Here is a 72089-nt window from a genome sequence, read left to right as displayed (position 1 = left end):
TTGCTGTTTCTTCTTTTTGTTGTACGATTTAGCGGAAATCAGAAATCTTTTATACAAGTTATCATGGGCTCTTTCCCGTATATATCTTAAACGTTCTAATCGATCTTGGTTATCTGAAAATTGACACTGTGTGTCCAACATGGCAGAATGTAACAGTTTAGGAGAAAAAAACCATGGAGGCACTCAAATGGAGAAATCTGCATACTCAAATTACATGTGACGTTATAGGAAAAAACAATCTGGGGTAGAAGTTCAATCCAATTGGACTGGTTATCTTTGTCCAATGCAAGTTTCAGTTGCTGTTCAATATGTCTTATGGCGACTTCCACCTGACCTAAAGAATAGTGTCCTGCCACATCTGCAAAGTGTAATTGGATATCAAAGATATTACACAGTTCCTTGAAGACTTGACTCGTAAAAGCTGAGCCACGGTCGCATGCCAATTCAGAAAAAAGACCATATTTCAAAATAACTTGCTCGTACAAAAATTGAGATATAGAAGCAGCTGATGTATCGGGCAAAGAAGCAGCTATACAGAATCGAGTTCCCTCGTCGACACAAACAACCAAATAACTGTGTTTAAGGATGTTGTTGCTCGGGTATTTTCCGGAAAAATCTATATATATCCTATAGAAGGGTGGAACGCTGGGATGGGTCTGTAGATTTCCTAGAGGCTTGCCGCTCCTCTTCTTCAGCACTTGACAAACAATACATTCCTTGCACTTCTGATAGACAAATTTCTTCATGTCCAAAAAGTATACAGACTTTAATAGCAAATTATACGTTTTGGAGAATCCAGCGTGATTTGCTGCGAGTTTTTCAGCATGGCACTTCTCAAAAACTCGGTCTCTCAAGGACAGTGGCACAGCGACTAAATGAACTTTTCCAAGAGGTGTGGAATTGACTTTGTATAGGGTAGAGTTCCTCATGGTAAAGTGTGACGCTCTTCGCTCGAAAGCAGGATCCTTTTCAGGAGCATCCTCCAAGTAGGCGATAATCTTGCTAAAGTATTGATCTTCTCGTTGAGCTTTTCTGAGATCAATAGCGTCATTATCTTCAATGAAAAATATCCGGAGATCCGCCGCACTTGCGTCCTCATCGGTAATATCACGCTTGTGGTTAACAAAACGGCTGAAAGCATCAGCCTCCACATTGCTGGCTGCGGCGACGTGAGATATAGTAAAATGGTAAGCTTCAATTTCCGTCAGCCAACGAGCTAGTTTTCCAGTTAAGTTCTTGCTATTCTTTAAATATGTTATGGCTTTGGAGTCCGTGTGAAGGAAAAAATGTCTTCCCAAAACAAAATAGCGGAAAGAACGCAAGGCATATAGCAGAGCTAGGAGTTCTAGATGGTAAACAGACAGATTCTTCTCAGCAGGCCCCACTGCACGGGATGCGAATGCAATAGGCACCAGTTCAGATTCGGGATCTTCAGATACGGGTTGTTTTGCGACGGCAGCCAAACCTCGGATCGAAGCATCCGTGTATATGTGCAAGTCACGTTCGGGTTTATAGGCCAATAAGGTGGGAGCTTCCAAGATGGCGGTCTTCAGCGCTTCAAAGGAATCCTGCTGGGATTTACCCCAGGTAAAATCAACATCCTTCTTCATCAACTTCTGAAGAGGATCCGCGATAATCGCAAAATCCTTGACATAACGCCGCAAAAAGGAGCAAACTCCAAGAAAACTCTTGACTTGTTTCTTCGTCCGTGGCCTCTTGTAATCTCTAATGGTGTCCAACATCTTATCGGAAACGGACATCCCAAAACTCCCAAGCTTGTGGCCAAGTACGACCAAAGAGTGGTGAGCGATTTTTGTCTTCTCGGGGGACAACTTTAAACCTCTGGAACGAAGTCGTTCAAACAGAATCTTGCATAAGTCGAGCATTTCAGCCACACTACTGGAAACTACATAAAAGTCGTCCACATAATACATGATGTTTGATGAAGGAACTCCAGCAAGCGTTAATTTCACCAACCTATTCAACGCTGCGGCACTGGAAATGTGTCCCATCGGTAAGCAGTTGTATACATAGGATCCGAAGCCTGGAATTGAGAATCCTGTGCACTCCCTACTCTTCTTAGTAAGCTTAACTTGGAAGAATCCGGCTTTCATGTCGGAACTCGCGTAAAAAAGCTTTCCCGCCATGCGTCCTAAGATGTCCTCCATCGGTGGCGTCGGATAATTACAGGGCATCGATTGCAGGTTTAAAAATCTGAGGTCCGAAACGAATCTGAAGTCTCCAGAGCGTTTTCTGACCAAAATAATAGGGTGATTCCATGGGGAAGTCTCAGCCGAAATTACATTCTGACGCAGGAGAAGATTCAACTGTTTTTTGACGACATCTCGAAGGTGGTAAGGTACTGAATACGGAGCCTTGTTCACTGGGGTCTCATCAGATAGCCTAATTTCATGTTCAAAGCCTCTAGCGACGCCCACGTCTGTGTCCGACCAAGAGAAGACATCCGCGAAGGAGCGGATAAGATCGTAAAATTTTTCCTTGTCCTCCGGGGCGAGGTCTTGATTGACGTCCACTCGGGTGGGATCACACATCTTCTGTGATGCGGCTAACTGCTCTGGTGGTGGGGTGTATTCCTCCGTGGTGTTTGCCACAACTTCATCCGAATCAACAGGCACCTCCTCAAAGTCCTCTGCCAGACCAAGAACTGTTCCCATGCGTAACTTCACTGGGGTGGTGGTGGGGTTGGTCACATATACGACTGGTGTCTCACCATTTACCAGAACTCGTGGGATAAAAATTCCCAATAACTCTTCAATTCGCTGAGACGGGGACAACAACAACTTTCTTCCGGTAATATCAAGAGAATTTCGGAGACGGACCAAAGTATGTGACCGCGGTGGCAACACAGTATTTTCACAAACTCGAAAAACAGGAGTGGAACAGCTAGCAACTTTACTTGTAAGGACTTTGGATAAATGCACCTCTAAATTTCGCCTCGGCAATGAACGAGACGGTAAACGACCAAAGTAAGAAAGAGTAAAGGTATTACTATCATAATCAATTAAGGCTCTATGAATATTCAAAAAGTCAGCTCCAAGCAAGGGACCATAGTCAAAGTGTGGAATAACTCGAAACACATGAGAGAAACGTCTCCCATTAATATCAAACTGGAGAATCGCCAACTCAGAAACCTGTATAAACTTGCCAGTAACACCTCGTAAACGAGTATTGATGCGATATCTCCTAGCACTTTCCGGTACTAAATTGGAACCGACGCAACTGACCTGGCTGCCAGTGTCGAGCATAAATTCAGTCTGGACTCCTCCCATAATAACACTGATATGAGGCAACTCATTCTGGGTGAAAAGAGGGACCGTAATTCGGAGAGAACGAGTAGCAATGGTCCAATTTGCTACCCTAGCAGTTAGTTTAAAGTCGCCCTGCAATATCTAGCGATATGATTAGGGCCTTTGCATCGAAAACAGATAATAGGTCCCTTTTTTGAGGAGTCGTTGTTTTGGGACGACCCTGTATTTGATTCGGACCGGTTAGGATCGGTTTGGGGCACATGAAAACTATTGGCACCATTATCATTGTTTTGTTGCCTGTTATTACGTGGAAAGTTTCGTCTATTGTTATTTCTTCTATTGCGTGAGCCATTGTCATTGTTTTTGTTTTTACTGCCATCAGAAAAAGCGGATATTTGCAACGTTAACTTAGATAATTGTTGCTGTAATTCAAGCAAACGGCCATTGACGTCATTACTCTGCTGCGTTTGCTCTCGTGGCGAGTCAGCAGCTCTAACAGCTGTTTCCTGTCTATATGCTGCGTCAGCAGCTGTTACATAAGGAAGGCTGTCTGCCGGCTTATTGCTGACCAAGGCAGACTGCAAAAGCACTGAGTTCTTTTTAATGAACTGATCCAATTCCTTCCTCTTTGTCAGCAATCGTGCTTTTTCCTCTAATATTAACTCATCGACGAGTGCAGCGAGATTTTCATATTCTTTTTTAATAACAGCACGAAAATATTCAGGTTGAAGACCTTCGATAATGTACTGTATTTGTGCTTTTTCTGAGGCTGTAGGATCTGATTTAAGAATGAGATCCTGTTTTGAGTAAACGTAATCCATCACGCTCTCATCCGTACCTTGCTCTCGAGCCCTCATCTGCGCAACAGTAAAATGGGGAAGCGCATGATCTTTAAAGGTTTGACGGATTCGTTCTTTAAACTGGTCATAATTCCACTGCGCAAATTCGGGTTTCGATTCAATTGCTGAATACCAATTTTCAGCACCTCCTTTCAGTAATGATCCTAAAATTAACTTCTTACGGGCTCCTGTCCAGCCGTTGACTTCGGCCACAGTTTCGTATTTCCTCAAAAATCTGTCCACATCCTCCCCGAAACGAGCATAAAACGGCTCAGGTCTAATAATAGAGTTCATATATTGAACGGGACCTTCGCCTCCTGCATTATTCGCTGCAGATGCCATATCTGATACTTTAGGGCTTAAAGAAATGGAAGAGGACCCAGAAATCTCGGAGAAGGTATCGGATAAACGTAACTGCCGACGTAAGTTATACAAATATTGGCGCGTAACCTTAGCGGACTTAGGGGAAGAACACGCGGCAGGCTCAAAATATACAGTATCGCTGTGGTCTAAGATTTCTTCTGTAGGCACACCTAACTCCTCATGTAAGTAACGCAACATAGACAAAAATCTCTAAAAATTTGGGCACACAACTACACATCACATTAATACTATAACTCAATAATTAACTTAAAAATAATAAAATAATACCGAGAATACGCTAATATACACAAAAAATAAGAAACGCACTATACTTCGGAGAGAGTTAGGAAAAAAAACATCTCGCCAGGACCCAAGTGTCATGCAAAAATAAGAGGAAACATAGGTGAGCTATTTTCCAATTGAGGAGAACCTCTCGGACTCTAGCGCCACTACGCCCCTAAACGAGGAAGTCGGATCGGTCAGAAGTTCCATCTGATCGCAATGACCTCCGTGTGCGGACTCGACCAAAAGGCCTCGACGCTAAAGTAGTACTTTTTGCTCGAAAGTAAGACGCACACCAAAAGAGCATTCACAATAGGGTGAAACCCTCCTCGTACAGTGCTACGCCCTTAGCAAGGTTCTGCTCGGGGTACGTCCATACCTCCGCAATAAACCTCGCACAGACTCGGCAAAAATGCCTCACTGCAAAAGTAGTGAAATGCGAAAGACCCAATAGACAAGAGAGCTTATTGGCCTCCACTCTGGTGAAACCATCCGTCTGTTGCGGAGATACGCCCAATAACTGGTCTCGATCGGGGTGCGTGTGCTACACTCCCGCAAGAAAACCAGTCTAGACTCGGCACTGAAAAGCCTGCTCCAACAACAGCTATTGGCCAGAAAAGAAAACAAGAAAAACATGCACTACTAGAAGATTGACCTAAAAACATGCAGAGATAGAACTGACAGGGTAAAAACAATTCTCCACCAAGTAGGACACTAGCAGGGATAAAAAGAAAGAGTAAAAAGCCACATCTCCACCATATAAAGGGTGTGTGGGGGAGTAAAAATGAAAGGAAACTCCACCTACACACAAGCCGTCAGAAGAACTAAAGTGGGGAATTTAGCTCAGTTCACAGGCACTGGATTCGGACAGCTGTCCTTTGAAGTAAAAGATCATTGGGATGTTAGAGTTAATAACGAAGAAATTCTATGAAAGAAGAGAGACAGGGTTAGGGTTAGGTTTATCGGTTAGGGAAGGTGTACCTTCATGACGTCCGGGCGTGCGTTGTTCCCTCTCTGGTCTCCTGGTATCTTGCTATGGATCTGGTCCTGGACTATTGGCGGGATATCGCGGGCATCCGCCAGTTCGTAGGAGAAGTCCGAGATTAGCTTCCACTCCGCACCGTTACTCCCGGCTTCAAATCTATATCGCTACTCCCCAGACGGAAGTAACCGGGGCTATTTAAGGAGGGCCCCCAGGCTCGGTGACTATTCTCGTTGACATCGAAAGCGAGTCCCAGACGTCATAGGAGGTGTGGTTGTAGGTGTTGGGAGGAGTCAGGAAGGTGTCTCTCGTAACTTTATTACAATAAATACATAACATTCATAAATTGCTGATGTAGCAAAACAACAACCAGTTGACTGTTGACAGTTCAGGACGCAAGCACTCTACACAGAAACTCCACAAAACACATAAACATTAATAGAAACCTGTCACCAACATCATTGTCTGCATAACTCAATGCATTATTAATAACAGTCTTTGTGAATCGAAGCAAAGACACATTGATTCCTTTACAATTTAACATAGGATGTGTTAGCAGCGTGGAGCACAAACGGCTCCTGCGATTGGAAAAAGGTCACCATTTTACATTGAAAACCACCTATTTTTAACAACTTCCCTCTAATTTCATTCTCTCGTAACTTTACTCATAGGGAAGTCAGGTTATTGATCCGAACTTCTCATACTGCTTGTACTGGACATAATGGTTTTCTCCACTGCTTCATTGCATCTTGTAATATAAACACTGACAAAGGGAAATACCTGACATAGTGACGGTTTTATTATTACACATATTTACGAGTTTACCAAGAAAAGATTTTCTAATTCACAATTTTAAAACATGTCTGCATATAAAGATGGAAACACTGTGTAAGTGGAGACTGCAACAAAATGCTTCGTGTAAAGTATTGTATTGTATGGGGCGGAAACGTGGACATTACGTAAAAGTGATGAAAAACTACTTAAAGCCTTCAAAATGCGGGTGTGAAGAAGAATGGAAAGAATTAGTTTGGTAAAGCGGAAAACGAATGAGATGGTATTAGAAATGGTAAGGGAAAAAAGAACACTTTTAGGTATTATTAAGAAGAGGAAAAGAAACTGGTTGGGACATTGCTTAAGAAGAAATTTTATCATAAGGGAAGTCCTAGAGGGTATAGTGGCGTGAAAGGAGACCCCAATTAATAGATGATACAAAATCAGAAAGATTATACGTGAAGACGAAGAGGTAAGCGGAGGACCGTGGAGCATGGAAGCTTCTCAGCTGCTGCAAGAGACCGGCCAGTAAGGGCAGAATACCTTTGATGATGATGATGCAAATGAAGAATAGGCCATGGTAACTTAGTACGAGAGCTCTCACCTCTAGTATGATTGGCTCCTAGTTGATTTCCAGGCCACGTGAGTTTATCGTGTTTCAGATTTCTCGGATTCTCTAGTTTCCTCAAACACTCTCATTCCACCTATTCTTTCACAATCACTTACTTTTGTTAATCTTCTGTCCTCTTTAGCCTCGAAGGAATAATCATGGAATGTAACATTGAAAGATTCCATTTTTCTGTACGTCGTCATTCCGTTGTCCATAGATGGATAGATAGATAGATAGATATAGATATATACATGATCGAAAATGGCGATCGAATCCATAATTTTCGGCGTCCCTGAGTTGAACAGAAGGTGCCCTTTAAATCAACAAATTCAGTTCCATTAGTACTTCTAAGAGAGGACGGGGATATGTAAAGGTAATTGAAGATTACAGACATTAGTGTCGAATTCATAGTTGTGGGGCTCTATAAGTTTAATGGAGATAGTTCTCGTGCCCTTTATGTCCAAAATGAAACGTACTCTCCCCGTACCAGCTATTCGACTAGTCTGTAATAATAACGAACGGAAGTTTTACATATTCAAAACTTTAATATATTTCTCGCTGCTCAAATTTACTCACTTGTGCGGTATATGTGTAAATGAGATCATATCTCTTTTTGAGTTATTCGAAAAACATACAAATAAAGAGGAAGGATTTTACCCGAAATCCGAAAACATACAAAGTAAAATTAAAACCTGTTGCTTTAAGTATTTTTCCTGTTAGCAAAATACATTGTATAATGCTGCAAACATGTTACAGCAAGTAAGATTACTAGCATCAGACGAAGAAATAGTTTTTAAATTATATTTTCCGGTTTTTGCTAATATTTCTGAACAAATTATTTTTTTTAATGGCTTTAAAATTTTCGGAAATGTTACCTACCTCCATAAAATTTTCAACATAGATGATGTTCAGGATGGTTTTTATTATTTCACTTTGAAAGTGAAACTTGAGGGAAGGGGAGAGGAGAAAATGACAGGTATTATTGTCGAATCGATAGTTTTCGGGGTCAGTGAGATAAACAGTGACACTTCCGGCCGTTTAAATCGAAATTCAGTCCCATTGGTACTCTGAGGGGAATGGTAACATGTAAAGATAAATGAAAATTACGGATATTAATGTCGAATTCATACTTTTGGGGCTCCATAAGTTCATTGGTGACAGTTTTAGTGCCCTTTATGTCGATAGCTTCTTGATCATAACGATGGGAGGGTGCGAATCCGTCGTATTCCAAGGGAACAGCTCCTTGACACCTGTACTGCGGAACGAAGACAAGCTGGCTGCGGCTTAATTATTATCTGGGGAACATTTACGTGAGCTTCCATGTGTCTAGTGTAGCTCGAGCAAGGCACCATGACGGCCGAGAGGTATCGCACACTGCTTGCAGACTACGCACACCCCTTTATGACGACCATGTTTCCCAAAGGTAATAACATTTTTCGACGAGATAATGCACCATGTCACAAGGCCAGGAGTGTGATGGGGTGGTTTGAGGAGCGCAGAAGCAAGTTCCAAGTAATGATCTGGCCCCCCAACTGCCCGGATCTGAAACCCATCTAACACATCTGGGATGTGATTGAACGTGACGTCACGGAGCATCGCCCCCCTCAACGGAATTTACGGGAATTAGATGACCTGTGTGTGCATATGTTGTGTCAACTTTCTCCATCGCCCTACCAAGGATCATTGCGTGCATGCCAAGACGTGTCGCCGTTGTTATTCGTACCAAAGGTGGACATACTGACAATTAGATGGGTAGTCGTAATGGTTTGGCTGATGTGTGCGTATATTGTAAGTCGTATATTTTGTTTCGACTCGAATTCGAGTCGAGTCGAGAAAGAAACATATTTTCGAATCGAGACAACATTTTCTCTAGACGAGTCGAGACAGGCTTAAATCTCGACTCGACTCGACTCGTGCGCATGCCTACTCTGGAGCGTGGAGTCACGGATTCAAGTCTCATTGTCTACTATCGTTTATATTTTTGTGAAAACATCAGTGGTGAAAAATACTCTAAATCAATCTTAGCGAAAATCGGTAATTATTGTGAAAAGGATGAAATCACATTGATGTACACTAGCGTGCAAAGAAGGATACAAAAGATATCAATTCTTAGTTAAATGCAAGTGTGTTTTAAAGTGTTTAATAATGAATGAACCGAAAGACAACAAATGATGGAAGCAAAAGCATGCATTAGGCACGACACTAGTCAGGGTCGGTCGAACTCCCTTGCAAGCGATCAGTAGGCTGTTTGGCGACAGTACCAAACTCGTTTCCAAACATGCTATTCGCTTTGTTGGTTGACAGCTATCAGCTCGAACTCAAAACTGTTTCAAAAAACAATAAAAAAAGTTGAAAAGACCTCAACTTGTGACCTCTAGAACTGTAGTCCACTACTTAAAAAAAAAAAAAAACTTCCTGATTTATTTTCTACTTCAACCACTTTTCGGGACTACTTGATATGACGGGGAGACGAACACAGCAACATCGAGGACAGTTAAAATTCGACCCTTGCTACTACCGAGGGACTCGAACTCCCAATGGACTTTCACCTCACGATCATGAGCCGAACGCTTCAAACCGCTCGGCTACACCCCCCAGCTACCAGTCTGCCACATAGCCAGTATACCAGCCGTTACAACTTGCTTTCTTCCTTTTTTCATTGTTTCCCTTGCAATTCGCATTCTTCACAAATTACTTCCAATTACGTATACTACTTGATAAATCCTCTCCAGCGTTATACACTGTGTTTTAGATTTCACCTCTCAGTTTCTTTATTCTCGTGTTAGTTTATAGTTTCTGATTTTGTGATTTATTTTCTTCTTTCTTTAGAAATAAAGGTTTAATAGGACGCTAAATGATTGCCGACGATTTCCCAAACATATAGCAAATGAAAAATCTCAGCAGTTTTTTTAAGGGTACACACACGCTAATAAAATTGGGTAAAGCGATCATGCTTCTGAGTGTGTGTAGCGACGAAGAAATGGCAGGTATTTTCCCCCTCAGAAAAATGTATGCTCCCTAAAGAAGAAAATTTTTATCTCTATCAGGATTAGTTTTCCTCCTCTAGATCTTTTTTCAAATCTTAACGGGGATAGAAACACAAAACAAGTTTTATTCTTGGATTCGATTTCCGGTGAGGGTGCAATTGAAGGACCAAAGTGCTTCGGATTCCACTATAATCAGTAAGTCCACGTCTCCTTTATTCTAGTATGAATAATCGTGAAACGTTAATCTAAATTAAACAAAACCAAACATTTATTCTGTAGACTAAAGTATACAATTAGAGACAAATCCTGTTAAGGAAATTGGTTAATCAAAACTCCGTTACATATTTGCTCTGTCCGTTTTTCCGTCTTTCTGAAAGAGAAACATCTTACGGATTATTTAATGGATCGTCATTAAATTTGTTCAGTGTGTGGAGGATGAAAAGTCAGGAATCAAGTTCGATTACGAAGCCTATATTCAAAGCAACAGTAATAGAAAGAAACAATTTCCCCATTTTACATTAGAGCAAAAAGAGTAACATATCGATGCAGTTTCAAGCAATCGATTAACCCTTTTAATCCCACTGTTCCCAAACGGGAACAATTTATTTTTACCAATTTTTGTCTGTGGATTATTTGTCTGTGCATTATTTGTTGTGGATTTATTTCGTCTTTTACAATAAGGACCTGCTACCAGTCCATCTGCTACTACTAAAATTCTTAAAATATATTAAATGAGGTCAGAATCAATAAGTGTAGAAGGAATTAAGGAATTCTGAAACAAAAGTAATTTGGGATTAAATGGTTTAGTCATCTAAGACTATATTTCATCTACATCCTTTACTGTCTACTAAAACCGGAATCAGAAGTCCACTACAACTTTCAATTTCAGTATTGATTTACACAGATAAAACATAAGAAGATATAGCGTGAAGAGATTTTTTTTTAAATATCGATTTTGTGTCCTAAATCTTCTGTCTTAATCCCTATTCAAACCGGGAGTTTCAGATATACACAACTTTCGGATTTAACGGTGATTGCCATAGAATAAAACAGGCACTAGATAGGGAAAAGTAGTTTCTCTGGCGGAAAGTTGACCACTTTTGGTTTTAATAGTGATCGCTTTAGAGTAAAAATGGTCATAGATAGCAAGAAGTTCGTTTCTGCAATCAGATAAAAGTCCCAAGAAATGTTGCAACCGAACGTGATAATAATATACTACCACTTCCCGTTTCAATATTGACAACATATTGCCCCACACAAACCACCTCTTCACGTGGTGTACACGTGTCATTATATATAAATTGCACACGTGTCATTATATATAAATTTCTATTACTTAGTTCTAGTAAGGGACCGAAATCAAGTTTAAAACAGCTACTTATAAATCGAGACCGAGACCCAACATATTGAGACGAGGCTGAGTTCCAGATAGGCACTTGTAGTGTGATACGAGTTCAAAACCAGGCAAAGTGCAGTCTTGAATCTTCAAAAAAGTACTACTGAATTTATTTTTACTAAAAATTCGTTGCGTTGTTCAGTTATAGCTATATAATATGATGAAATGACTATTTTCGGATGACCACAGTGATCGGTGTATGCATGGGATAAAGGGTCAACTAACATGCGGTCACTTTGCAATTCGAAAATCTTTCAAACAGCTCATAATTTTGAAAGTAGGCTTCATATATATTATTCTCAATTTAATTATTAGAATAAGATGTTGTCAACATGTTCCGAAATTTAATTTTGTAAAGCAAAGACGTATGTTCTCAACTTTCCAAACTTGTTTTACACATAGTTCACGACTTCTCTAAGAAAAGATATGTTTGAAATACTTGTTTGCTGCTTCAATGCAATCTCTTGTATAAGTAACGATAACTTGTTTTCTTTGAAACTAGGGATAAAATCTTCAGCTTGAAAGAAAGTCTGGCTGGTATTCTAGAACAGTGTAGGGTAAGATCGTAGAAAGTTGAAGAGCATCAGATTAAATCAGGGAATTAGTTATAAGGATCAAGATATTAAAAGCGTGTAACAAACTGTGTATTGTATTTCTAAACATCTTTATTCACTAACCAATAAAAATGCTTAATTTAACAGCATATTCGTAATCTCACAAGGAACCATTCCGATTTGGTGAATTCAATTGCTCAAAATCATTGCTAGCCCTGGATTCAGCACAAAAAGAAACAGAGAAAAAGTGGGTGTTTAGTGGCAGACCGTACGCAGGGCGGGAGATAAATGAGAGCAAAGTGGAAAGATAGAACGTACAAAATATTCAGAAATACCATGTTAATTTTGAAACAAGTAGAGGGAATGAGGTCAAATGTTGGATATGAGAAATGCATCCTTCATTTTAAAAAGTCTTAATAAAGACTGTCTTGTAATTCTAAGTTAATATATGAAATTGATCAAGAAAAAAATGACGAATGAAGAAAATGAAGAAAAAAATGACGAATGCAAGTTAGAATGTCTGTTTAATTATAATGGCAGTAATAATCTTAGAACCGAAGTGAAAAACATATCTTTTTTAAAAAAGAAAATTGAAAGAACTCACTTGCTACAATGGATCAATTCAGAGTTGCAATATAATCTTAATCCCAAAAGATTTTAAAATGAACTGAAATACTTCGTAAGTTTTGGCATAGATTTTCTGCACATTAAAGAAGAATAAATAACAACTTGACGGGAAAACAAGCCAAAGAATATTTATGCCGTACGAGCAGGGCCGTACCTTATGGAGGGGCAGGGGGCAACTGCCCTCCAGGAAAGCTTCAAGCTGTTCGAGGGGCACTTTAAGACAAAATTTTCTTACTCTGTATACGATACGAACATGAAATTATAAATGTAGCATCAAACAGGTTCACTACATTACATAAACAAAACAGCACACAAAGGGTAAATAAAACAAAAATTAGTCCTGTTCCCATTTCACTAAAAGAAAAAAAAAGAAAAGAAAAGTCTAGTATTAGGGACTCTAGAAATAATATTTATTCGTATGACTGAGGTTTGTCAATATTGTCCCCTTAATTAATTTATATATGGAACGGGCCCACAGGCACCGGAGAGTCCACAAAGAGTAAGAGGAACATGGAAACAGAGTTCCCAAAGAATTAGAATAACAACCTTTTATAGGGGGCCCAAATACACGTATTAATACTTGCCCCCCCCCCCAGAAAAAATCTAAGTTACGGCGCTCCACGAGTTACACAATAAAAGTGTAAATGCTAACGTTATATTGGACGCAATATTCTGATGTTTAAATTTGATTCATGTTTTCTACACGATTCTATTTAAAGTTAGCAGTTTCATTTTCCTCCACTACAAACACAACCGCATAAGACAATTGACGGGTTCATTTTCGAAAAAGGAATATTTCCATCTTCAATTTCCTGCTAAATTTATTTATTTCATAAGGACAACACAACAGGTTTAATGCCCAGTTATATTGTCGTGTACATACTTATCTAACATACACTATTTATTATACGTACATGCACAAATATACACGTATGTTGTTTAATTATGCAGACTGACAATTGTTTTGAACTTGTTTTCGGACACACTAAATACATCTACTACATGAAATCTAATCATCTCATTATATGAAGCAGACATTTTCCACAGAGGAGACTTACGTAATATGTTAGTTCTTGCTTTTCTACAATTGCATGTCCTGCTGTTCTAGTCTTATCTATTGGACACGTAATAATACTTCTGAAACTAATTCTGGACAATCAATTTTACCGTATAATAATTTCTGTAAGAAGTGAACGTAAATTGATCTTCAATCTATGGGATTAACTCTGTCCGATTACCAATAAGGTTTATGCAAACATGTGTGTGTTTGTGTGTGTGTGTTTGTGTGTGTGTGTGTGTGTGTGTGTGTGTGTGTGCGTGCGTGTCTGGAAAATTGATGATATAAAGTTAGTAGTGTCTATGAGAAAGAAATATATTAACCTTGTTCATTTACTTCTACCATAAGATCAGCAATTGTGAAACATTCTATTCCAAAACTTGAGAAACCGTTAAAGGTGAATTCCGAAAAAAAATAATGAAAAAAAACTTGAATTGGAAATGTTCTTTTATAAAAATAAGCTCGTCAAAGCTTTCCATATTGTTAGACGAAAGAGATAAAGCATTTCAATCTTATAAAGTTGTACAAGAAAGGAAATACGTATAAAGCGGAATCTGAAGTGCGTTATACATCCAAGTTTGAATCTACTCCATTTAGGGATTCAATCCCAGATCGTGCACAGCTAAACTAAGTGCCGTAGCAACTATATTATAGAGCAATAAACTTACAGGAAGACTACGTTATAAAGTTTTAATTGAACTTGTAAAACAAAACGGGAATAAAATCTATCATCCACTTGAAAAAAAAACATATTTTAGTAATGATTAACTAATGTTACTTAAGATAGTAAACGTGATTTTCTGTATTGAAGACGATAGTAAATGAAAAATCTTATAATTTGCATTACTATTGGCTTAGTTGGACAGGTCATGTACCCAAAATGAAGGAAAAGTAGAAACACTTTCAAAGTTTTCACTGGAGGTCCAATCAGAAAACGACCATTAGGACGACCGAGGCACACATGAGAGGACAATTAAGAATGGATCTCGCTGAAATCGGAATACAAAGTAGAAACTGGATCCAGTTAGCTAAGGGCAGAAGTCAATGGAGAGCTTTTGTGAAAGTGGCATTGAACCTCCGCGTTCCATAAGCCGTAGGGTTAGTTAGTTAGTTTGTTATAAGATCGAAAATTGGCCCGAGAGAGAGAGAGAGAGACAAAGCATTTGTTAATGGAGGCGTTCAATATATCTACCAACTTGTGCTGTAGTTACATTATACGGTACACTGCTCAATCCTCCTGAGCATCTTCATATTTACATTACTCCCTCACAGACATCTATTGGTTAAGACCTACATGCTGCACTATAAGTAATTTCGTAATATAAACTATTTTTTTTTCTAGATATCACGTAGTCTTGTATTTGACGTTGGTGAGTTATAGTAATAATTATACTCAAGTTATCTTCTCGATTATCAGCGCCCCACTGCTTGGAAAGGTAGACCCACACATATGCTATTCGTTCGTACGTTATACCTTGCCGTACAAATAGTACGAGTTTTAGCTAGTGTTATCATATCTTACGTTTTCCTGTTATTTTTATGTATATATAATGACAGACATTCTGTATTAAAGTGCTAGAATTGCATATTTCAAAATTACGAGAGAAAAATTAAGAAACCTATATGTGAGAGCAAATCTATTATATAAAAGAGAACGCACAAATCCTTTGTTAGCTCATCACGCTAATACGGCTGAACCAATTTCTTTCATTTTTGGGGGGTTATTAGGATTTGGACCCTAGATGGTTTTTATCATATCACTTCAATTTTTAATTACCAGTGTCTTGAGATAATTGACCATTCAAGTGTCCATAACGTACAAATCCTTTGTTAGTTCATCATAGGTATAAAAATAAACATATTTATATGCAACCCGCATGACCGTGTCACTCGGCGGGTTAACATAAATGACAGGCGCTATAATGTTAACATTTACTGCAATTTGAAAGCGAAAAAGTAAAAATTATCTAAGTAACAAAGTTTATTGCGTTCCGGGGTGACCCCAGCGAAGCGGGGTGAACGCTGCTAGTTCTGTATAAAGGAGAATCGGAAAAACTATGTGTGTCCTGGACATGATAGACCTAATCGGGAATCTAGCCCAAGGAGTGTATAAAATACAGTGTTAGCTAACCTGACCAAGAACTAGCATTAGTAACATATAAAAACATATTACATATACTTACAGAAAATCAATAAAGAAAAGTTGGCTTATATTGTACGGAGCGCTCTGCCAAATGCAGATAAAGTCACGTTCTTCAAGTCATTTGAGACAGTTCGGTGAGTTGTAAGGGCAGTGTGAAGGTAAGATTGTATTTCTATCATCTCTACATTTAGACTAGAGGAGATAATGTACGTTATTGAAAAACTCACTTCGGCCTCCTCTATACCTATGTGTTCCCAGTAACCATTTTGAAACGCTTCTTGGTATCCGAAACGGCATTTAGACAAATATACGTGAACTAGATAATGCAAGTAAATCCCGCCTCCACCAGGAATGGATCGCGGCCAATCCGCTTGATAACTAAAGTCACTGTGAAATACACCCCTGCTGCTCTCAATGCATAAAAGATATTGTTTCAGTTCTCAGATTACTTAGTTAGTTAGTTTAAATAGGTTAAAATTTGAGACTTAAAACGAACCGTATGGCACACTGAGAAAAAATGTATGTGGCGTACATAAAATCGTATGTTATATTTGTAAATCCTGTTGTTTTTAGACTTAACGTACAGCAAACGTATAACTGAAAACGCATGTTTCTTTTTTAATACTTTTCGTATAAGTGTTCAATCTATTACGTACATTCCGTATGAAACAATATGGGCGGTCAGGATCTCACATACAAATGGACGTATATAACATAAAAGCTGATGAAGGTAACGCACACATGTATATATGCAATATAAGGAAGACAGTTCGATATCAGGCATATTGCAACGGCATGATGTAACGTCTAAGAGCAGTGTCTATATAGCATGTGGACCGATCGGAACAACCACAAAATGCACTTACGTTTCTCATCAACTAAGCATTAGTTTTGTGTAGATTTTTGGCAACGGCAATAGAGAATATAACAGCACGACAACGCCATTAGTCCAAAAGAAAAATATAATGTAGAAACAACATTAAGTAAAGAATGGCACAAAGATTTACCATGTAAACATTTTGAATTCATTGCTATATTCCTATTTTTAATGTGTAGTTTATTACAGTTAGCTTTATGTTGATGTATCTTAATATTAGAAGACCATAAAGTAATCATTCTTGCTTTTTATACGTCTATACTTTAAAGGTGCTGGAGACCTAGACATGAATTACAACGAACTTGAATATAGTTACTGTACAAACTTGTCAGACTCAGGAAGGTGAGCCTTAAATTAATTTTTTTACATACGATTTAAGAAATTACCGTAACTATAGCAATCAGCATGCTAGTGTATTAAGAAAAAAATCTGACATTAGCCAGCACGAACACCATATGAGGCGAGATCTTCTGTTTAAAGTGTGATACGAACTTTTACTCAGGTTCTTATCAGAGTATATATTGGGTTCGTGGTATTGAAATGTCCTGTTTACATCTGGTTGGAAACTATTCTCTGTAACGCAAGCACCTTCTGTACGATACCACAAACTCCTTGTTGAGAAAACAGTCTAGGATCGCAAGTGAATCAGAAAGCAGTGTATTATCCAGCAGATCGTACGAAAGTGTACATTGGAGAACGTACAATTGCCAGTGATTTTCCATCACGAGTTCAAACTGGGACATTTTACAGATATAGCCAGGAAAATTGTCAGCAATGGATTAGCGCAAGTAGTGCTAAATGAACTAATATATGCCTGTGACACCATGCCACCAACCAATGACACATTTCCATGAACTCCTAAGCAACCATGCAAGCAAGCCATCAGAAAAGTGTTCATGCAATTGAAGTCTGCGTATGGGTTAGCCATTTCTGGTGGAAAATAGATCTACGACAAAAGTCAAGACAGTGATGGATCGTGATCAATATGCAGACAGGTCCAAAGCCTTATCAAAGGTAGGATATCTTGGTGGGGCTGCTCTACGTTATCGTTCTCCGTCATTGCGGATAGTTGCATTGCTGAAGTGCATAAAATACACTTAAAATTTACCGGCAAGTATCCAACAATGGTCACGATAATCCACGCCAACATGTCGTTCAAAGGACAGTGCAGACTCTCGGTGAGCTGCAGTATTGAAACCTGGCGTTTCTCCCTTCTATTACTACACTTTGACCTCTTCCGGTGCGGTAGCTCAATCATTCCTTGTTAGGGAAAACTTTAGGTTATGATCTTGGAATGCAACGTGCGGTTGAAGGCTTCTTCGATTCGCAGACTGAAAACTCATTTCGCATGGAATGCAACCGTTGGATGAGTGATGACAAAAGTAAGTGTTTCAACCGCACACTACTTTGAATAACCAGGTTTAAAATTTTCTTTGAAAGTGACCACATTTCAATTGCATTATCGTTATTTCTCCACCTGGAATTGAGTTGTTGAATATGAACATTAGGGACTTGACCGGAAGCACTTGCAGGAAAAGCGAATGGTCATAGTTCAAGTAGGCAATTTAGACGTAATTACTATATTTTCTATATCATGTTGTACTAACTTTAGAATATTTTCTGCAAACCTAGGAAATTTGTTGTTTTTGAGTCAATAATTTATTGAAGAAAGGTAATATTTGGGCGTTCAGAGCACAATGGATCCAAATCTATTTTCAATAAAGTTCAGTTTTGCTCAGCAAATGAATTCTATTTCAAAACGTAATATCTTCGCAGTCAAGAGTCCAAAACAAATGTACCTAAAACCACGCGAAAGGGCGTAGGATAGTTTTATATGACAGCCGATAGACAGGGGCGTCAGTGGGACAGGAGGGCAACCGCCCCACATCCCCACTCTGGATTTCAGATTTTGGGAACAGTAAGGCAGGTTTTAGAAATCTTTTGATAAGCAAAGTCCAACAGGCCCAATATCCAAAATTTCAAGCAGGCCCGAAAATAGAAACTAGATCCACCTTTGGAATCCTTGGGCCAAAAAATATACAAGAGAGAAATATAGTCCTATAGTTCCTTACGGCCAATGGAATTGGATAATAACTGATCATTATCCGTATTTATTTTGTGTAAGGACTACATTTTTTTATGTTGGACTTTGCAAAAGGTTCATAAATCTGCATTACTTTCCGCAAAACCTGAAATGCAGGATAAGCAATAGACGAGCTCTAAGCGAACGCCCCTCTCTAGCGATAATTATATCAAATTCTAGATTGGCATGTAGTTTTCCTTTCATGTAGTTTTTCTTTCATCTCGGATTCATGGTTGTGAAAAATATGACGTTTTCCGTAGGTGTATTCTTTTGGACACACCCTGTATATATATATAACGTAATTATGCATCATTGACTATGACATTCGGAGCTTGATTTGTTAGTTATTCCCATGCTGCAGCGTACATATATAACGTTAATATCTTAAATTTGTGAGCAAGGAGGGGAAAATTAGCCCTTCTCTCCCATTCCATTAACGCTCTTGTCTAGCGGTTGTCCTATAAAACTCTAGTCCACACCCTTTCACGTGGTTTTTGTTTCATTTATTTCATACCTTTGGCTAAGAAGATACTGCGTTTGCTAAGCAAAAGTAAACCTTTCTGAAAACGGACTTGGATCCCTTGTGCTCTGAACACCCCATTTCTAAAAATATTTTATAAAAAAACTGAGTTGGAGCAAAATTTATCCTGCAGCCCAAGTTCGTTCGAAACCATAAAATTAGTTTGTTTAGTTTGATTGATTACAGTCTTGCATGAGCAGCAAGTCTATATGATACAGGGCTTATTGTTTAAAGTGGGATCCGAACCACTCACTAATTTTGAAATTTTACATCGGATCGCAATCAAAATCTATAGTGCAAATTCCGACGTCTCGTGCCTATACCATCAACCTTTCATGTTAAAACACCGAAAATTGCGCCTTGTAGCGTGGTGCATACATACAGACAGACGAACAAATTGAGATCAAATTGTTTCAGACACTGATGTTCGACACTGATGTTACAATAAGTATCAATCTTTGATGGTTAGTTAAGCGGGTGACTGCCATATCCTTTGCTTTCTTGCCTGGTCCCTTCATACAAGCTATGCCAAGGTGTACAGTTCTTAAGAAAATTTAGAACTGAGGTGGGGAAGAGAGACGAAATAAAATTTTCACAATATAATGAAAATGATATTGTTGATACGAAATTAACTCTTACCTGAAGTTTTCAATTTCATATCAAACACATCACTGATGTTAGAATCATCAGAAGCAATTTTCAGATCAACACGTTTTCCATTCGTTTGGGTTTAGAGTTTTTTCACAGCATTGCATTTTTCATAATGATACTTCATTATTTGAAGTAAACCAACCATTTCTTTCTTGCACGTTTTGCAACGAGTTCGTATGCTCGTTTTCTTATCTCTTACTTTAATAAATTTGCTACAAAAATGATCTCCACTTTTCTTTCCGTAAAACTCAAGTTAAACGACTCCAAGTTGTACGGAGTCTGAGAATCAACATGTACTCTATCAACGAATGCCTGCGATATTTTAATTTTAGAACCGCAATTTAGCAAAGAACCTTTTGTTTGTTTTCTGAATACAACACAAATTTTGTTTCCATGATAATTGCAAGGCAGAGTAAAAAAGTAAGGTAACAAGTGTCCTAAAAATGAACCAACTATATGCTAGAAACTCTTTGTTTTTGTGTATTGTAGGTATTGATGGGTAGTATCCCCGACGCAGTGGCAGATAATCACAGTTCGAAGATGGCAGACTACTGGAAACATGTTTAAGTGTTGAAGTGAGAAGTGTGATAAGGTTTCTGCATGCGAAGGGGAAGAAACAAGCCTAGATCCATCGGAAACTTGTGGAGGTGTATGGCAACAGCGTGTTGTCGAGGAAACAAGTGTGGTGTTGGTGTAGGGAGTTTGATAATGGGAGGACTGACATCACTGATGAGCTTCGAAATGACAGACCGTAAACGACTGGTAGCGACCAGAACATTTGGCAGGTGGAGGGAATGATTAGGGAGGATAGGCGAATCACACTGTCACACATTGCAGAGGTACTGAACATTTCGTATGGTTCCGTTCATAGTATTGTTCACAACACGTTTGGCTACCGCAAAGTGTGTGTACATTGAGCACTACGGAATCTCAAAGAAACGGACAAACGGTGATGAGACAGCTGTGCCATTGTGGACACCTGAACAGTGCTTAAAGTGACATCAGATGACGTGACGGTATACCACAAATATGACCACTTAGAGCAGTAATTTTGACAGATCCCTAGAAAGCATTTCTACTCCTGATATTTTTGCACCATTTTTAATGTGAAAAATCTAAAGAAAGAGAGAGAGTGAGTGAGGACCAATATAGTAAATGTTTTACTCCCGACTATCATTACCGAAACAAATAAATATTTATAGATTGATTTCGTTTTTCTGAGATTTTGCTAGATCATATCGGCGATCTAAATGTGGAAGAATGCGGTTGGTACCTTTACTTGAACATCACATTTACAATATCATAGTGATTGAACGCGGCCTTTATGTGGATTAGCATAAGAAAACACATATATATGCCCATATGCTTTTTCGTCTCGTTTTCAAGGCTTTGTACGCAATCTCGTCTCGCCTCTAGTATCAAGTATTTAATGATTCTTTCCAATCTCATTTCCATTTTCAAAAGCTTATAATAATTGTAAACATAGAAGTTCAGACAATGCGAAAAGAACAATTTTGAATTCAAAGCAAAAAGAGTCCTGTCAATGCCAGGGGCGGATCCAGGTTAAACGTTTCAGGCGGGGGGTACAGTAGTTGGAATTTTTCAGGGGGTGGAATTACTCGCACAAAAATTAAAAAAAAATCAAGAGCACAAATTCTACCACTGAATAGGGTAATAGGGAACTGTTATTTCTTTCGAAACAGCACCAACGAAATCTTTGATAGTACAAACACATTTGTTGACTCAATGCCAACGTCCAGAGATGGAGTGGGTCAGTGGGTCAAGTTTTCTGAGTGGGTTAGTGGGTCGTGGGTCAACAGCATGTGACCCACTGTGACCCACCACCCACCGTGACCCACTGCGACCCACCACCCACCATGACCCACTGCGACCCACCGACTCAGTATGATCTACCGACTCTCTCTGCTCACTGCATTGTAGACAGTACCTTCTGAAAACTGGTAAATTTGTCTTCGTTTTACTTTCAAAACCTTCGTTTCCCTTCCTTTTCCACTTGTTTCTGTCTTCTTACCTGAGGTGAGTATAACTAAACAAGTGAAAAACGAACTTCAGGCACTTTTAGATATTGATATTTTAATTGCAATAATAGCATTAGGACTTATACTACTACTTGGCTTTCGAGACCTGTGAGTTTTTAGAGGAGATAACTACTGGAAAAAATACATTTTTGAATCACTGTAATATATAAATTATTACATAAAAATTGAATGTAACTATGCGTGCCTGATCATCACGGTCAAATTGCAAAGTCAAATGAAATTACTTTTGGTATATAGTTAGGCCTTAATCCAAACTTGGATGTTATATGGCTTTCATTATAATGCATAATATCCTAAGGAGATAGAGAGGATCCAATTTTTTGCGAAAAAAGAAATGAGTATCTCGCAAGCCGTTAAACTTACGGAGCTGAAATTCAGTGTATTAAGTCTTTATTGAAAACAAACAGAATGTGTCCTAGCTTTTTTTTAAATTCTCCTTTATTGGGGGGGGGGGGGCACTTTCTATATATGGAAAATTGGTAGTGAGTTGGTTTGTAAAAATGATTGAAAACGATCGATGTTATTTAAGAAAGAAAAATCATAAACAAAAAATACAGTGCTTAGCTTTACATATCCATTGCTTTTTACTATAGTAATTGCTGAAGCTTATGTTTATTATATGGAGCGCTTACAGCACAGGACAATCAACTCATAAAGTTGTGAGAAAAATAGGCATAAAATTTGTACTGTAAGCATAATTACACGGAAATTTTAAGTTTGGATTGTACGCATAATTATATGGAAAATTTTACACTTCTTTTTCCCTTTACGTTAGTCTACTTACCTCAATTTGGAATTTTCAAATTTCAAACTTTTTTTCCGCTGAAAAGTATCGATAATTCAACAAGGAAATAATTATACTATGATAATTTAATTGAAATTCATCGTAATTTGGCCCATGGCAAACAGCAGCGTGGTAATTGAAGGGGAAGAAAGAGGGAAATTCCCATTCACCTCTGAACACTTTCCAGGAACCTCGTTCCCTTTCGCTTTCTAGATGGGGGAGGGAAATTGGTAATGGCATCAAACCTTTATGTGTAATTACAAAAGTTAAATTTATAAACAAATAAGAAATCATCAGTTTATCAGGCTTTAATTGATAATTTATTCACAAGATTCCCTATCGAAGGCGTGGTAGATGAAGTTTCTTTTCTCCATGAGTAGACATTGCCAACTGACATGGTCGATATGGAAAATATGTTGTATGGTGATAAAGAGACGAGCTAGTTATTTCTTGGCTGAAGGATGGACATCATTCCGCTGCGGATGATTTACCGCGAAAAAGTTACCAACAGGAAATAAACCCGATTTCAGCTTTGTTTTAAGGTGGAAAATTAAGAGTAACGGAAAATGTATGCTTGTATAACTGATGGCTTATTTGTGTTATTCAACTTTGTACCTAATTTTTAGTAAGTCTCTCCTTTGCTTTAGGTAAACTACTTTGAATAAATATTCATAATAATTGCAATTATGCATATTTGTAATTTAAATTTAACGTGGTGTTTTAGTGATTACACAAATTACAATTATGAACATACTTTATGGAGATGCTCTCACATAGGGTACCCGAGCACCTTTATACACTATGAAAAACTGATTTTTCAAATTTCTTGTGAGAAAAATATTGTGAACTGAGAAACAATAACCTTTTCCATATTGTAAAGGGGTATTTTCCTGCGAACAGAAGTTTCTTTTGGAATGCGTTCAGAAATGAACACTTGCAAGAATACTCTCTTAGTACCAGTATATTTTAGGTACACACTAATTTCCCGCCACCTCGAACTGTTTCAATTTCCTCACTGATAAATACTTCACCATACTATATCCTAAAAGTCAGATCCACCGTTATTGTAACAGAGTGGTGCTTGAGCGGTTGACTAGAAATTCAAACCCCGATTAGTGACAATTTCACAGTCTTGTTTTATTACAAGTGTAAACTCTTTAGTCAGTACAGAAGAGGCCGTGGATCATGTTCAGAGTTGATGACGATGGATTTTGGTGAGTCAGAGTAGGTCACAGTGGATGAAAGTGGTTCATGGTGGGAGGTGAGTCACGGTGGGTTGTGGATCAGAGTAGGTCACGGTGGGTGGTGGGTCACAGGGGTCATCGTACTTGGTGGGTCACAGTGGGTGATCGTGGGTGGTGGGTCAGTGGGTCGTGGGTCAAGTTTTTATTGACCCACGCCAACTCTGGAGCGTTCAGCTCCGGTGCTTGGGTTCCCTGGTTGGATCCGAGCTCGCGCCGTGTGGACATTGTTGTGGACAAATACCGTGCTCGTGGGTTTTTTCGGAGTTCTCCCGTTTCCTCCAACTTTCTTCATTCCACCATTTCATTCATTTCTCATCATCACCGTCTCCTTTAGCCTAACCGGCATAACCGTGGGACGAAGACTGAAATATTTAATTTCATTTTTATCTGGGATTACTGAGGGGTAGAGCTTTAGAGGCCGGGGAATCAGGAGAAATTTGCAGCATACCCTGAGAGACTCACTTATTTTCGCTTTATTGGAAGATGACAACTCATTTTCTCATATGTATGTAATAAAAGGAATGTTTATTGATATATTTATAATGTTCAGGTATATTTAACTTTGTTTAATATTAATAATTAATAAAAGTTCACTCACTAGTAGAAACCTGTAGAAAAGCATTAGCTGCGCGCCAGGTACGTAGGTAGCTGCAAAATAACTGCGATAGATGGCAGTAAAGATCAGAGCAGCAAAAACATGCTGACAGAGAAGTATTTGTAAAATATTTAATGTCGAATTTAAAAAGTATTGATTTAAAAACGGATACCGATCACTATGCATTTGGTATCGGTGTAAAGCTAAAACTATGGAGTTTATGGTACATTCGCTAGTATGAGATGACAATCAAGAATAATTATAAAATTAATCAATATATTTAATGTAAACTATAATACGAGACTTCCATTACCGTACCTATTGTTCCACATGAAAAAGTTACCAAATGCGGTGCGAGTGTAAGGTTTTTGAAAACTGCATGACAATTAAAACTAAAACTTGAGGTGTGGAATACGATGGCGTTCAGGTCAAGTGGTGTTGTGAGCAATTTAGACTCAAGAACTTTGTAATTTTCTAACGCCGGAAGGCATGGACAAGTCTCGGACAATTACACTTAAGTTTTGACCATCACGATGCATTTTTTAATGTTATTTAATTATAGTTTGGTTTATCATCACAACTCCAGTAGTTAAAAAAGCTATAAAGAAGTCAGAGGATAGATACTAATTTTATTCCGTATATATATATATATATATATATATATATATATATATATATATATATATATATATATATATATATATACATATATATACAAATGGATATTTCAATTTGTGGCATTACTGTCATTCTCAGGCAAGAAGGACTTTAATTTAGCCTGAATGCTACTAATACAAGTTAGCGATAGTTCTTCAGAATAGGAAAGGTATTCATCTTCTACGGAAACAAAAAGAAGTGGAATAAGGGACAGACTTCTCCAGAAGATTAAGAAAAGAGTTGTTAAAGAAATACCCATCCGAACTGATTTTAAAATATTAATTCATTAACCTAACTTTCTAGTGAAGACATTTGAGAGAATACCAGAAAGTTTTTTTTTTTTTTGTTTAATTTTATTTCTTGACGTAAATATCTGTGCATAATTATGTTTTATTAGTGAAGTTCAGTAACAGAGAGTGAATGAAATAAATGTGTTTCACCTCAATTATCTTGGAGTTGTTCTCTTCGAAGCTGAGTCTTAACAGGTATGGTAAGTAACTATGAACTAATTCTGTTCTCTTGCAGGTCTTCTGGGTTGCATTCTTTCTGGTTCCAGATGCTCTACTCATCCAAAAGTAATTACACGCCTATTCTTTGATAAACTAAGGTGGCAGATAACTCATGCGTAAGCCCACATATCAAAGGAAGTCCCAAAGGAGCTACAGGATTCACCCCTACAGGATTGGAATTATAGAAATGCTATAAATATTTTTTTTATTTTGGCTCTACCGACTTTTATCTAAATCTCATTAATCCCTATTAATTTATTTGGCAGAATCTTAAAAATTTCATTAAATTAGTATGATGCAACATTCCTGTAGGTAAAGGGGTAGTAAGAGAGAGATTTGCATATGATTTCTATACGGAGATTTCTCTTTTCTCTTTTCCTCCCCTGTACACCACAAGGATGAAAGCTTAAAAGTAATAGGAAAAGAGGTTAGGTTAGGATTTAGATTTCTGGGCTTTCGGCATTTAGCCCTTCATGTCTTTGAGTTATGACGTCCCTCGGCGAGCACACTATCCGGGGAAAGGAAAGGAACAAAGGATGGGGAAGGAAGGAAGCGGCCTGGGACCTATAAGTTAGATACCACTCCGGCATTTGCCTTATGTGATGAGGAAAACCCGAGAAAACCTCATTCAGAGTGGCTGGCCTGAAAAAGCGTTTTACAATTTTTCGACTGAGTTACTCCAGCAGGAATCGAACCCGGGACCGCTCGCACCGAAGGCGAGAGCATTAGCGACTACGCTACGCTGGCCAACCTAATAGGAAAATAATGACCATCTTCTGTTCATAATGGCTGTAGGAAGGTACTGCATACAGGACGAAAAATATCATTTTAATTATTGTTAAAGAAGCCGTAGCAAGTATAATTAGATCTTCTAAGGAAGAAATTTAGTTGAATTTCGAGATACTGTGTCTGTTCTGTTGGAGAAGATAGAGCTCTACACGGGCTCTTGCTGAGCCCGCGGGCCGGCCTCGTGCCTGGGACATTCCATGTAAAATCAACCAATCAAATGGCAAAATCTCACCTGATGATCTTAGATTTTTGTAAAAATTGGTGCACAGCTTTATTACAGTGGGAGATGAAAAAATGCCAAATATTACCTCACTCCTCCTGAAAGTGTCTCCATACAGGGTGTTCAAAAATGCCAAAAAGGCTTTTTTCAGTTACAGTGATTATCAAAAATTGTCATAAAATGGTTAATATGTGCACTAGAGACGTGGAACAAACACCATTGGAAAGCTTAAAGATTGCTCTACAAGTTGTACTATATTGAAAAAACATATAAAATAAAAAAATAACACTTCAAAAGTTCAAATTAAAATTTGAATTTCGCATAGAAATGTCTTTCTGTATTTGTTCAAAATTGTCCGGATTGAAGTCTCATATGTGTACTAAAACACCTTGGGCACTCAATGGGATCCGATTAAAAATTCAACATAACCAAGCATAGCACGATATTGACCATGTAAATATCTGGGTTCAGATTCATAACCCAGGAGCTATTTACCTGCATCATCAAAGGAATTTATATTCAATTTCATTTGTTTCTTGATGTATTCATTTGAATTTACACAATTATCCATCTTTTGAGTTATTTAGAGAGGTATTATGTTTCCAAACAGTATTTAATACAGGTCATTATTCGTGTTAGTCAGTATGGATGTTTCTAAATATATGTTGGCTACATTGATACATGTTATTTTCATTCCTTTGTTTCAGGATTGGTGCTACAGAACATATTATGAAAGGGAGGGATATATTTTCCTCCCTTTCACAATATTTGTAACCGATGTGTTATGAAACACAGTGACACTGCTCACAATCACTTCACACACTTTCAGCACAAACAATTAGTCAATAATTGTTTTTTCCTATTTCAATTATTCAGTTCCACATATCTGTGACAGGAATCCTAAAACAAAGGAATGAATATATTTATTGTCCGTTCTTTCTGGAGAACTCTTAAAACACAACTGCAAAATTAAAGCTCTATTTGCTGTAAATAAAAAATTAAATTTTGCGTTAAGTATTAAATTTCTGTAATTCGGTCTTATTTCGGGCTCATTTGATAATAACACGACTTTGGGCTTAAATGCTAAAATGTATTTCGGACTCGAGTCGGCCCTCACATTATAAATTCATGGGCCGTTCTCGGGCTTAAAATTCCAGCCCGTGCAGACCTTTAGGAAAAGAATTCGGAAATGAAATTAAATCTCTGAGTTTAACGTTCTTCGATTATGCCTTTAGAGCTAACGATGACGGATGATTAAGGCAAGTGAAAGAAGACGGAAGAAATAGTGAAATAAGGATGTGGGAGAAAACAGGAGTGCCCAGAGAAAACGCACGAACATGATGTCTACCATAAGCTTACTTGGGGATCGAACCAGGGACCCCATGCACCTAAGGTAATAGCTCTACTACTGAGTCACCGTGCCCCCAGCAAAAGAACGCAAGACTAAGGTTAATATAACTAGTAGTACGAAAATGTGTAAAGTGAAAACACTAACATTTAAGGAAAAAGCTACAGACAACTGCTGAAAGAGATGATAAGGGAAGAAGAGAAAATGAACTTTTGGCTTTTCCTGCTTAGTAGTGGAAGGACGAAGATAATATAAACTATGCATTATCAAATTAGGTAGTAAATTAAAGACTTTGTCAGCTGGACGACATGAATACCTCAAGATATTGCTTGCATTAATAAAATATGTAGCTTAAGGAAAGTTGTGATTTTGAATTCAGAACAGACGAGCTCTTAGACATCGTAGAAAATAAAATTACTTATAAAACACTGCGAACACTGGATAGTAAATAACCTCAGTGAACTAAAACAAAAGATATCGGTCTCCAACAGCTTCATTAGAAAATGTTTCATATTAGGCAATAAGAATTCCAACTACATCAAACGCTTATGGATTCTAAGCTTCGACTAAACTCTAATTCCTATTTAATTGAAGGTGGTTAATGTTCATTCATTCGTCTACAAGTGCAGCATAAACGTGAATGACTCAACAACATTTCTTCTATGTTTCTGCGAACTCATCCCAAATCAATTTCTATTCTATCACGGTATACACTTGTTACAAGAAAGTAAAGTAAAAAGGAACTATTCTATTTGGAACATGGCCGGACTCACGCAATTTTATAGACTAACTTAAATAAACAACTCTAATATAAGATGGTTGCGATACTAATTCCGATGTGCTCATCAATGCTACGTCACCCTGGTGGAATTATTATTGGTCTATGTGAGCATGCATTCTTTTTAACTTTTTTTCTGTTTCTAAGAACGTAAATTCACCAAATCTGAAGTATCGTTGTTAGATTAGAACTTTTCTTAAAATTCATTCAATTTCACTGTGTTGTTCGATGTATAGAAGAAAGTTCTGTCGCTTTTTACCTACAACTTTCTAACATCAATATGTCACTTAAGATGTACCTGAAAGATCAAAAATAGTTCCCATCAGTATCGACGACCTTTTGCCAACCTTCTGGAACACCATGGATTCCATCCCAGTAGAACTTGATGGGCCGTGAAGTGAACAAGGTATCAAGTGCATTTCGCACCTCTACTAAGGATTTGAACTGGCGTCTTCTAAGGTGATTGTCCAATGAATTGAACAGGTGATAATCTGACGATGCAATGTCCGGGGAGTATGGCGGATCCAATATTATTTCCCATCCAAGGTAGAATGGTGTCGCGGGTCTTCCTAGCCACATATGGCTTAGCGTTGTCTTCTCACAGGAGGGCACATTTGCGATTCAGGGGTGCTGGCTTCAGAGTTTTGAGTCTTTTTCGAACACGGCTCAACTGCTGACAGTACGCAGTTGCATTGATGCTCTGACCAGCTGGTAGCAGTTTCCAATGCACGATGGCGCGAGTAGTCCACCAAACACATAGGAGGACCTTCTTCCAGTGCAGTGCTGGTTTTGGCTGTTTTGGAACCGGTTTATGGGATGCTAACCAATGATAATGACACCGTGGAGCTTCCCACAGGACCCATTTCTCATCACATGTCAACACCCTGACCAGAAAAGGCTCCTTCCTCAGACGAGACAGTAAAGAAATACACATGTTTGATTGCGTTGCCTACTGGCACGGAGTCAATTCATGTTGGACCCATCGACCCAATTTCTAGTGCTTCCCAAGTTGATGGAGATGCTGCCGAATGGATTCTCCACTCACGCTGAATTGTAGTCGCAGTTCCTCACATGTCTGGGCACTCAATGCTTCAATTGCTGTCTGAAGGTCTTCATTTGGCCATACATGTGTTGGTCCTCCGGCATATGGTGCGTCCTCGAGTGTTTCGTCACCCTCCTTAAACTTATAAAATCACCGCTGCACTGTCCGCGTACTCACGGCACCCTCAACAAAGGTGTGGCGTATCTTCCGTCGTTTGACCTCAGTTTGCTGCAGCGGCGTTTGACCTCAGTTTGAATTCGAACAGCATACACTCCCCTGTGACGCCCTGAGAAGGTCTCATGTTCACTCTGTCCTTACGCAAGTTCACGATATAACTGAACTGTCACAACCAGGTAGTATGTTGGATATACCTAAACCAACAACTGAGCTCCGCCTTATCTCTATTCCATTTCAACTCACAGTGTGAGGGCCAATGGAACATAGAGCTAAATTAAAAGCGACAGAATTTTCTTGATTATCTTTATAAGAGCATTATTCAATGTGATACATTTATTTTGTTAATGTCTACTATAACGTGTTATAAATAAAAATGTACGGTTTGACAACCGTTAGGAAACTTATATAAGAACAAAAACACAAATATAAACTAAAATGATATGTCTATAACATTACAATCTGTAATCATGTACAGTAAACAGTTTGACCTGCACGAACACTCAAAATATATTGCACTGTTAGATCTTGTTTTCTTTCTTTATAACACTTCACAAACATCATTAACGTTGTTTTTGACGTTGATCTTGATTAGTTCTATTTGCTAATGCTGTATAATTATATATATTTTCATCATTGTCCTAAGACTTGTGACATATTTATTCTAACGTAAAAAGAATTGCTGTATTATATTAATAAACATATGTGTATTTTGCATGTTGTTTGTCTGAACATGCCCTATGCCTAAAACCTGTTCAATAATCAGGAAAACTTGTGCATACTAATGGCTTATCTACATTTCATAAGATTCAATACACAGTGAACAAGTAAGTAATTTATTATTACTATTATTAATTTGATGTAGAAAATATTATCCTTTTATAAAGCTTAGTTTTTTCTTACTTAACAACAAGTATTATCATATGCTAATATGAAGGAATGTGGTCTTCTCTAAATGTCTTCCCTTAAACAACTGTTACAGAAATTTAAATCTTTCTTTCGATGTAGGCTACAAAGGACACATAATGGTGATTCGCTTAACGTTCCAAAGAAAGTGGAATATTACACGGAAACATTGAATAAAATTGAAAAATACGGAAATGAAGGAAAATGGTAACTCCCATAGACAACAAAAATATAATTACACTAATTAATAAAACAGAACAAAATAAAGTAGTTCTTTATGTCTTAGGGAATCCAAATGATCAGAACGTTAATACGTTTTCATTTTCCTCATGAACGCTTCATAGTTTCCAATTAATATTCGTCTTAAAACGCTCCTCAATAAAGATAACATATTCTTACAATTTTCAACCAAATACCGTGTCCAAGCACTATGATTATCTATCACCGCGTTGATTCGACGAAGCATGAAAGCAAATAGTGATGAACACAAAGTCAGTCGTACTACACAATTTTTCCCAGATTTTCGAACGTGACTCTTCAGATCTTCAGAAATTCTCCTACCTCTCGGTTTCCAATCCCCAGTGAAGGATCTAGCCCTGGGCTGGGGGGCCTAGGTACCCCAGTTGTTTGAGAGACAAAAATAATATAAGCTATTATTTATATATTTTTGAAAGTTCGTAGTATACTCATGACATATCTATCATAGTCTGGGTTATGGTTGCTCCGCAGTTTTTACCTCCTAGATTCGCCTCTGGCAATCCTGCACCATTAATTCTCATATGCTTTCGATGAGTTTGGGGACTTATCTGGCTAATCAAGAAAAGAAATGTCAGAATGTTTCTGGAACCACTGCTTAACTATTCTCGAAGTATGGACTGTTTGCAACTAAGAAGAGATGGTGTACCAGAAGAAATTTTTAACGTTTATGCAGACAGTCATACAATTAACGAAGACACATGTGAAAAATTTAATATTGCATATAACCTCTTTGCATATGGAAAAGTTTACTGTAAAGACTTAGTGAATATATTATTAGATAAGGATATGAACGCACCATATTAATATAGTGATAACCGGTGAAGATTGAAGATACGTTTACATATTACAGTGAATGGATATTTTACCAACTCTGAACTATATTTTAACGTTGTTATATAAATATCATGTGCAAGAACATTTGTAGAAGATAATATTATGTTTTGTGAAATTCATGTGATTTTTAACTTCAAATTTGCAATTTACGTATTATTTGCTTACCATTTTTTGTTCTAATGCGTTTTCTCATTCATGTTTCGTAATTATTCGTTCATTTTGTACGTGAATGCTTTAGTGTTACAAGTGTGATCTGAAATATTCGATTTATATTTGGAAAATAATTAGTGTGCACAAGTTTAGATGTGATAACTAGTAAAATAAAATGAAAAAGACAAATGTTACGAACTACAGTGCTAGTGAACTTAAACATTTGCAAAACTTAGTAAAAAGGAAAATGAAAACTGTTATTACCGAAAACGAAGACTGTAATTTAAGGAAAAAACGATATGATGTTTCTACCGACGGAGAGGTTTTTGTTGAAATCAAAAAACTGTTACCTTCAGCATTAAATTGGCCGACGAGTACTTGTTCATATGAAATCGTAAACATTGAATATATTAAACAATATTTTAAGAGAACTTAACATATTAATTTTTAAGTTTGCGTGAACACTTTTTTCAAATATTTGTAATATAAATATGATTTAATTTTGAGTGATATAATAAATTTTTATTATTATTTTATTTTATTGGTTTTTGTTTATTATTATTGTTTTCTTTGAGTACAGTTAGTATTATTATTGATTAAGATTTTTTACGTACTAAATTTATTTCATCTTGAAAAAGCTTTAACTATAAATACAGTTTATATATTTTTGTTTGTTCCTTTGTTTATAACAAACTTGGATAAAAAATTAGCGTCATTATGTGAAGAATTAAAAAGCAATATGATTCGATTTTATTATAACCATAAAGGTATTTAGAATTACGATAAACTTATTTAACACGAATTAACTTCACTTTATTTATTTTAAGAATTAGTTTTACGCAATCAAAGTAAAGTACGAAGAAGTATATATTTTTATTTCTTTTACATTTTTGTTTCTTTTAAAATTAACATTCGTTTTATTTTTCAGTTGCATTAACATTAGAAATAGTTTCAGGTAATGAAACGAACATGTTAAGATATACATTTTTAAAAAATATCATCTTCAGTTTTAGATTTTTAATTTTTATTTTAGTTTTTTATTTTTATTTTACGTTCTGCAGTTGTGTGCAAAGTTGTGCTTTCAAAATCTTACTTTTCAATTTTTATTTTTACTATTGCATTTTTATTTCTAGTTTTTATTTTTATTTCTACTTTTGCATTAACATTAGAAATAGACTTTCATGTAATGAGACGTACATATTAAGAATTAATTTTTATTTACAGTTTCATCAACATTTGAAATAATTTCATATAAAGAAACGAACATGTTAAGAATTACATTTTTAAAAAAATCATTTTCAGTTTTACGTTTTTAAATTTCATTTTAGTTGTGTGTTTTTTATTTTACGTTCTGCAGTTGTTTGCAAAGTTTTTTAAATTTTACTCTTTCATTTTTATTTTTACTTTTGCATTTTTTATTTTTACTTTTGCATTTTTATTTTTACTTTTGCATTTCTTATTTTCAGTTATACACTTTTTTAAAGTTGTATTTTTAATTTTCTTCATGCATTTTTATTTTTAGTTTGCATGGACATTAGAAAAAGAGATTCATGTAATGAAACGTACATGTTAAGAATTAAATTTTATTTTCAGTTTGCACTAACATTTGAAATACAGTTTCTTATATACTAACGCACATGTTAAGAATTGTAGATCAATTTTGGTTTGTCATTTTTATTTTTAAAGTTGGATTTTTCTGTATTACAAATCGCATTTTCATTATCATTGAAATAGTTTCATGTAATGAAACGAAAATATTAAGAATTGCATCTTTATTTTTAGTTTCCATCAGCATTAGAAATAGCGTTTCATATAAAGAAACGAAAATATTAAGAATTGTATTTTATTTGCAGTTTCCAATAGCATTTCGAATAGAATTTCATGTGATGAAACAAACATGCACGAATCGTATGTACCTACGTACAAAGTCAAGATTTAAAAAAATCAACTTGGTTTTGTTAGGCAATGAAATAATTGTTATTGCAAAAATAATTGATTGAATAAGATTAGGAAAAATAAACAATCTAATAACATACTATCCTTTTTAAAATTAAAACTGTTAAATGACTTTAAATAATGTTTAGGAAGATGTTTTTTGTTTAAAGACGCTATATTTATTAATAAATGTAAAACTTTTGGATACATAGATGAATAAAAAAGGAAAAAATAATTTTCAAATGAATCACATTTTCATAAGTATAGAAATTTTCAAATAAGTAAAAACTAATTACAATTTAGATCTGTAATGCATATGATTTTAAAATATAATTACGAAAGACTTTTTGAAACGAAGAAATATAACATACAACTTTGCAAGCGGAGGTTAAGAAAACTAACGTAGTCAGACTAAAGACGAATTATATACAGCATAGTGATCGTGGTTCAGTGGTCACTGCGCGTGGCCAGTAATCTGGAGGTTCTTGGATCGAATCCAAGTCCGGCATTTTTTTTAACTTAAGGAATATTGATGGCGATTGATCGGCGCTGACAAACGTTTTATTATAATCAAATATTTGATTACTCGGATGTTTTAATACTTGAACTATCAAATTTCCAGGAATAATAAAAGTAATATTAATAATAATTATTTTGTAGAAGATTAAAAATTAGAAACTTATTATTGCTCAAGTCATACCATTACAAGCAGAAACGTGATATTAGGCAAAAATATTTCGGTTTTTGTTTAATGATGCCCATGAAGAATTTCTCATCTCCATTCTAAAACAAATCAAACCAAATCGGGATGAGACTCGAGACGGGACAAGGCTAACTCAAATAATCGTCTATCTTTGGAGACGAGAATCGGGACGAGACTAAAAGTATCGTAAACATTTCTCGTCTTATCTCGATTCTGGAAATAGTGTATGCCATCTTTAAGTATCAATTGCTCTGTAGACTGAATCTTATACGTTATACGTTATTGTTGCTTTGTATTTCAGAGCTGACTGAAAATGAAATGAAAGGAAATCTTTAGTGGAACGTGTTGAAAATGGCGAACGAAAATATTATTATTATTTCTAGAAAGAGTGGAACAACTTAGTAACAATTCCACAATGACGTTTCAGATAAATTTATGACTCATACTAGGCCTGAAGGATGACTCGTTTGTATGCATGAATTGTTTGCGAAACACGAGAAATTCACAGACAATAGGAATCGCGATTGAAGACCGTGACGTCGTGTGGTTAGTTTTTCCCCTGTGAAGGAAGTCATTTCAACTCTAACTTGGAAAAACAAGAGAAATTGCGTATTTTTCATGTTATTATACACCAGAAATATCAACATTCTAAATTATATTTTTTCCTGAATATCCTCGTTGGGAATCGAACCGCGGACCCTATAGCAACAATCTTGAAAACAAGTCAACCTATGAAAGGGTCTGTTATCTTTCCCTTAATCCGGAACAATATAAGCAAGTAATCCTTTTCAGATAAATTATAATTCTCCTTCAACATGAACAATTTATTATATAAATAATTCAATATGAATATAAATTTAACTGTAACGAAATAAAGGTGCTTATACAAATAACATTATCCAAACCAAGTTTAACCATTTCCCATTTTTGACTGGCAGTCCTGAAGTTATTCAACATTCATATTCTACTTTTCTAGTAATGTAAATAGAATTAACAGATTATTCTTTTTGGAAGATTTATATCAAATTACTCTTTAACTGAATTTAATTCCGCAAATATTTAACAACATGTAATTACTATAGTGATCAAAGACATACCACTCACCAAAAACTTGCAGTAGTTGTCCAAAAAAAGACAAAAATAATAGATTAAAATTGTGTACGTACAAATTCTCGCCGAGTAATATATCTCTGTTCACTTTACAAAATCTTATACTTCCGTCCACCTTACGTATAGGAGCATTTTAGGCCGGAAACCAAACCGAAATTACATTATAATACTTTTGAATTTGACGAACAAATTTTAAGCTCCTACTTCTGCTTACCTCCCGTTTCATTCCAATTGAAACGTAATAGGTGCGTGTAGACTACAGAAGATAGATGGCGTTTCAAGCACTTCAAACAAACGAATATCAAACCCTGACATTGACCTACAGAGTCAATGATACCATATACATGTATGTTTAACTAATAAGCTGATCGAAAATGTCCAAAGTTCATTTTTTCTTAGAACTTGCAGAGAAATGTCTCAAACTCTAACTCACGAAACAAATTTGCAAGCCACTACTCTAAGACTGCTCTTTTAGGTAAGAGTCAAGAAACACTCTTCTATATAGCAAATTGCAAACGTTTGTGATTTCAATCGTTTATTAACGGTGAATCACTGATTTCGGTCATGATACAATATTATAGTCCAGAGAATTCAGGGTTACATTTTAATAAAAACCGAAAGTGTCTCCGTAAATTATCTCTATTATATTCGGTTATTCTCTCTGTACAGTTATTTCCAATAACCTTGAACGACAGGGACACGAACACAGATACATCGTGGACATTTAATATTTCAAATGATCCCCACCGTGAATCAAAACTGAAACCCGCCTACTTAACTATCTCATGGGTGAGGTACCTGGTTCGTTCCCAAGACAACTAAGCTTGAGACAGACAACATCGTGCTCCTGGGTTTTTTCGGGACACTCTCACTTTCTCATTTCACCAATTCGTCCATTATATTTCACTTGCTTCAATAATAATCTTCCTCAATCTAACATTCATAATCGTTGGCATTAAACGTAAAGATTTTATTTTCTAGATGTTAACCCAGACCAATCCGAATCGAGAATGAGTTGTTTTCTATTGCTCATTAACGTGTTTTCACAAAACATATAGAGAGCAAAAACATGGGGAATCGTAATTCCATTCAAAAGTGAAAGAGCAGACTCATAATACCTTAACGTAAAAGTAAACAACTACATATCGTTTGAAAGTTTTCCAAAATATGTATGGATATTCTGAAAATGCCAATCAGAGTTGGAGTGGGTCAGTGGGTCAAGTGGGTCGTGTTTTCTGAATGTCAGTGGATCGTGGGTTAACAGCATGTGACCCACTGTGACCCACCAGTCACTATGGCCCACTGCGACCCACTACGCACCGACACACACTGCTCACTGCATTGTTCACAGCATCCTTTGAACAGCATGCTTGTTTTAACACTCGATCCTAGCCATACAAACTAAAAACACGTTTCTGATTGATTGCAATTTGCGATTATGCAAACCGGCCCGCAACCAGAGGGGGTTAGGGTGTCTGGCCCCTTAAGCTTGTCGTGGCACCTCTAAACCTCAATACACGAAACACAATTTAGATATGTTTAAGAGAATTTTTAATCACTTGACTCCCGTAATATATTCATGGCCCCTCTAAACCTCTGTGGCTGGTTGCTGGCCTGGTCCAAAGCTTCTGATGTATGTATTGCGTATTATAGTTCTAATGGAATAAAATTGTCACTTTGTTGGGGAAGAAAATTGAAGAAGCAGTTGAGGATAAATTTATATCATGGCAGTCAAGGTGGAACAAACCGCAAGGAACGGAGGGAACGCAGGGAACGGATTTGAGCCCTGCGAAGCTTCCAATCCGTTCCTACTACTAGTTCTTCTTCTTCTTCTTATACAGTGGAATTATATAACAAAAGTGCACACGTAACGTAAATAAATAACTTTCTGGATATTATTTTTTTTAAATTAAAAAAATTCCTTGGCCCGAGTTTGAACCCACGCCAAAAGCAATTATAATTACTAGTACATTGCGATAGTACGCACGGCCACGAAGACCGCCAGTATAAGTTATTTGATCAGATGAAGTTATTTATATATGCTTCGTGGCGAGAACCCGATAACTGCAACTAAGCAGATCCGCGTGTTTCCCTCCTATGAGTATGATCGAGCGTGATTTAAAAATATGTTTCTGAACACTGGTGAGTTTGTCTACGTTTTCCCTTTTTCATTTTTTCTCTTTACTTACCTGAGATCAATATCTCTAGGTAAATAAAGAACTTGAGGCATATTTGGATATTGATTCTTGTAACTGTAATAATAGCAATACGACTTATACTACTACTTGGCTTTCGAGAGTATGAGTTTTTAGAGGAGCTAAATGCTGTAAAAAATACATTTTACAATCACTGTAATATAAAAATTATTATATAAAAAATGAAGTAACTATGTGTGTCTAATCATTACGGCCGAATTGCAGTCAAATGAAATGACTTTTGTTATATAGTTAGGTCTTAATTCAAACTTGGATGTTATCATATTACTTTCATTATAATAATATCCTAAGGTATAGCGGGAATATGAATTTTTTGCCAAAAAAATTGATTTACTTACAAGCCGCTCAACTTACGGAGCTGAAATTCAGTATACTAACTCTTTATTGAAAATGAACAGAATGTCTCCTAGCATCTTTTAAACTTCTCCTTTATGAGGAGGAACGACACTTTCTATATATGGTAAATTGATAGTGGGTTAGTTTATAAAAAATCAAACACGATCGGTATTAGTTGAGACATAAACAATACAGTGCTTATCATATATCCATATATGCTTACGATCAGGGGCGGATCCAGGACGCACTTCTGCGGGGGCGGTGGGTTGTAATACTGCTACTTAGAGCTACTTTGAAGAGCTTCGAACTCTGGTTTTTATTTATATATAAATTAAGAAAGTTTCCTCTTCTCAGGTGCGGTCGCCCCCTGGATCTGCACTGCTTACCATGCGCTTTCTACTATAATAATTGCTGAAGCTTGTTTATTATATGGAGCGCTTAGAGCAAAGGGCAATCAACCCATAAAGTTGTGAGAAAAATAGACATACACTTTGTAATGTAAGTTTCTGTATATTGGTCTACTAACCTTGAATTCGACTTTAAAAATTTCATCCGCTTTTAAATGAAAAGTATCGATAATTCAACAAGGAAATAATTACACCATGATAAATTAATTGAAATTCATCGTAATTTTACCCTATTTTATATCTTAAAGGTCAGATCAATCGTTATTGTAACACAGCGGTGCTTGAGCGATTGACGGTAGAAATTCAAACTCCGCTTAATTAGCATTTTACAACCTGCTTTCGTTACAAGTGTAAACTCTTTAGTCGGCAAAGAGGCCGTGGATCATGTGTCAGAGTTAATGACGATGTGTTTTGGTTTGTCGGTGGTTCATGGTGGATGGTATGTCGGAGTAGGTCATAGTGGGTCAGAGTGGGAGGCTGGTAACGGTGGGTAACGTTTGAGAGTGGGTCACGGTGGTTGCTGGGTCAAGTTTTCATTGATTCACACCATATTTGTGTTAACTGGTTAGGGTTCGGTTTAAACTTGAAACAGAATGTGTCCGTTTATTTCAGAAAACAAAACGTAATTTGGTTCAGTTTTGTCTGAATACAGACACTGTATTGCCACTTTTCAGAGTATCCGTATATATTTTGGAAAAGTTCCAAACGATATGTAATGGTTTCGTTTCAGGCTAAGGTATTATGAGTCTGCTGTTTCACTTTTGAATGGAATTACGATTCCCCACGTTTTTTATCTATATACTTTTTTGTGAAAACACGTTAATGAGCAATAGAAAACACAACTGTTTTTCGATTCGGATTGGTTTGGGTTAACAGCTTGAAAATGAAATCTCCACGTTTAATGTCCAACGGTTATGAATGTTAGGTTGAGGAAGATTATGATTAAAGCAAGTGAAATATAATGGACGAATTGGTGGAATGAGAAAGTGGAAGTGTCCCGAAAAACCCACAAGAACGATATTGATCGTCTCAAGCTTACTTGTCTTGGGTACGAACCAGGTACCTCACTCATGAGATAGTTAAGTACGCGGGGTCTCAGTTTTGATTCGCGGTGGGGAGCATTTGAAATATTAAATATCCTCGATGTATCTGTGTTCGTTTCCTTATTGTTTAAGGTTACTGGAAATAGCTGTACAACGAGAATAATCGAATATAATAGAGATAAGTTATGGAGATACTTTCTGTCTTTTTTAAAAATTTAAACTTGCTTTCTCTGTACTATAATGTTGTATCATGACTGAAATCACTGTTTCATCGTTAATAAAATATTGGAATCACAAATGTTTGCAATTTGTTGCACAGGCGAGTGTTTTGTTGACTCTTACTTAAAAGAGCAGTCTTAGGGTAGTGGCTTCCAAATTTCTTTCGTGAGTTAGGGGTCGGCGGTTCGATTCCCTACGAGCATATTCAGAAAAAGTTTATAATTTAGAATATTGATATTTCTGGTGTATAATAACACGAAAAATACGCAATTTCTCTCGTTCTTTCAAATTAGAGTTGAAACGACTTCCTTCACAGGGGCAAAACTAACTACATGATGTCACAGTCTACAATCTCGATTCCTACTGTCTGAAAACTTCGCGTGTTTTGCAAACAATTCATGCATACAAACGGGTCATCCTTCAGGCCTAGTATGAGTCATAAATTTATCTGAAACGTCATGGTGGAATTGTTACTAAGTTGTTCCACTCTTACTAGATATAATAATAATATCTTCGTTCGCCATTTTCAACACGTTTCATATATTCGCTCAACCGAAATTGGTAAATAGGAACTATTCTTTTCTTATATTTGTTTGTATATTTTGTTAAAATATCAATGTAACGCATACATAAGCTAAAGTCTTTTACCCAAAGAAAGAGTGTTACTATGTATCGTCAAGAAGAGAAATCCTACTTAGTTTCTGTTAAGCATCCGAAGGTTTAATTAATTCATTTTGTTCAGTAGCTGACATCTTTCTCCCCTTCTTTTCCTTCCAAAATATCTCTTATAAGGCAATTCATTATTATAGAGGGTCCAAAAAATTTCTCTTCATATTTTCTAACTTTAGTATGTTTATTTGCACTGGAATAGGGCATAATATGCAGGTTTCAAACATTCATTAATAATAATAATAATAATAATAATAATAATAATAATAATAATAATAATAATAATAATAATAATAATATAGAAGACAAATTCCTTATGAGGACATATTGTATTAAAATCTGTAAAATTGTCCCTACTCTTAGGCAAAAGTTATACATTATTCGGGTATTGGAGAAAAGTGTCAGGGCCATCAGGACATACCCTCAGTATACGTCCCTACAACTAGTTAAATGAACAAACTCCATGGCTCTGGATAAGTAGAGTAACAAATAAAACACAGTTCTGACCAGAGCAGAATGGAATATATTAAAAACTATACTTACAATGTGTTACAGTTTCAAGGACCTAACGTCCTCTTCATCAGACAAAAACACTGAGAAAAGACAGCTTAGCTTAGCTTAGCTTAGCTTGAAAGTGTGGTTTTGTGTCAAGTATCGGACAAAAGTCCCTGACTCGATGACAGCTATAAAAAAGAAAATGATTAGACCTGTGGGGGGTGAGTTAGAATATGAGATACGACGACGTCATGTGACCTTCAGCTGCAACTGTCGCAGTGAGGGGGAGGGTGTGGGTAAAGAGTTATGCTCAACCGTGGCGTCCTGTAAGTTCGTCGGTGTGTATGCGCTGTGCCAATGGCTGCTATAGCGGGGTTGACGTGGCGGGGGAGGTTGGCCCAAAAACGAGTATGGTGTTGATGTAACACGTCCCGGATAGGATATATGTTTAAGTCCCCTAAAAGTTGACGATTACGCGTGTATCGGTCATGGCCTGTTATGATACGAGCTGCCCTGGTTTTCACACTCTCGACCGTGCGCAAGTGACTGAGTGCCGCATGTTGCCATGCTGGACATGCGTAGGTGATTGTCGACAAAATTACCATTTTAAAGACGTGGAGTCTTGTTTCATGACTTAAGGCACTGCAGCGCAGAATAGTATAGAGGGCAGACAATTTTCGAAGGGCTCGGTGTTTAATGTCCCTGATATGAAGACCAAAAGTAAGGTCTTGATCTAATATAACTCCCAAGTATTTAGCATGCAGACGGTGCGGAACTTCAATGTTGTCATAGTATAAACGATGGATGGCTCTGCTGCGTCTTTTGCTATAGCAGACTGCAACGCTCTTATCCGCGTTGATTTTTAGGCGCCAGATGGTAGCCCAACGTTGAAAGACATTGAGTTGGCGCTGCATGTAGTGGTAGGAAAGACGAAGATTGCTGCTGTTCGTAAAGAAAGCAGTGTCATCGGCGTATGTTGTAGGAAAACTGTGTGGCACAATGGGTAAGTCTGCGGTGTATAAGGTGTAAAGCAGAGGCGAAAGAACCGCGCCTTGAGGCACACCAGCTCGAATTGGTTTGGGAGCAGACTTGGTCTGTCCCACAGAGACATGGAAAAAGCGATGACAGAGGTATGAAGTGAGGAGTTTGAGATAAGGTAAAGAGAAGCCTTATAAGCGAAGTTTATAAATGAGGCCTGGTAACCACACTTTATCAAACGCCCTCGAGATATCAAGGTATACCCCCACAACATATTGTCGTCGATTAAAAGAGGTAGTCCGGTGGTCGACTACCCTCACCAATTGGCTTGTTGTGCTGTGGTTAGCACGAAAACCAAATTGATGGTGGGGGAGTATATCTAGAATGGTGACGTGCTCGTGAAGTCGGGCGAGAAGCACTCGTTCGAAGAGTTTGCTCACATGAGATAATAGGCTAATTGGTCTATAGTTTTCTGGGAGAGTCGGATTTTTACCTGGTTTAGGGAGAAGAATGACTTTCGCTTCTTTCCAACCACTGGGAAAGTAGCAAACCTGAAGGATGCCTGTAAATAAAGCAAGATAGAGGAGTAGCTTCCGTGTCCCATGTTTCAGTAGTTCAGGGCGGATCTGATCAACTCCAGGCGCTTTTTTGTTAGGCAAGTGACAAATTTGACGCTCAACTTCCCTTGGTGTTACTAGTTCAGGCAGGGGAAGTATTGTTTGAAAATGGAGCATGTGCATAGTGGCCCGAACGTCCTGCCGAATGTGAAGAACGACAGGAGTCGCATTAGGTGTAAACTGGCGCTCTAGAGATGCAGCAAATAGGTCTGCTTGCCCTTGGTCGTCATGTATGACCCCATGCGGACCTTGCAGTATTTGAGTTTGACGTAAAGTTTCTCGGCGCTGGAAAAGGCGGGAATACTGCCAGATTTTAGTGTCATTAAGTGTGACCTCACGAAAAAGTGTCTCCCAGTACTGCTCGGTTTGTCGTCTAGTGATGGTTTTGATTTTGCGGCTTAAGGTGTTCCATAGTGTTTTGTAGAGTGGATGTCTGGTGCGCTGACAAGTACTTCGAGCCCAGCGTTTGAGATGGATATAAATACGAAGTAATGGAGAATCACAGTGTGGTTCGGACTGCGAGTCAGGAATTATTGTTGTGCTGAGGGAGTCAGCCGTACGTAGAGCAAGTGTGAGATGGGCGACCGCCTGATCAATTTCCGCAGGAGAATTTGGACGAGCGGCTATGTCGAGCAAAGAGTTTAATTCCTGCTTAAAGACATCCCAGTTCGTAGTTCGGGAGATATGAGCGGGTGCAGGACGGGATATATGACGATGCGAAATTTTGAAAAGGACCGGATCATGATCTGAGTCCAGTGCTGAGATCACGTAAGGACGTGTAGCTAAGATGGTATCTTTGCTTAGAACTATGTCCAACACATCCGGTTCTCCGCCTGCTTTAGGATGGTGAGTTGGATCAGGTGGCCCATAGGCAATGAATGGAGATGTGTGCAGATACCAGTGTAATATTCGTCCGTTTTCGTTGGAACGTCTGGAGTGCCATTCCCCATGTTTTGCATTGAAGTCCCCTGCCAATATGATTTTGGGGCCCAAAGTCGAGATGCTGTCGAAATCATTGGGATCTAAGTCATGTGCTGGAGAACGGTAGCCCGTGACCAATATGAGAGGAATCCCGGGGGGAAGACTTCTATAGCAAGAGCTTCTAGTGTGTGGAAAAGGGGTAAAAGGAGTTGTCTAGCCTTGAAACTTCGTTTCAGGGCAATCAGTAATCCTCCTTTCCGTCGTTGAACTCGATCGAGGCGAAATAATTGGTAGTTGGGCAGTCTCCAGTGTGTAACCTGGGCAGTGAAGTGAGTTTCCAGTATAAGTATGATATCTACCTGATGTTCTGCTAGAAAACGAATTAGAAGACGCTTCTGGTCGGTAAGACCATCTGCATTCCAGGTTACAACAGTTATAGTGTGATGAACGAGTGGTTGGTTAGAAGCAGCCATCAGCAATCATGTCAGCAAATGTCTCTATGACGACAGCAGCCTTGGACGCAGGATCCGTGGCTTCCCGAAGTCTAGTAAATCCTTTCTTGAGATGAGAGATAATGCGGCCAAAGTTGAAGGTTTTGATGTAAGTGAGGAGTGAATGGAGATTAAAGTCATTAACGGATGGTGTAGACGCACTATCTGGTGTGCTGGACGTAGAGGGAGTATCCTGATTTGGTGGTGGAGGTCGGTCGCTGCGAGGTGCCTTATTGTCCAGTGAAGTTGATACAGTAGGACCGGAGCTGCGGCCAGAAGGAGTTTATTTCTTGAGAGCATCTGAGTAGGAGCGAAAGACTGGACAACCGCGATAATTGGCTGGATGTCCCCTCCGCAGTTTGCACAGGTTGCTGGCGTAGATGCATCTGGTTTGGCACAGGCTTTCGTAAAATGACTTTGCCCACACTTGTCACACTTAGGTTGAGCTTTGCAAGTGTCTTGTGAATGACCAAGACGTTGGCAGCGGTAACACTGCAGAACACTCGGCGGCCGATAGGGCTCAAATGAAACTTTATAATGAAGCAATCCTGATATGTTGTATATCTCCTGTATGTTTGGAGTTTTCTCGAGGGAGATGAGAAAAATTTGCATGAGGATTCTATCTTTACCAGTGGGGCCCCGACGAGACATTTGATGAATAAAGAGCGGCTTAAAGTCTAAAGTGAATAGTGCAGACTGAAGATCAGCGACGTCGGTATCGATGGGTAATTTGCGAACGACAACCTTTACGGGTCGGTCACTTTTGGCGATGCCAGTAGCGTATTCAGTTTTCGTCTGTTCGCAGTAGTTTCTTATAGTTGTGAAATCGTCCGTAGAAGATACCTGAATACGATACGTTCTTTGTTATGCCGAACCTGAGGCGATTCTCAGAGGGTCTTGCAAACGCTTTTGGTAAAGTTGTAAGTATTTTGGATGCCGTAAATGTAAATAGGTGGTGGTTTAACCTCTTTGGTGGGTTTGGGTCTTGGCTCTATCACAGGAGACCCGGCAGCTGTGAGAGTAGAGAGAGGCTCAAATCTGTTGCTCATTGGTAAAGCAGGGAAGTCTGATGATTGTTGTTGGCTCAGTGTGGACTCCAAGGACGAGCGACGTCGCTTGGGTGTAGTAACCAGGGTAAAGTCCATGGCATTGTCGTCCTGCGGTGGAGCAAGGGATGGAACGTCAGTCGTCGACCGGTTAGTCGAGGATGATAGTGACTTGGCAGTAGCGCCGGAGGTGGAGGGCCACCCCAGCGGAACAAGGAAGTCCTCAGGTCGGTATTGAGATCGGCTGACTATCTACGATGGGATTTTGGTCTTCTTTTTCGAGATGACTGGCTTGGACGTAGCCATCATATGAGCTCAGATGATGAGTGGAGCTGAGATGTCAAAAGTATAAGCTACCCTCCGAAGAGGAGAGTAACTTAATAAATCGTTAAGCCGAGAGAAATAGCAAGGTCATCAACAGATAATATCAATTTGGTGCGTTAACCTCCGTGGAGGTATTATATATAATTCGACGGTTGTTTCCTCAGCCTCAAAGAGGCGAGTAATCCAAACGTATATACGAATATCGCGACTAAAATAAACCAATGGGGATGGAATGCCTAAGTGACTTGGTTATTTTTCTCCGCCAGCTACGGATACCCTATTTTTTTTACCTGGTTAGAGATTCCAGGTGGCCAGTTCAGAGAAAAGACAGGTGACAGCAGATCTTATATACACGAGAAAGTGAAAGGCTACGCCCTTTCTTCTCTCTCATTGGTCGGAGGAAACCAATGAAGATAAAGACAATTCCGCGCCAACAGAAAATATAATGATCCCTTTCACTTTTTCTAACAGTTCTTTAAACAGATGACATACAAAGAAAAGTAAATTACAAATAGAAAATATTAAATAAGAAAAATAAATAACTAAATATATATATATATAATGTTTTTAAATAAATAAATAATTATTAATACCTATATGCACTTTTCTTACTGCTTTTCTATCACATCCTAAAATTTCTTCCATTGCTCGTGTATATTCATACCGCTTGTCCAATTCATTAAGTTCTCCTCTTGTTCTCTCTTTATTCTTCTAGCCTCTTTCCACTTTCTAATAATTTTCCTGTTCTCTCTCTCTAAACTCATAGCCCCCTCCCAGTCTATTTTATGTCCCGTTTCCTTTACATGTTTGTATATAACGTTATTATCTCTTTTCAGTCTAACATCATCCTTATGTTGTTTTAATCTGTCCATAAACCTTTTCCCCGTCTCCCCTATGTATTTCATGTCACACTCACTACACCTCACTTCATATATTACTACTTCTTCCTGCTCCTCTATATGATTTTTCTTCCTTTTCCTTTTCTTCCTTATGCACTTCAGCAAAGTTTCTCCTCCTTTTCTATAAGTCTTCACACCACCTTTTCTTAATAACTGCTTCCGCACTTCGATCTTTTCGCCTATGCTCTGAATTCCATACCACTTCTTGTCTTCCTCTTCTTTCCTATCCATATTATCTTCTTTTCTCCTTCTTCGAAACTGCTCTATCCTATATCCATTATTGTTCAATTTTTTTGTAGAATTTTTCAAAATCTTTTTTCTTTCCCTCTTCCTCGCTTTTAATGTTGTCTATCTTCCTTTCCATGTTCCTAATGAAATTCTTCTTAGTTGCTTTGTCTACATCACTTCTCCAGTGGCAATAAATACCTGCCCAACACGGTTTCTGATACCAACTGGTAATCACTTTCTGACCTTGCCTCTCTATCTTCATATCCATGAAATTGATAGAGTTATTTTCTTCAACTTCTAATTCTAACCTTATGCCTTTCTCTTGGTCTTCTATACTTTCAACACATTTTTGTAGTTGATTTCTATTCCCTGTCCATATGCCTATACAATCATCAACATACCTGCAAAAGAACAGTAACTTTCCTCCTGCTTGTTCTGTCACTTTTTTCTCCCACTTGTTCATTACTATTTCCGCTAGAACTGAACTCAGCTTAGATCCAATGCTTAAACCTTCTTTCATCTTCACTAGTCTTTCTCCAATTATGCAATAGCTATTTTCCCACAAAGTCTTAAGCTCTCTTATGACTTTCTCTTTTTTCCACTGACGTATAACTTTCCCTTCCATCTCCTCTTCTATTGCCTTTATGACATAATCAGTTCTTATACTGGTGAACATGGCTTTAACATCTACACTAAACATTAACACCTTCTCCTGATTCCACTTAATCTCACCTATCCTCTTCCTCAATTCATTCTTCCGTGTTCTTCACTCTGCATGTCTTTTGACCTTCTCTGATGTCGTCCATTATCTCTCTTAATTTCTCCTCTAGTGGTACAAAATAGTAACCTCTGCAATCCAGTGCTGGTCTTAGCTTCACGTCCTTCTTATGTATTTTAGGAAAACCTTTCATGACAGGAATCCTTCCTTTTTCGTTGATCATCTTTTTAATTCCCGCCTTTTTCCCTTCTTGCACTATCTTCTTCAACACTTCATCTTTCATGTCCTTGTTACCGACTTCCTCATAAATCTGATCACATAACTTCCCTAGCTTCTCCACTTACCATCCTTTCTCCATTACTACCAACGATCCTCCTTTGTCCGCCTGTTCCACTACGATATCCTTTCTTTTCCTTAATCTTTTCAGTCCTTCCTTCTCTTCTTTCCTTAAATTACTCTCTTTCTTGTTCATATTCTGCCTAACAATCGAAATTTTTTTTCTCCTTACTCTCTCTCTCTCTCGTCCTTATCCTTTATGTCTACAATGGCCTGTTCTACTGTGTACACCAATTCCTTCTTGTCCACTTCTTCCTCTTTAACCTTAAATTTGTGTCCTAGACTTGAGCACTTCTCCTCTTCTTCCGATAAATCTATGTCACCTATCACTGCCACTCTGTTCCTCTTATCCTTTTCTTCTCTCCAACCTAACAATCTTCCTTTGTTGGTTAATCTCGTATTAACTTTTTCTTCAAAACACATTTCCCATTCTCTTAAATCTCTTATCACTGCTTCTCTCATAAAAATACTGACACCGTCCTTTATATGTTCCATAAGTTGGTTAGACACTTTCTCACTTATTTTCACTTCCTTACTTCTTTTCCTTATGACGTCCCAGATCATTTCTTTTTCAATTTTCTTAACTAGTTTCTTGAACCTCACTGATTCACACACTAATTCTTTCTTTCTCACCCGTAGACCTTTTGGAGTAACTCCCTCTTCCAGACACCACCTAACGGGAATTAAAAAGATGATCAACGAAAAAGGAAGGTTTCCTGTCATGAAAGGTTTTCCTAAAATACATAAGAAGGACATGAAGCTAAGACCAGTACTGGACTGCAGAGGTAACTACTTTGAACCACTAGAGGAGAAATTAAGAGAGATAATGGACGACATCAGAGAAGGTGAAAAGACATGCAGAGTGAAGAACACGGAAGAATTGAGGAAGAGGATAGATGAGATTAAGTGGAATCAAGAGAAGGTGTTAATGTTTAGTGTAGATATTAAAGCAATGTTCACCAGTATAAGAAGTGATTATGACATAAAGGCAATACAAGAGGAGATGGAAGGGAAAGTTGTACGTCAGTGGAAAAAAGAGAAAGTCATAAGAGCGCTTAAGACTTTGTGGGAAAATAGCTATTGCATAATTGGTGAAAGACTAGTGAAGATAAAAGAAGGTTTAAGCATTGGATCTAAGCTGAGTCCAGTTCTAGCGGAAATAGTAATGAACAAGTGGGAGAAAAAAGTCACAGAACAAGCAGGAGGAAAGTTACTGTTCTTTTGCAGGTATGTTGATGATTGTATAGGCATATGGACAGGGAATAGAAATCAACTACAAAAATATGTTGAAAGTATAGAAGACCAAGAGAAAGGCATAAGGTTAGAATTAGAAGTTGAAGAAAATAACTCTATCAATTTCATGGATATGAAGATAGAGAGGCAAGGTCAGAAAGTGATTGCCAGTTGGTATCAGAAACCGTGTTGGGCAGGTATTTATTGCCACTGGAGAAGTGATGTAGACAAAGCAACTAAGAAGAATTTCATTAGGAACATGGAAAGGAAGATAGACAACATTAAAAGCGAGGAAGAGGGAAAGAAAAAAGATTTTGAAAAATTCTACAAAAAAATTGAACAATAATGGATATAGGATAGAGCAGTTTCGAAGAAGGAGAAAAGAAGATAATATGGATAGGAAAGAAGAGGAAGACAAGAAGTGGTATGGAATTCAGAGCATAGGCGAAAAGATCGAAGTGCGGAAGCAGTTATTAAGAAAAGGTGGTGTGAAGACTTATAGAAAAGGAGGAGAAACTTTGCTGAAGTGCATAAGGAAGAAAAGGAAAAGGAAGAAAAATCATATAGAGGAGCAGGAAGAAGTAGTAATATATGAAGTGAGGTGTAGTGAGTGTGACATGAAATACATAGGGGAGACGGGGAAAAGGTTTATGGACAGATTAAAACAACATAAGGATGATGTTAGACTGAAAAGAGATAATAACGCTATATACAAACATGTAAAGGAAACGGGACATAAAATAGACTGGGAGGGGGCTATGAGTTTAGAGAGAGAGAACAGGAAAATTATTAGAAAGTGGAAAGAGGCTAGAAGAATAAAGAGAGAACAAGAGGAGAACTTAATGAATTGGACAAGCGGTATGAATATACACGAGCAATGGAAGAAATTTTAGGATGTGATAGAAAAGCAGTAAGAAAAGTGCATATAGGTATTAATAATTATTTATTTATTTAAAAACATTATATATATATATATTTAGTTATTTATTTTTCTTATTTAATATTTTCTATTTGTAATTTACTTTTCTTTGTATGTCATCTGTTTAAAGAACTGTTAGAAAAAGTGAAAGGGATCATTATATTTTCTGTTGGCGCGGAATTGTCTTTATCTTCATTGGTTTCCTCCGACCAATGAGAGAGAAGAAAGGGCGTGGATTTTCACTTTCTCGTGTATATAAGATCTGCTGTCACCTGTCTTTTTTCAGTGTTTGTGTCTGATGAAGAGGACGTTATATCCTTGAAACTGTAACACATTGTAAGTATAGATTTTAATATATTCCATTCTGCTCTGGTCAGAACTGTGTTTTATTTGCTACTCTACTTATCCAGAGCCATGGAGTTTGTTCATTTAACTAGTTGTAGGGACATATACTGAGTGTATGTCCTGATGGCCCTGACACTTTTCTTCAATCCCGAATAATGTATAACTTTTCCCTAAGGGTAGGGCTAATTCTACAGATTTTAATACAACATGTCCTCATAAGGAATTTGACTTCAATATAATAATAATAATAATAATAATAATAATAATAATAATAATAATTATTATTATTATTATTATTACTATTATTATTATTATTATTATTATTATTATTATCATTATTATTATTATTATTATTAATGAATCTTTGAGACCTCCATATTATGCCCTATTCCAGTGCAAATAAACATACTAAAGTTAGAAAATATGAAGAGAAATTTTTTGGACCCTCTATAATAATGAATTGCCTTATAAGAGATATTTTGGAAGGAAAAGAAGGGGAGAAAGATGTCAGCTACTAAACAAAATGAAAATTAAACCTTCGGATGCTTAACAGAAACTAAGTAGGATTTCTCTTCTTGACGATAAATAGTAACACTCTTTCTTTGGGTAAAAGACTTTGGTTTATGTATGCGTTACATTGATATTTTAACAAAATATACAAACAAATATAAGAAAAGAATAGTTCCTATTTACCAATTTCGGTTGAGCGAATATATGGAACGTGTTGAAAATGGCGAATGAAGATATTATTATTATTTCTAGTAAGATTGGAACAACTTAGTAACAATTCCACCATGACGTTTCAGATAAATTTATGACTCATACTAGGCCTGAAGGATGACTCGTTTGTATGCATGAATTGTTTGCGAAACACGCGAAGTTTTCAGACAGTAGGAATCGAGAATGTAGACTGTGACGTCATGTGGTTAGTTTTGCCCCTGTGAAGGAAGTCGTTTCAACTCTAATTTGAAAGAATGAGAGAAATTGCGTATTTTTCGTGTTATTATACACCAGAAATATCAATATTCTAAATTATAAACTTTTTCTGAATATGCTCGTAGGGAATCGAACCGCCGACCCCTAACTCACGAAAGAAATTTGGAAGCCACTACCCTAAGACTGCTCTTTTAAGTAAGAGTCAACAAAACACTCGCCTGTGCAACAAATTGCAAACATTTGTGATTCCAATATTTTATTAACGATGAAACAGTGATTTCAGTCATGATACAACATTATAGTACAGAGAAAGCAAGTTTAAATTTTTAAAAAAGACAGAAAGTATCTCCATAACTTATCTCTATTATATTCGATTATTCTCGTTGTACAGCTATTTCCAGTAACCTTAAACAACAAGGACACGAACACAGATACATCGAGGATATTTAATATTTCAAATGCTCCCCACCGCGAATCAAGACTGAGACCCCGCCTACTTAACTATCTCATGGGTGAGGTACCTGGTATTACTATTATTATAGCTGAAGATTTGATAGTTCAAGTATTGAAACATCCGAGTATTTAATTATTTGAATATAATAAAACGTGTGTCATCACCGATCAATCGCCTTCACAGTTCCTAAAGTAAAAGAATTGCCCGACGTGGATTCGATTCAAGAACCTCCAGATTACTGGCCACGCGCCTTGACCACTGAACCACGATCACTACTCTGTAAATAATTCGACTTTAGTCTGGTTGCGTTAGGTATCTTTGCCTCCGCTTGTAAGGTTGTATGTTATTTTTCTTCATTACAAAAAGTCTACCGTATTTCTTTTATGATGATACAAGTTAATAATTTTCAGCAAAGTGTATAATAATAGCATGAGTTGTTCTTAAACGTTTGGTTCATAAGTTTGTTTCTTTTCCACACAAAACTATAGGTATGATAGATTTAATTCTCATAGTCAGTGTTTCAAAGCAGTGAGCATTACCTGGTCAAGGACTTATGTCCGCCACTGCTATCGACCATCGAAGCAAGAAAAATTAACGCGCACATTTTATTAAATTCATAATCGACTTTGGGTAATGAACCTAGCAGTTGGCAACTATAATCACATTCTTCCAGTTCATGACATCTCTTCGACGCCACAAACTGACTTTCCTTGTGTATGTGTGTGTGTGTGCAGAGCAACAGTTCTTTGTCTCAAAGACATTGGAACTTCCGGTTGTGTAGCTTCGAGACCATTCCAGAAACTACTAGATCATTTCGTATTTCCGGTGATTTCCTAAAGTTAGTGGTGATTGGACAACTTTTCAATTACTGACCAATCAGAAACTGTGTTACGTCCCAAGTATACTCTACTCACATGCTTTGTGCAATCAAGAAGTGCGCCAAGTAATCGGGATCTGGGATTTGAAGGGTACAAAACGTACCCCGAGTCGCGAGACATTTTCTTGTTATAAGTGTAATTTTAATAGGACATCGATGCTTAGTTGATGTGGATAAGTAACTTTAACATGTGTGAGTGACGACTAAATGCAATAGTTGCAGTATTATCAAGGAAAGTTCTAAAACAAGAAATTTTATCGAATAGTAATTTAGCACGCCCAAGAAGACAACGGAACCAGCTTACCATCTCTTGGAAGACCAAACTGTAAGTAATGTAAATTGATGTGGTAGGAGCAATCATCGAGTGATTCGTGTGAGCATTATCCAAAATCCGCCTGACTCAGGAATATATCAACAGTTTAATGTGAGAGTGACCGTGTCTTTCGAATAGTGATTTTATACGCTCAATACATCGCCTTCCACTAATAGCGAACGCCGGCTTAAGAAAAAAAGGATAATAATAAATGTAGGCCACCACAAAGTAAAATCGCATGCGTACAATTACTTTCTGTATATAATTTGATATTCTTAAACAGTGTTTAGCTAGCTAGGAAATTTCATGAAAAAAAAAGTTGTTATCCAAAATACGAACTTTAACGTTGTGTGTGTTTAATACGAATGATGAGAATGTTGTCTTACGATGCTCATGTTTAATGCTTGTTGTTCATTTCAGTTCATGTGTACATTGATACCAAAACTTCCCATGTAGAGACCAGTGCATGTAAGATTGTCAATTTTACTTTTTGTTAAATATGAACAGTTAATAATTAAGTCCCGGCATTTCAATCTTGTTGCTTCCCTTATATTCTTTTGTTGTTGTTGTCTTTAGTTTTAAACATTGACGCGAGAGTAGGTCGCGGAACGTACCCAGTCTCAATCATGCTTGTGTAGTGAACTATCCCTCGCGACAAACTTTTCATTCAAACGAGAAAGGTAAAAATCAACATTTTTCGCTAATCTTTATTTTTTTGGATAGTTCGGACGCGACCAAACACGTTGTTATCAATCCTTCTACTTGAGTCATTCCCAAGCTCAAGCAGAGGTTGGCAAAGCATGTATATACTTCCAGGTGAGGGGGATGATTGGGAAAACTTTTAATCCAGAACTCATGTGAACAAAAGACGTAAATAAACTTGTGTGACCTCCTTCTCCAAAGCGATAGTACCACGATACAATAGACAGCTGCAGAGAATTAAACGCTATTAATCACCTCAGTTCTGAGTCAGAGATAGAACGAACTTTGGAACGGAGCTCTCCTGTTTCCATTCTGTCTATCCCAGAGGCATCTTTAGAAATAAAGTTGCGTTCTTGTTTCTTTTGAGAAGCACAAGTCATTATTCTTCGTTTTTGCTTATAATTAAATACAGATGTAATTGACACAGATGTTTGTTCTCTTTGAGAAGTTTCTAAAGCGTCGTTATTCTCACTAGGAGAACCACTCAGTACAATAGAATCTTCCTTGGAGTAGGGATGAGAAGAAGCAAGAAGTAGAACTTCCATTGCGGACACCTGTGAAAATAGAGGTGCTGGGTGTAAGTCGTGAGCACCTGAAACTTTTGCCGAGTCGTTGCGTAACTTAAGCGTGGATTGTAACGTCTGCAAAGCAGGAAACACATGTGTATCAGATGTTACAGGTACTTGAGAGGGGACTGAATTGGAGTCCAAGGTGGCCGTTGAATGGCCCGTCTTGTTCCACGAACGTGGTACTTTTCCAATTTCGGTCATACGAAGGGGGGTATGTTCGGCGACATTGGTAGTAGATTTTTCTTTCTTCAGAGGGCAGCAGGAGATGGTACGTGAATTAGATTGGCATTGGAAACAGGTATTTGGCTGTCCTTCATAAGACACACTGACTCTACACCCGTGCACTATAATCCGGGACGGAATATGTTTTTGGAGTTCCATATTAATAACTCGCACTCCACTGTCTATACCAAAAGGTAAAGGCGCACTGCATACGAACCAGTCCATACTGACGAAAATGTTCTTCAAAGATCGAAAGAGGACATTCTAAAGGGTAATCTACACACGTATTACTTACACTGTATCTCCGACTGCGACGATACTGATGTCACTGATATTGCCGTCCGAATGGTGAAATGCAAGAGAAGCCGGAGCGGTTGTAGTAAACTGTTCATAAGCACATTGATTTTTGAACTTAATAAAAATACTGTATGACTGCATGTAATTGCAGTGCACTTAGATTATCAATAATACCAGGAAACTGGTCGGCTAACCAGATATATATATATATCGCTGGGATTTTTGGCCTCGGACTACAAAATCTCCGGTCCAATAGCAACTGAAACTGTAGCTCTTTTTTGTATTTCCTATCTTGATCACTGAATAAACTGCTTAACACTGAAAACTCAAGGTGCACGCACGAAACACCTTGGAAATAAACCTTAGTTACAAACCTTAAAAATAAACCACAAGACACGTCGATGAATGTATAAGTAGCTGTAAGTTCACTCAGCCAGACCACACGAATAAGCTATGTGAAATGCTCGAAAACGCGAGCAAAACCACCTACCGCGCCACTTCATCTTCGACCCAAACTAATACCTAGTTAAAATCGTTTCATGGAAAAAATTACACAAGATAGTAATGCTTATGCGAGTGTCTTAATGACTTACTCGAGATTTTCTTATTCAACTCAAAAACAAGGTATATAGACGTTCCTCAATGAGGAAAATATCACGAAACGTTCTTCAAGTTGAGGCTACGTCAGGGATGGTCCCCATTTACGTTACATTTCTTCTTTACCATAACTTCTAATTTCCAAAGAAAAAAGCCGACAGAAATTATTTTCATATTCTTTGAATTGTATCAATACGAGTAAAAATAGACAGATCATGAGACACAATCCATTAGGGATTGGAATTGAGAGGGTTAGCGCAACAGTGGTCTAATCCACATTTTTAAAAATGGAAAAAATCAAGTGAAACTTAAACACATGTGGTGTTTGTGCAATATATGTATGTACAATTTATGGCACATTCAACCACTTCTGCTTGCTTTTGTTATATTGGGCAAAAAACACATGTGTTTAAGTTTAACTTTATTTTTCTCAATTTTTTAAAAAATGTGGGTTAGACCAGTGTTGCGCTAACCACCTCAATTCCTCTGAAGAGCAAAGTCGGAATTTTAACAGTCCTAGGTATTTCTGTGTTCGTGTCCCTGTAATGTTTGGAATACGTCGAAAGGACATCAGACGCCAGTGACGAAAAATACACCGGTTGGGGCGATTTGTTTAAAAATTTGTGAAAGCAGGAAACTCCCATTTCAGCTACCTGAGTTCAAATCCCCTAGTGGTAATTATTATTTTTTTCTGTATGGGAAGGTAATTTTTATGTAATTGGTATTGTAATTATGTTATTCCTTTATTATTATTATTATTATTATTATTATTATTATTATTATTATTATTATTATTATTATTATTATTATTATTATTATTATTATTATTACAGAAGGAAAGAAAAAGTCTAAGGTATTCATAGGAACAGAAAAGATATACAGTATATCAGATATTTCTTAGCTTTACACATGAACGCAATAATATTATTACGTTTATGGATTTACAGATATGATTATTATTTCATGACAACAAGAAATGGAATATAAATATTTGATAGCTGATAACAGTAACACATTTTGTTTCACCCTTCTTTTAAGTAGAAAGGTGAGGTGATATTTTTGACCCATACTACAGCAGTAAGGGCGTGTTTTGCCCTTATGTATTCATCAATTCTTGTCCAAACACGTTATGTACCCAGATATTACGAGTCAAGTTTGATACGGATGACGTAATTTTCTTGGCATTTTACCTGCAAACGAAGTCGTCTCTACTCTGAGACCCCAGAAAATGAATATTTCTCATGTTAGTATAAATCAGTAATATCAATCTTGCAAAATGCAAGAAAACGCAAATGCAATAAAAATTTCCTTAATTGCATCAGCGGGAACCGAACCCCGGGACCACAACATTATGAAACTAACGCTTAAGCCACTACTCTAAGACATCATTGTTCTGGGAGGAGAAAAAAATGGATGTGCAGTGAATTCACTAATTACGCGTTTTTACGATTCCAATGTAATAACGGTGAAACTTTCTGATGCCATTAATGACAAAATAGTAAAGTGTTATACAGAAAAAAAAGTCCAGAGAATTCAACTTTAAATTGAAAACTAAAAGACATACAAACACGCAAGGCCATGAAGGCGAAGTTGACCTTTAGAGTGCTTCGAACCCTTGACAGACTTATTCACTTACTCTCTTATGATAATCAGAACTTTTAGGGTCTTTCAACTAGATATAGAAAGATGAAATGTGGTATCCAGGTTTGGTTTATCGTACAAGTAAACAATTAAGAAGCCACAGGATTATATTTCCGTCCCCAAAACGCCCTATAATGGAGGCTTTTGATTATTCAACAAAAAGACTTGAAGTCAAATCAGACAATTCATAAAATATAAAATATATAGCCAAGTCTCGACTTAGCAGTAATAATAATAATAATAATAATAATAATAATAATAATAATAATAATAATAATAATAATAATAAAGGAATAACAGAATTACAATATTAATGAAGAAAACATTACCTTCCAATAAAGAAAAAATAATAAATGCCACGACGTTATTCTAATTCAGATTGCTGTAATGGCACACTTTGCCATCAATTCTTCATACCATAGCACGCACTATTTCAACACGTGTTAATATAATTCAAAGAATATGAAATTAATTTCTACCGGTTTTCTTATTTAGAAACTACAAGGTAAAGAAGAATTGTACTGTAAATCGGGACCATCGGTGAAAACGATGACGTAGCCTTAACTTGAAGAACGTTTTGTGATACGTTCCTCATTGAGGAACGTCTATATAACTTGTTTTTGGGTCAAAGAAGGAAATCTCGAGTGAGTCATTGTGACACTCACATAAACAACGTCTCCTTATAGAGGGATAAATCGTTGAGTACTTTTAATTTGACCAACAGAGTGCTCCTTTAATCTTGAATATTCGACTATAACCGTTTGGGATAATATAAACGTGTTCGCCATATAATTAATAATAAAATTACGCGCATCTATTTACTTTATTTCATAGTTCTCCCATCTTCACTTGCTAATATTCGGAGACAGTTGCCATCAAAATTCACGCAATTACAGACATATTATTATTATTATTATTATTATTATTATTATTATTATTATTATTATTATTATTATTATTATTATTATTGATTCTAGGGGTCGAGGCGAGAATCCCTGCCTTCCCGGCAGGGCCAGTCTACCCCTGGAAGCGAGGACTTCATTTTGGTCGCGCTCCTTTGATTCGTCGTCAAGAGTCCCGAAGGGACCAATACGAACTATCACCAGTCATAAGCATGCGGTTACTATTATATACTACTTTTTCCCGACGAATTGATTCTAAAGTGGGCTCCGGGGGCAAGAGTAACCCCTGCCTCTACATCATGAAGTGAAAAATATTGAAATGAGTGCGTATAATTGTACGAGTTTTGATGCCAAGTGTCACCGATCATTAGAAAGTGAATATGGGAGAACTATGAAATAAAGTAAATAGACGCGCGTAATTGTAGTATTAAATTGTATGGTGTACACATTTCTTCTGATCCCAAACGGTTATCTTCAAATATACACGGTTACAGGAGCACTCTGATTTCCAAATTAAAAAGACCTCAATGATTTATCCCTTTACTTCTGACGTCTCCCTCGTCGCCTCCGCGGCGAAGTCGGAAGAACACGGGGCTTCGGATCGTATGATTGTTCGTTCGCGCCCGCGACGGTGTAGGTATACCCAGTTTTTTTAGACTCACTGTAATGTAAACAATCATGCATATAGGTGCTTTAACATATTTTGGGAGAGTAATTTTGTGGTTCATTGGCGTTTCGTCGCGACTCTGCGGTTGCTGGAACGCTGGTGGTATAATATTTAAAAGGAAGTGGGGTCACAGCGGATCATCTCTGCAGGGCATCTAATTTTTACCGAGAGTTCTCTAGTTGCTCATCGCAGGTTCACCGACGCTTTCAGCATGGGATAGCTTGAGTTTCAGATTTTTTACATTATAAGTTTTCTTTCTCTACGTTTCACAAAAACGTCCATACAAAATAACGCAATAAACAGGAAAAAATATATAAAAAGTACGTTTGAGTGTTCGGGCCACAGATCAGGTCTTCGAGGGCCAACGCTTAGAAAGTTTTATTTCCCCGATATCGAGTAACCTGGATAAAATCTTGAACTCGACATTTGCAATGCATATTACGGGCTCGTGAAAAAAATGTAATTATAAAGAAGTACTCGAAGAGATATTTAAACTGTAGTTTCACACAACATTAACCTTGATGCTTGAGCAGAACTTTAAACTTTCCCTATCTAAATGTTGCAACAACATCCACTAATAGTACTTCAATCACTCGTTATCAACTATTTCCTTTGACAATTTAGATTTGAATTCTCTTAAATATTGTTTCTACAGAGTATTACAACATTGAAATTGTAAAAGTGTGGAATTTGCTTAAGATATGTCACACCAAGTTTTCCCCCAATTAATTGACAGAGTTGCCCTAGACTAGTAGGGATAAGCGTTAATTGCACATTCCGGTGGTTTTCGATTCGATTCCCGTCGGGTAATTAAGGGAAATTTTTATCATTTGTAATGTTGACACTTCCAATGTAAGACAACATAGAAAATATTCGATTTCTCTCTCTGATACGACTTTCTTTCGTGCATTCGCAATAGAACAGTGGCTTAGAAGATGACGTCAGCCGTATTAACCTGGATTCGCACTGTCTGGGAATGTAATGCTTTTAGCGAACAATTGATTAATACATAGGGCATATAGTTAGTATAAGTCGCAAATACGACTGATCAAAAACAAGGGATATTATTTTACAGAAATTGCTTATATTTCTACTTCTTCTTCTTCTTCTACTACAAAGTATTACTGCTAGAATATTAATGTTTTAAGCAATTCACATTTTCAGATACGTTCCATATCAACAAAAAGAATTAAATTGTGATAATCAAAAACTTCATATAATATAAAATATGTAGCCAAGTTTCTACTTTCGTATAATAATAATAATAATAATAATAATAATAATAATAATAATAATAATAATAATAAAGGAATAACAGAATTAGAGTAGTAATTACTTAAAAATACCTTCCAATTAAGAAAAAATAATCGACACGACGGGATTCGAACCCATGTCTTTGCCATACCAGTTTCATAATTTGACAGTCTATCACAAATTCCTCATACAATCATAAAACAAACTAGTAGTTACGGAAGATAAAAATAGAACTTTTTCTTTCTATACGTGTTGATGCAATTCAAAGAATGCGTAAATAATGTCTGCCGGCTTGCATTTCCTTCTGATCTTATTGGCCGATAAAGATAGGACATCTAGAGTCATGAGCTACATATAGTGGAAAGTAAAGGCGAATTGCTGTCGGTCCTCGTAGCCGAGCGTGGTACCGGAACATGTTAGTAATGAAAATCACTTTTGTCATGGGTTCAAACCCTGCCCACCGAAAGCTTTTTTATTTTTTAAATTTTTCATTACACTTTTTCATTAAAATCAGCTTGAAGTTGTACTGTATAGATTCATAGTAAAAGTACTAGTAGTAGTAGTAAAATTAGTAGGGGGAGGAGTAGACGTAATATTAGTTGTAGTAGTAGTAGTAATAGTAGTAGTAGTAGTGGTAGTAGTAGTAGTAGTAGTATAATGGACTATAATATTTATTCCTCGCGCGAAGCATTCCCCTACTCTTAACATGAACTTACTGGCTGATCTGTCAGTGATTGTATAGTACTTCCGTAACAGATGTTATATTAGTTTTAGTGGGAAGGAAGCAAACCGTTTCATCAGTCAACAAAAGGATACAAATGCACCTTGCACTATCGTTTGTTTTGCAGCCTTTCGCAGCTCCACTCCGCCCGAGTCCACTATGCAATAATACCATTTTTTTATTGCATACAGGACCCGCGCACAGATATACCTAGAGGCACCCGTAAAGTTTACCTGCTACAACCATCACTTCCAACCTGTCAAACCCAGAGTACGGGAAATAGAACGTCCTCGTATTATACTGTCTAAGGGTACAATATTGAGAATTATCAATGATTCTGACAATACGCATCAAATTATACGTTTATATTGACGTTTTTATCACATGCACATTTGATGTATTTTGTTTTCATGCCTATGGAAACTCACAAAAATACAAGGAAATCATGCATAATTACATATTTATATATATCAACCAACTTTTCCTACAGATTTATAACAATTATTTTTATAGTAATGGTATGCATTTAAGTTTATTTAAGGCCCAGTTAATGCGCGTTCACGCACTATTCATATAGGGACAAACCCTTTCACCCCTAACACGTATCTGGTTTGTGATGATCCAAATTTGTCCAGTTTTCTTCCGGAAAAAGACACAATACTTCAGGTGATTATCTTTGGATTTGACAATTATCTAATCTACTCTTTTACCCTCTTCATTTTGCTTAGAACAAATACATAAGAATTTTATTCTCTGACGCACTAACGAGTTGAGTGGGTATGCTCATCATCCCATCCTTTTCCATTAGGGTGGGCCGAAAAAACTTTTTTGAGGGAATTCGATTGGCCGGGTTGCGGAAAATTTCCCTCGTGTTTGTAGTAGTCAACACATAAAATTTGGATTTTTGGTCAAGCCCTTCCTTTGCCTCATCGGACTTGAATATTTTATGGTTTCAGCTATGCAACCCTCACGATACTACGTAGAAAATTGTGCTGCACAGCTATAACCTTTGTTTCTTTTTCACACTGAAGCATTCAGAGGCTGAATATATAACGCAAGATAAAATTGAGATACAATATTGTTCATATGTGCTTAAAAATTATAATCAATTAGACGAAGATTTTGTATTGATGTTTTCAAAACAAATTATGAATATAGGTCATGAAAAATTGTTGATAAACCTTCCCTTGTATCTCTTAGCTCGTCTTGGCCTATACACTCCGAAACTCCCCAGAACCCACCACGAGGAGGTGGCTGCAAATTGTATTCCACCCCCCACCCAGTTGCTTCCGCTTTTTGGCTCATTTACATTTGATAGTCCTGCTGAGAGTTCAATTTTTGCAATTTTTCTTCGAGACTCTAATTTTTCCATAATAAAGCTTTCTCTTTGATCCGCTCCACACACTAATGCTGACGCTTCTGTAACTAGTTTTATCATCCTCTCCATCGCTTGCGTATGGCACGGAAATCATCGAATTTCCTCAGTAGCTATAATATTATAATTCGTTATAATATTTCCTTCTATCTGGCTGGAAGAAAATTATCTTGTTTACGGTGGCTTTGTGATATCCGTTGAGAAGCAATCGATCATCTCATGATATTTACTTGCATTAGTTTACTTTCAGAACAAATTCAAGTAGACTTGATCTCTTTCTTTGTCGATACTTTTTTTAAATTCTTCTCCATCCTAAAACTTGGAGGTTCTGGTTCCTGTCGGTGATCATTGCCAACAACAAGTTTTCCGGATGGGCAAAGTAAGAGCTGCAGCTAATCACAATAAACAGGATTCTTCTTAATTTCTCTAGAAGAAAGGATGCAGATCGAGCGAGTAGCCACAATCGTGGCATCCCGTTGGTGAGAGAGAGAAGAATTTCACTTTATTTCAAACCAAACTTCTGTAAATACTTTGCTGACATACTGTGCAAGCCAACGAAATGCTTCTCCGGGATCTTCGGTGAAAATATATAATCAAAGAATGCAAGAAGCTGTCATCAACCGTCGGGACATCACAATTGGTCTAGGCTTTTCCCTCAGAAGGTCTGCCGGACACAAACCTGAAACGGCTCGACAAATGTCCAAAAGGTATCGCTGATCATTACTCAAATCTTTTAACACCATTTTGTCAGGTTAGACCAGCGCCGAAACCCACAGGCCGCTTGACTGCGTATAAAACTATAATGTTTCCGACTTATTATAAAACAATGCTTTACGTATTATTATTATAGTCATGTACTACGTTGTAGGTAATAGATTTTCTATTATAGCACAGCCGATTTCAAAATTACTTGATATTAGATTACTTGTTTAAAATTGTGTTTATAATATAAATAGGTCTAAAAGAAATTGTTCACGATATATGTGAAAAAAGCTGCAATGTAAGGTTGACAACATATTTTCATGCTGTATATGAAGAACATGAATAGAAACATAAAAATACAATTTTTCGTCTGACTGATTATAATTTTTAACCACATAAAAACAATATTACATCTCAATTTTATCTTGTGTTTTATATTTAGCCTCAGAGTGCTTCAGTGTGAAAAAGTACGAAAGGTTATGGCTGTGCAGCACAATTTTCTTCGCAGTGTTGTGCGGGTTGCATAGCTGCAACTATAAAATATTCAAGTCCCATGAAGCAAAGGAAAGGGAGATGACCAAAAAAAATCCAAATGATCTGTATAGACTACTACTAACACGAGGCAACTTTTCGGCAACCCGGCCAATCGAAAATTAAAACAAAAATGACTGTGCAGCACAATTTTCTTCGTAGTGTCGTGCGGGTTGCATAGCGGCAGCTATAAAAATATTCAAATCTGATGAGTCAAAGGAAGGGGTTGACCAAAAACATCCAAATTTTTTGTGCTGACTACCACTAACGAGGCAACTTTTCCCAATCGAAATTCCAAAAAAAAAAAAGTATTTTCGGCCCACCCTATTGTCCATGCCAGAGTGATTTCAGTGTTGCCAGTCTCTTCCAACCCGGGTGCTCCCAGCTACCAACACAACGCAATGGATAACGTGATAGTTAAAAATAGCCATGAAGCACTGCGGTAAAGGATGCATTGGGAGGAGATTTACTCTTTGCGTTACATTCCATAACCATATTCGGAGAAGTGAAAGGATATTCTACGTCGCCAAGGCGCAAACATACATATACAGTTATGTCTGTTTGCGGGGAGAAATTTCTCAGAGCTGCCTTCATACGAGATTCACTTAAAAAGTTAAAAAAAAATTCTTAACTAATATTGAATGAGTTATACTTTAGTGTTATAATATTAGTAGTAGTAATAGTAGTAGTAGTAGTAGTTGTTGTTGTTGTAGGACCTGGTTAGAAGCCCCACAATGATTGGTTACGTTCTGTTCTCTTGCCCATTTTTTGTACATTTTTTCATTACGAATTTCAAACAGCTGGCTAGGGTAGCGCGCAAATACTGAAACTTTTGGGATCGGCGTAAATGTTGCCGGCTTTTCTTCTTTAGAAAATAGAAGTTAAGATGAAGAAGAACAGTAGTAATGTAAATGTGGAGCTGTTAAACGATGAGATAGCCTCAACTTAAAGAACGTTTCGTGATATTTTCCTCGTTGACGAAGGTCTGTATAACTTGTTTTTGAGTTAAAGAAGGAAATTTAGAGTAAGTCATTGTGACACTCATTAGGAACGTCTCGTTATACAAGCATTAGTATTTTGTATAGTCTTACATGCAATGATTTTATCATAACTAGCTAATAGTTTAGATGAGAAATGAAGTGACGCAGTATATAAGGGTTAGCGTATTGAACTTCTATTTGGCGGACCCGGGTTCAAATCCCGGCCAGGTTGAAACTCTTTTTATATGTTTCGATTTCAATTTCAATACATACTCAGTGTAACAAGCAAGATTTTCTCTCCTCCACAAAGAAAAATATGTTGGAATAAGGAGAATTGGAGAAGGTCTGTCAATGAAGGCAATCATTTACGAACTTATTTCTAGCAGTTGTTGTGGATTTGGTAGTTTCAGCTACTTTCAAGCACTTCCTGATTCATGCGTGGTCAGTACTTTTATTTCTCCTAAAAAAAATACAGTATATACAGAAATAATATATTACATACACAGAAATATTGAGATTAATATATGGTGTTCTTAGGTAAAAACGATCCGAACCATACAGATTCATCTTAGAATTGAGAACTATTTCGTTAGTCATCTACTTTACAATTTTGCCTGCATAAACACCTGGATCAGGGCTACCAACTGCTGTGCTTCAGAGGTTAACGCTTAGAATAAAAATTGAAGTTATATGTTATGCGATATGCAGTTGCCTGAAATGCGACCGAGTTAGAAAGGTGGCCTAATTACCTGGTTCTCCTATATTGATTTCTCCCATAGCAATTCAAATAACAATTTTCTTTAATGTTCAATAACAAAATATTAGAAAGGAAGTTATTGAGCGACCTACAAAGTATATACATACGACACGTGGATATATTTTTCTTTCAATAACATATCTCGTTTATTATATATATTCTGTTGTCGCTTGCGTGTAACAGAATGGATCAAATTGTTTACCATTACCTCTATCATTACATAGCTCTAATCTCCCATGTGTATTCTGCTGTATATTTATTAATGAATGTTGTATATTCCTGTTTATCTTTCTCATATATACAGGATGTTTCAAAAATATAAATGAACATTAACTATTAGTATCTGAATGTCCGCAAAAAAGGAAAGAGAGAGAGAGAGAGAATTACGATAACAGTATTTCAGAAATATTCAACAGTTGCAAGTCTTTTTTCCCCTTCCACATTTCTCCAAAATTTCGATAACGCTTTGTAACGTGTGTCTCTGTATCCAATAGTCATACTGAAAAAATGAAATGAAATCTTTAAATTTTACGTCCCACAATTATGCCGACTAGGTTAAAGGAGACAGTGGTGATGAGAAATGAAAATGAGATGAAATGAAATCTTTAAGGTTTACGTCCCACGGTTATGCCGGTTAGAAGACGGTGATGATGAGAAATGAATGAAATGGTAGAATGAAGAAAGTGGAAGGAAACGGGAGAACCACAAGGAAACCCACGCAAACGGTGTTTGTCGGGATCGAACCAAGAATCCCATGCACCAGAGGTGAACATAGTCGTTTAAAAATTATACATTATTAGTGATCCCCAATCACATTGTTATAGGAATGGGAAAAAGCTTTAATACCACAATCTTCAGTGCCATAAAAACACATGTATTTTACCAATCTGGTATTGATAATCTCAGTCTTTTTGCAGAAATCAATTGCTTTGCACAGAAATATTTTTATATCTGAGTTCAATAGTTTATCAGTGAACATTGGAAAATGTATACTATTTAATGTAGCGTAGTGAAGTAGTGTATCGAAGCAGGGTGCGAATTACCGGGGGGATAAGGGGGATTTCCCCCCTCAATCACATTTTGTCCCACCCCAAAAATCAACTCAAGTATCCCCATCGGGGATGCTCTCTTCTCCCTCCCTCTGAAACCATGCTTAGTAAAACGCCAAATTTAACTCATTTTTGTCATTTCTTATAAGTTTAATCTGCTAACCGTATTTCGAAATGAGCGATGTAAACTATTCAGTTTTGGTCATTTCTAATTTTCCCACTATTTTCAACGTTGCTTAGTTGAACTATATTATTATGACTACAGTTGTTACTTGCAACGGTATCCTCATACCCTTCAGTTCATCTTCGTTCGTGAATTTGAATGTACTAATTACGCATAACAAAGTAGCATATAGATTTATATAAACGCTCTTAGCGGTTGGCCAAGAAGTAAACAAATGGCTTCTTCCATCATACTCGGGCATGTCATATCCATGCTCTACATTTATATCGATTATCATCTTGTTTTAATTTTTGTTATATTTCATTTTAGTTTGCAAGTTTGCATAATATTTGTAATATCGAATAAATAGAACAAGTGGACTTAATAGAACATAAGTGGACTATTATTGAATGAACATCACTGTTTTTTACAGTTTACGGAAATGAACTTTCGAAACTGTACTCAAAATCTGAGTTATATAAAAGTTGCGCAATCTAAAGTTTGATTGCGTATGTCTTTTGAACTAAGAATGATGAAGACTTGAGACTTGAAACAAAATGCAAAATGCAAAGATAAATTTGCGATACTGCAAATTTTTGGATGAAAATTCATGTTATCAATTGTGTGCAAATGCTCATTACTTATCATTAATTAACCTAAAACACACCTTTTGCAGTAATCTTACGACAACAAGTGTGGTCAGGGGCCGCATTTGTGTCAAAAGCGCCTATTTTACGGACTTGCATTAAATTGCCTTCTTATATGGCAACACTGCATCAACCTTGTCACATTGTCGCAACAATGGATAAATGTTGGTGCATACTGTGTGTATATATATACACATGAATTGGTCCGCAGGAAATCAGTGTTCTGCAACTGATTATTGATTTTGTTCATTTTGCACATTTTTTTATTCTACACTTACGGTAATTTCTTTCGTTGCTGCACAAAAACGTTAAAAGTTCCAGCATTGTTTATGATTTTACAAATATCTACATAGAATGTGCTTTCATTTCTTTCAAGTTTCAGGTCTTTGTCATTCTTAGATCAAAAGATATACGCAATCAAACGTTGGGTTGCGCAACTTTACGGACACACTGTATATTCTCTTGTGGCTATATGTTAACGTACATGCTGACGATGCGTCCATAGTGAGCAGACACGTTAATGAAGGTGAGTAAGCACATAATATTTGTTTCAGCATTTGCTAATACGACTGACTCTCCGTATCATTCATTGTCCGTGTCTGTATAAGCACTTCCACTGGAGCGGGCTTTTTAAAGTTAATCCTTCACTTTCCATTTTTCTTTTAACTGTACAGTTTTCTATCCACGCCAATAATAGGCTACTCTCTGGAAAACTTCAATGTAATGTTTATACTTCATTTGATAACATTGCACATAGCGAATCAACTCAGCTGTAACCTAACAGTAAAATAATTATAAGTGTTGATTTCCTGCGCTTCGTCAAGTAATCGGTATTTGAAAAAAAGGGAGAGCGCAGCATTACCAAAAAGTAGAAGCGCAAGTTCGAAATCAGAATTGAGAGCTTCTAAATATTTTGCTTTCGATTTGACCTTGATGCCAGAAATCGGACCCAGGAACAATCCATTTCTCGCATGATAGGCTAATACCTACTTTTTTTTCTTGGAAGTAAGTCCGGTTTAACTGATAATTTTAGTAGTTTTCGTAACACTGAAGTAGGTTTTCTTTCGCAATGCTGTGTGTAATAACGCAAAGAGGACGATTTCAAGATGAGCGGAAAAATTAACATTGGACCTCCACAGAGAGTCATAACGGGCGTGTATGCTGTACCACTTCAAACTGGGATCAACCGCCGCTGCGGCGGGCCGGAATATTTGCCAGGCCTTTGGTGAGGGTGTCATGACTACGCGGACAGTGCAGCGGTGGTTTAACAAATCTAAGGACGCTGACAAAACAGTCAAAGACGCACCACGTGCCGGAAGAACGATACGTGTCCAAAATGAAAATCTTCAGGCAGCAATTGAGGTTAACAATGGCCAGACATGTGAGGAACTGGGGCTATGATTCAGTGTGAGTGGAGAAACCATTCGGCAGCACCTCTATCAACTTGGGAAGCATTACTAGTTGGATTGATGGGTCCCACATGATTTGAGTCCAGGCCAGAAGACATCTGTGTGTTTTTTGTTGTGTCGTCTGAGAAAGGAGCCATTTGTGGACAGAATCTTGACATGAAAAGTGGATCCTGTACGAAGCTCCACGGCGCCGTCATTATTGGCTAGCATCCCATGAACCGATTCCAAAACAGCCAAAACCAGCACTGCACTAGAAGAAGGTTCTCCTGTGTGTTCGGTGGACTGCTGGCGGGATTGTGCATCGGGAAGTGCTACCAGCTGGGCAGAAAATCATTGCAACTGTGTACTATCAGCAGTTGACCCGTGTTCAAGAAAAACTCAAAACTCCGCAGCCAGCGTTTCTGAATCGCAAAGGGGTCCTTTTGTTACAGGACAACGCTAAGCTCCACGTGGCTAGGATGACCCGAAACACCACTCTGCGTTGGATGGGAAACACTATTACATCCGCTATACTCCTCGAACATTGCCTGTTCCATTTCTTGAACAATCAACTTAGAGGACGTCAGTTCAAATCAGTAATAGAGGTGCAAAATGTACTTGATAGGTTTTTCGCTTCACGGCCCACCAAGTTATATCGTGATATAATCCATGGTCTTCCAAAGTGTTGGCAGAAGGTCGTCAATGGTAATGGAAACTATTTTTGATCTTCCAGGTACGTCTTAGGTCATATATCAATGTTCGAAAGTGGTGAGTGCAAAAGCGACAGTACTTTCTTGGTTACCTTTATACATTGTTAATTGAACCGAGTACATGCTGCAGATTGTGGTAGAACAACATATTCATCACAAGTTAACTTGTTCATTGCTAGACAAACCAGAGTACACCAGAATCCTAAAATATTTCATACACGAAATAAATTGGTAGAAAGTAGATAAGATCTTTAAAACATAAATTATGAATGGAAAAGATCTCGGAGTTTGATTTACAAGTTGTTTTGTGTGCAGAAATATAAATGATACATTAGTATTCATATTGATTATATATCAACATCTATCATCCAGAATACCTATGCTATCGTTTTTTCTAACCTATTAAGCCTAATTTATATCTATTTTGTATCATTATACTTTACTTGTAACTAAAGGTAATGATATTTGTCTTGGCTTAACTAAAAGCAAGAGGTACTTTTCCTTCCAAGAAAGACACGTATTCACTCTTAGATATAGATCTATCATTAGGTTGTTAAACAAACGCATTCAGCATTCCAATGGCTGGGAATTCAGGTCAGCAGATAATAGTTTATTTGGACAGGCTCCAGCAAACACATTTTTATTGATTTTATTTGCCTTGCTAACGCTTTCCAATAACAATGGCATTGCGTAGCATGGTGTCATTAAGTCAGCATTCACAATGTCAACTTAGTTGCTAAATGTCTCCACGTTAGACAAAGAGTGACAGGTAATATGAATATATTTGAATACTATGATTACATAATTTCTATATCATGAGCAGGGCCGTATTTAGGCATGTGCAACATGTGAACAGGGTGGAAAACTATTGGCATGATGTGTACACAGGACACATTCCTTTTATCATTTTCAAACCCTATTAGATTAGCGTTATGGTAATAAAATATATATACACGTATTTTACTACTAGTATTTTGTGTGGAGTATTGTACTGCCGTTTAGAAATGAATATTACGCGAAAAAGATGAAAAATCACTGGAAGCTTCTGAAATGTGGTTGTGAAGAAGAATGGGGAAAATTAATTGGGTCGAGCGGAATACTAATGAGAGGGTGTTAGAAATGGTGGGGGAGAAAAGAACACTTTTAGATATTAGTGAGAAGAAGAAGAGAATCTGGTAAAGACACTGGCTAAGAAGGAATTGAATCATGAGTGATATGCTAGAGGGTCTGGTGTCAGGAAAACGAGGGAGAGGATGAAGGAGACTACAATTAATGGATGAAATCAAATAGAAAAATCATACGTGAAGACGAAGAGGTTAGCGGAAGAATTAGTCCTAGAAGCGACATTCCTATTAGCGCCAGGAACTGTTAACTGTCCTATGAGTGACCGATTTATTCACATTGAGATGATGGAAGATAATATGATTCCCTTTCGTAAAATAAGTTTGCCTCTGGCGTTATTAGCTACCGAATAACCTTGGTATGAAAAATGTACGCGCCAGTCATACTGTTCGCCTCTACTGTAAGTGCAAATGAAACGTATCTTAATTTTGAGTTAGATTTATCATAAAAATATCAAATAGCGAGACAACAGGGACACTTCCAAGAAAAGTATATTCCTATGCAATTAATTATAGAAAATCTAATTGTAATATCCACTTTCTTCAAAAGTACTGTTTTCTGTACTTAATTTAATTCAAATCTAACTACTCACAAACACGGGAGGGTCCCACAAGCTGTCGCTAAAATCTGATTGTCATATAGCATATCTGATAGAGCATCATAAGAAATGAAAATGAGCAAAATTTAAGGTGCTAGGGACCAGAGGGATAGGAGCTAGGGGGCTTCAATATTTGAATGTCAAAAAAATTATATCATGGAATTGTGTACCTTTAAAGTAAATATCTTGAAAACCGTAAACGCAATCAAAACAAAAATTGCACAATTTAATGAGAACAAAATGTCCTATCGAAAACCACAAACAGTATTGCCATAGATAAAGCAGCGTTGCCAACTCAGCATAAAATATTTTATTCCAAATAGCACCAAATTCAAGTGTTCACAGATTTAAAACGCACTATTATCACTAAACATAATAGTGAAGTGTAATGGTACAGTGTTACACACTGTTAGAGCTACGTGTGCTGAAAATGTACAATGGAGAAGTCAGATATGTGACAACAGATGGTAATAATGGAATCTGGGTCTGATACTATGAATTTAGTTCAAACGCATAACACCGATAGTATAACATAGCAAAATGTCAACAGTATCACAAAATATTGATGCATTTGAAAAAACGAAATTGAGTGATGCCATTTTAACGCCTGTGTCAGCTCCGAAGCTATATAGGACGGGACCTATAGTGTAAAATAGGATCCAAAACACTATGACAAAGGAAGATAACAATGAAATGTAAGGTGAAAAGTACATCAAAAACATGTCCAAGGCAGAATTGGAACCCGCATTCCTAATACGTTGGTTGTCTAGCCTTCTAGACCACACGCTGTCCGGGCCGACTAAAAACGAAATGAGATAGTAATAAAATAATTATATTTCGAATGTGAATATGATAATATTACAGTGTACAACTTAATCATATGGTATGTAGGAAAGGAAGTAGAAGAGTATGTCACTTAACACTTAAGACACACGCCAAGAAACTACTCTTCCAAATATTGGTAAGATAATCTGGAGAACCATATTACAGAATTAGAAAACACGTGTTTCTTTCCAAGCTTGTATCATTTTGTTTTCGCGAGTTGTCTGCTTATTCACCGAGGCTACGGAAGTGTAATGCAGATCCGTCACTTTTTCCAATGCATTCCTTTATTACCCTGTATTGCCACATTTTCAGCATACGTAGTTCCAACCACTAGCGGATCCAGAAGGATCGTTTGGGAGGGGCGGTTCGCTTCCTGGTGGTTCGCCTCAAGGTAACCAGAATTCTAATTTGCAAGAAAGGGACGCATATGAATCCAGGGCTGGAGGGGGTGTAAACCTGATTCCCAGATTCCATATTGGGACCCGAACTTTTTTTTAATACATATATATATATATATATATATATATATATATATATATATAT

At 37.2% G+C, this 72089-nt stretch overlaps 2 protein-coding genes across 2 annotated transcripts; one reads left to right on the top strand and one right to left on the bottom strand.

The window, feature by feature from the left end:
- Positions 1-46256: 46256 nt before the first annotated feature.
- LOC145671760 (uncharacterized) lies at positions 46257-47696 on the bottom strand. The gene is made up of 2 exons (XM_081740966.1): positions 47195-47696; positions 46257-46342 (listed from the first exon to the last, which is right to left on the bottom strand). Exons 1-2 carry the CDS (start codon positions 47694-47696, stop codon positions 46257-46259), a joined length of 588 nt encoding a protein of 195 aa, XP_081597092.1.
- A 1045-nt stretch (positions 47697-48741) lies between these two features.
- LOC145671759 (uncharacterized) lies at positions 48742-53624 on the top strand. The gene is made up of 2 exons (XM_081740965.1): positions 48742-49480; positions 53548-53624. Exons 1-2 carry the CDS (start codon positions 48742-48744, stop codon positions 53622-53624), a joined length of 816 nt encoding a protein of 271 aa, XP_081597091.1.
- Positions 53625-72089: the final 18465 nt, after the last annotated feature.

Source organism: Thermobia domestica, chromosome 15, assembly GCF_964235325.1.
Source record: "Thermobia domestica chromosome 15, izTheDome1.hap1.1, whole genome shotgun sequence".
Taxonomy (NCBI): Eukaryota; Metazoa; Arthropoda; class Insecta; order Zygentoma; family Lepismatidae; genus Thermobia; species Thermobia domestica.
The sequence above is the reverse complement of the archived record's forward strand: the minus strand, read 5'-3'. Positions and strand labels throughout refer to the sequence as shown.

Bases quoted from the DNA above. Each gene is read 5' to 3' on its own strand.
- LOC145671760 (XM_081740966.1), bottom strand. From the start codon at position 47,696: ATGTTTAGTGTAGATGTTAAAGCCATGTTCACCAGTATAAGAACTGAT. The intron at 46,343-47,194 runs GTATTTATTGCC...ATCTGTTTAAAG, and splicing joins TCAGAAACCGTGTTGGGCAG to AACTGTTAGAAAAAGTGAAA.
- LOC145671759 (XM_081740965.1), top strand. From the start codon at position 48,742: ATGATCAACGAAAAAGGAAGGTTTCCTGTCATGAAAGGTTTTCCTAAA. The intron at 49,481-53,547 runs GTATTTATTGCC...TGTTCATTTCAG, and splicing joins TCAGAAACCGTGTTGGGCAG to TTCATGTGTACATTGATACC.